The 50,539-nt window shown below is 39.5% G+C and overlaps 1 protein-coding gene, 2 long non-coding RNA genes and 2 pseudogenes across 3 annotated transcripts; 1 reads left to right on the top strand and 4 right to left on the bottom strand.

The window, feature by feature from the left end:
* Nucleotides 1-1,882: 1,882 nt before the first annotated feature.
* Nucleotides 1,883-2,748, bottom strand: LOC112196666. The gene is made up of 3 exons (XR_002935310.2): nucleotides 2,608-2,748; nucleotides 2,262-2,352; nucleotides 1,883-2,108 (listed from the first exon to the last, which is right to left on the bottom strand). It is a non-coding gene; the product is annotated as an uncharacterized LOC112196666 (long non-coding RNA).
* Nucleotides 2,749-7,320: 4,572 nt separating this feature from the next.
* LOC121052618 lies at nucleotides 7,321-8,425 on the bottom strand. The gene is made up of 3 exons (XR_005809636.1): nucleotides 8,393-8,425; nucleotides 8,130-8,239; nucleotides 7,321-7,425 (listed from the first exon to the last, which is right to left on the bottom strand). It is a non-coding gene; the product is annotated as an uncharacterized LOC121052618 (long non-coding RNA).
* A 1,409-nt stretch (nucleotides 8,426-9,834) lies between these two features.
* On the bottom strand, nucleotides 9,835-15,751 carry LOC112196449 (putative multidrug resistance protein). Its single transcript, XM_024336795.2, has 8 exons — nucleotides 15,569-15,751; nucleotides 15,394-15,448; nucleotides 15,006-15,190; nucleotides 14,458-14,915; nucleotides 13,805-14,345; nucleotides 11,699-13,692; nucleotides 11,234-11,594; nucleotides 9,835-9,990 (listed from the first exon to the last, which is right to left on the bottom strand). The coding sequence occupies exons 1-8, from the start codon at nucleotides 15,749-15,751 to the stop codon at nucleotides 9,835-9,837; spliced, it is 3,933 nt and encodes a 1,310-aa protein (XP_024192563.2).
* Nucleotides 15,752-19,969: 4,218 nt separating this feature from the next.
* Nucleotides 19,970-22,926, bottom strand: LOC112199621 (annotated as a pseudogene).
* Nucleotides 22,927-33,381: 10,455 nt separating this feature from the next.
* On the top strand, nucleotides 33,382-34,831 carry LOC112199620 (annotated as a pseudogene).
* Nucleotides 34,832-50,539: the final 15,708 nt, after the last annotated feature.

Genomic DNA, 50,539 nt, shown 5'->3' with positions numbered 1-50,539 from the left:
GGCTCAGATGTAAACAATCGAGGATGAAATTGAAGTCTTCTATACCGGATCACATTTTGGTTTCTAGCACTACAAGAGAAAATGTCATCTGCGACAACCCAAAATTGTCGTAAAAAGTCTAAATTTCTCGCTTAATTGAAAATGTGACAACTTTGGGTTGTCGCAACCAGTTGTCGCCTAATGTATTTTATTGATTGTCAAAAACGACGAAATTACACGGTCGTCGCTTTTTCAATATGCGACGCAATTGGTTCCTCACATATCACAAATTGTGAGACACACAAGTATGTTACCATAAACTATATGCGAGAATTTATATTTGTTACTATTTTAATATACGAGGCTTCGTTTACGTTGCATATTCCATATGCGGGGCTTGTATGTTTCTCGTATTTTCAATAAGCGACACAATTTGTTCCTCGCATATGACATCTTGCGAGACATGCAAGTGTGTTACAGAATGCTATACGCGAGACTTTATGTTTGTTACAATTTTTAATATACGAGACTTCGTTTACGTTGCATATTCCTTTTGCAAGGTTTATATGTTTGATCAAAAATTTATGGGCTAAATACTGGTTACTACCCTGTGGTTCAGGTCCAAAATCAATTCAGTCTCTGGACTTCTAATTTCATCAAAAACACCCCTGTATTTTTCAATTTTGATCTAATAGGTCTAATTCGTTAATATTTTGTTATGGGTTCAAGTTATTGTTGGATTATTTGTTGAAAAACTATTTATTTTTAATAGTATGACTCACTCCTAAATTGACTATGTAGGCCACCTCGACACCACATCATAAAACATAGGCCATATATGAGCCACGTTAACAAGTTAAATAACTCAATTGTAGGAAAACTAACAAATTGGACCTATTATATCAAAACTAAAAGTGCAGGGGTGTTTTTGATGAAATTAGAAGTTCAGGGACTGAATTGATTTTGGACCCAAACTACATGGAAGTAATCTGTATTTAGCCCAAAATTTATATGCGAGACTTTTTTTTGTTGCAACAAATAATTGTGAGGTTTCATTTTTGTTGCATCAGTTAATATATGACACATATATATTGGTTGTAGAAAATTATATGCGAGACTTCTTGTTTGTCCCCTATAATTTCATTAAGTAACTAATTGTGTTGCATATTGAAAAAGAGACAACCATGTAATTTCGTCGCTTTTGACAATCAGTAAAACACATTAGGCGACAACTGGTTGTGACAACCCATAGTCATCGCATTTTCAACTAAACGAGAAATTTAGACTTTTTACGATGACTTTATAAAGATATAGTAGTCGAAATTTAGACTTTTTACGATGACTTTATAAGATTAAATATTTGTTGTAGAAAATTATACGCGAGACTTCTTGTTGTCGCGTATAAAGATATGCAACATTGGTATAGTTGTCAAAAACAACAACATTTCCTCGCTATAGCATTTTCACTATGTGTTCTTTTAGCGAGAAAACCAGCTATCCCTAAAGGTACCAAGTGAAGAGGAAGTTACTTTGTCATTCTTGATTCTCTAAACTATAGCAAAGCATTGATAGCAAGTAAAGATGAGTAGACAAAATAAGAATATATCAACCAAAAGTATTCTTTACGAGTTACAATCAATACCAATTCAAAATAGTTAGATCAATAATAATTCAAAACAGTCTAGAGATACTTGTGTACTAAATCCAACACACTAGTAACCAAATTATTGGTTGTTGGTTTGCTGGAAAGTGTTGCAATGAACTCCTCATCTTTTTGGCATGCTCCTGATCAGTTCCCCAAATCTTTAAATATTGTCTACTCGCTCTTGCACTTTGAACTCATCACTATATAGTGGAGACACATCTGCAGCGCTAAAAGTTCTTATTTAGAGGTTTTGTAGAGGCTTGCGGCACCTGCAGGGCAAAACAATGACTCAGTTCTAAGAAATGAGAAGTGCTTGACAATGAATGACTAACTTGGCTTAAAAAGAAGATCATAGTGCAAACTTACCTCCACATTGATACCAAGTTCTCCTGATCGAGAAGTAATTTGAATGATAACTTCACTGCATCTACCAACCTAGGAGTCACCAAACTCCGTTGCAGCCCAGATAGCTTCTGCATAATGCCTGCATAGTATCAGAATAGCAAGTATGCAAGTTGCTCAATCTAATCCCAAATTCCAACTAACTCAGTATTCTACCCAAAATTGAAAAAAAAAATTGATTAAGTAAATAGAAAACAGACCAAATAACATGATGAATTGGCCAAGAAACAATCACCTCAGTTCCAATGCCAGCCAAAGCACTAGAAGTGGACTATTGTGCATCAAAAAGCTTCATTTTATTCCATACTCCCGGATCAATTGTATCACTAAAGTCACAAGTTCCAGAATAAACAATTTCATATTCAATCTAACTGAAATGTAGAAATATTGTTACCTAGCCCAAAGAAACCTTCATAATTACAGTTCAAATAAATTATAAGGGAGGAGAGTATAACCAAACACAGCCCCTCGCAGATACATCTTGAAACATAGAAACTCATGCATTGTCATAATCATCAACAACCAACCTTGGACCAAAACCAATTATCATAAGAAAGCACAAAAACGTTCAGAACCCTAACCTCTATTTCCAACACAGATCATTGCTCAACAAGATCTCTTTGAGCCCACCACATGCCTCATGACCCAACCTAAAATTACCATCCATTACCTGGCCTATGCAATTTCAAAAGTCTATCCGGGGCGGCCTTAGATTGCTTCAATAAAAACCCTACAAAATAGAATCAATCAATGAAGAGTATAATTAAACAATAGAAAGCTGCAATTAAACCGGAAGCAGGAGACTCACCTTTGTTTGTCTTCAAGATGTGATGCACGGAAGGCGGTGGCTAGAAAAATTACCCGGTCCTGTAGAACAAGAACTGAAATCAAATAGAACATGACGTTCCTCACCAAGTTGAGCGAAACCGGCCCCCGTAGACCGTGACGGACGTCCCGGTAGAGAGGATCGCGCCGAACCACGTCCTGTAGTTGCCGCGGAAGACGGTGGTGATGGAGGTGAAGATGCCCGGGTCGCCATTTCCGATGGCGAGGAGCATGATGGTGGTCATGGACGGCATGAGGTTGGGAACGGAGGAGAGCTTGGTGGTGACGAGAGAAAAGTGGGCCTGGGCGGCTATGATGAGGAATTGAGGATGCAAGGGGATGGGAAGAGGCAGAAGTGATTAGGTTTTTATTTTGATTTTTCACTTTGATTTTGGGATAGAAGCCCGCTCATTTTTTTACTTAGGTTAGCTCAAGGTTCAATTTCCCTCCAATGCATATAAAAAATAATTTAAAATTTTAGACTCTGGAAACACACTGCCACGGCAAGGCATCATGTAGCAAATTTCATTAAAGAGCAACACACCACTTTAGTACCGCCGTATGCGGCTGCGTTCTCTAAATTAATTCAGAAGTATAGTCAAAGCATTTAGAAATCTGAGAGATTGAAATAAAAGTGTACTTATAGGGAACTATAACTATTAGAAGATGTGATGTGATCGACCTATTTTCTATCTCACTACAAGAAAAATGACCTTTTGCAAGGAATTTTTTCCTTGTAAACAGCTGGAAATTCCTTGCATTAACCCAAATGCAAGGAATGTTCCTTGCATTTGAGTCCTTGCAAAGAGGCCCTTGCAAAAGAGCAAATACAACAACTTGAAAACTCCTTGCATTTGAGTTTCAAAATGCAAGGAATTGTTCATCTCAAATGCAAGGAATTCTGAACCCGAGGTTAACTTTGGTTAACTAATATACAAGGACAATTCCTTGCATATTATTCCTTGCATTTAGTAGATGGAAGGCCCTTTTTAGCCATTTACATGCTATTTAAAGTTTAATTACATTTAATTTATTATTAATTTCTACCCAATCTAATAAAATCTGTTCCAACTTCTGACACTTTGAATAAATGAATTACTTTTATTTATAAATAAAGTAATAATTACATATGGAAAATTCCACAAGGATTAATAACTCAAATGTTCACAAAGACCTATGTCAAAGACTTTGAGATAATCTCAAAGCTTCCTATTTAGAAGTTTACAACCACAATACACTTCTAGCTGGAGCAGCCCCGCTCTTGCTGGTTACCTGTAAGGATGAGAATTTTGGTCACTTAGAATGAATTACTAGATTACTGGTATTGCCTTACAATTAATCCAACAAGCACATAATATATAGCACCACCTGAGGTCAGGTAACTTGTCCATCATGCAAAGGGTTGAGCACTGAAAATCACAATCAGGAAGATATTCAAAGCTGATAATGAAGGTAACAAGCTCAAAGCCAATTTGGACCAAGATCAGTTTAGTGAATGTACTAATAGATGATGCAAACTTTTTTATCTGTATGTTTATCTAATGTGTCCTTGACCAAACTTCAAGTGTGATCATTTAAGTGTTCAGTACAACTCATTTATAAAAGCACTCTTAGTGTGTCATTGATAGTAAAGAAAATTACCAGCAAAAGAAGAAACAAATATACCTCTAAGCCCAAAGCCAACTGAGGAAAAGAAAAAAAACCTTCAACAGCAGTACTGTAACTTCTAGGTAATATGCCTTGGAACAATTCCTAGTTTCCATATTCCGTTCATTTTCCAAATGACCCCTGCACGGAAATCAAATTTCAGTCAAACATGTTAGACTGTGAACTAAGATCAACAAAATAAGATAATAGAGATGCGATGGTTTGGCAAAGAACATAACTCATCAGTCCAGGTGTATGTAAATATGAATAAATCTATATATCGGCTTTGGGTTTTCTATAATTCTTGAAAGGTTCGGTCATCAAATCTTGCATGAAACCACGAATAGTTGCGCCAAATTATTGTAGTCTTTATGCAAAAAGAAAAATCATATACCAGTGAATCAAATGTACTTGTTAGGTTCCATATCCTCTACCTCAATTTCTTAGTCACTGTCCTACAGCAGGAAATTGTTCAAAGATTATAGTGAAAGATTAAAGTGAATCAAGTAATTCAATCAAGAAAGATATCCAAGATCCATATATGCGGTCATAAATACACAAGCTGAGCCTAACACTAGAAGTAAGTGAACTTCAATACTCGAAACAAATGCTAAAGTGCTGTAAAAAACTTACAGTGCACTTGAACATCAAAATTCTTATATGCTTCACCCTGAACTTAAAATTCTTATATGCATTTTATAAGCTTGAGTTTCTTGGATATGCTCTAACCTCATGCTAAAGAAAGCAAGAAATAAAAATCAAACCAATACATATATATTAACTATCAGAGAAGTTTTCAATTTAATAGTTACCAATAGTTTAAAAATATTCACCTTACTTTGTCTATGTTCTAAATGATCTTAATGTTCGTCGTTTCAGTTATGCATTCCTTAACTTTTTTCATATGGATCTCTGCCTGGAACAGAAACAAACATATAAAGCAAAAACATTAATAGATATGATACAACCAATTATAGCTTTAAGTGAAAGAAGTGCATTCTTAATACCATTGAAAATGTAGTACTAGATGAATCAACACTTTAAATAACTACTGGACAGAGGTTTCTTATGTGGCAGATTTCAAAGATTGCCTAAACAATTTTCAAACCAAGTATGTGCACACTTAGGCTAAAGCGTATATCCTCTGTCTTGCCACAAGAACTAAGCGAAACATGCACTTTAAGTTACACTAGCTTATAAGATTATCAGGGGTTTCTTAAATGAAGAGATCTCACACATTACTAAACTATTCTTAACTTTGTCACCACTGAATTCAAAATTTTATATAACCAAACTTTATAATCGAATTGACAATTTCTAGCAAACAGAAATTAGAAGAAACAAATATACCTTTTAAGACCCAAACATACTAGTATGCTACAGATCAAAACATACAACTGTTTGTGAAAGAAAATCACATTATCCCACATATATACTGCTAAACTAGTATTAAGTAAACTGGTAGAAGTAATCTAGAAGTTAGGTACAAAGAACAACAATGTCGTTAACATTATAATGTCCAACTGTTCCATATGATAAATTTCAAAAGAAGCTCTTATCTGATACTCACATGTGGCTTCAAGTATGTTCCTTGAAGCGCATATGGTTTTTGCTAAGGCAACTGTGAAATAAGTTGCTGATTGTCCATATAGGAATTTCATGCTGGACATCTGGTTCTCTAAAGCTTCTGCATAGGCAATGACTGCAGAAGTTTTAGGGGCCAGGAGCCTGTTGTCTTAAATATAGTCCCATAGACCGAACGGGACTAAATATGATCCTCTTCCCTGTTTGTTCCTTTTTCATAGTCTGTACCACTCATAAGAACCGTATAGATAAGATGCAGTTCGATGTGAAAGTAGACAATGCGAAACTCACGATTTCCTCGCTTTAATTTTGAAAAGAGTTGCCTGCAATTGTAGTGCCATCCAATAATATGCCCTGCATTGAACAGGTTATTCAATTTTCGATCATTATGAAATTAAGGCCTATAAATTAAGATAGTAAATGAAACCTATAGTACCTTATCGACACAACCAAAACTGCTCACCAATTTTGTTTACAGGATCAAAGTTATTAGGGGCAGCTTTAATTTGCCTCAACATGAAAAAAGCCAGTCTGCAGATCCAGTCCGCTCAGAGCTGCCCAAATAACCAGGTTAGGATATTAGTAGTGTCCTGAAAAGTATAGGAAACGGAAGGGGTTGAAAAATATCACTACATGATTGTTGTAGAAATGCAAAAACATAAATCTGACCCTGGAGAGCAAAGAGCATATGGAGGATCCCATTGCCTGCCCCTTTAGTGTATGTCTTCCTGAACATGGATGACTAAACAACACATATCAAAATATTTGAAAAGTTTTTTATTATCTTCCAAAGAAACCAGCAAGGATATTACCGGAGTACTTATCTAGCAATAACCCAAACATTAGACCCATGCAGAAAAACTCCGATTGCAAGATAATACTTGAACTATCATATTCTACTGAGGCACAGATTAAAATTTAAAGTGGAATAGATTGTAATAATGACGGAGATGGGAACCCAATATATTACCTCAATTTTTAACGTCACACATGGATTGAGTGTATCAAGCTTAACAACATACCTAGAGAATATGTTCTTAGCTTTTAAATTTGCAGCAAACTATAAAAGAGAACAAAGAACAATTAGTAAAGAATATATTTAATAAGTGTACAACTACACATTTTAAGCTAGAATATTTTGAGTAAGAACTCAGAACTAACATGGTAACTGATTAGAACAATAGATAACTTCAATCACCCGACAAAACTAGAGGCTCTAATTCTTTTAATTAAATTTGGTTTTGAGTAACATTAACTTTTAAGAAATCTAAATTCAAGAGTGTTACTATACCTCTAGAAAATACTCATGGTACTTCCAATCGGCACCGCTTGAACAACTCTACCTGCAATGGAGCCAAAAAGAACAATTTCAAACAGATGTTATACGAATGAAACATAAGCTTGGCACCCAAAAGATTGAAGCTTTCATAAAGAAGCTTGAGAGGCTGAGAAAGAGTAGATAGTGTGGTACTGCAATAAAGAAAAATAAAAAATCTTGAAATTCACTTGAAATTCAAATGCATCAGACAAACTCTAAGCAAATTGCATTCACAACAAAACAAAATTAAACCAAATGATACCCAAAATTCATTTGAGTCAAACCTAAACCATTAATTAAAAGCCATCGAAATCAAACCAATGAGAGATACAAGGAAAGAGAGGTACAATTTCACCAGTGCGAGACAGAGAGCGGTGGAGATAATGACGCCTGTTGGGGTCTCTCGCCAAAGTTTGAGGGAATGGTGGCTGGGCATCGATTTGATGCTAGAGCTACTGCCAATCATAAATACAAATCTGTACTGAGAACTTGAGAAGATAGAAGGCATAGCTAGCTAGATTTGGGTGTTTGGGATTTTAGGGTTTGGTTTTTCATCTTGTGGGGAACTGAGAGTTTCTTTTTCTTTTTTTCTCATGCGCACCGAGTTTAAATTTGTATAATCCACTTTCCTTATCAGCTAATTACTCTCATTATACTAATTTCATGAGCAATAACTGAAATCTGCAGAGGAATAGTAGCTCAAATTTGCAAAAAATGATCGAAGAAAACCTTTGAGGATGTAAGCTTGAAGCAGCGCGGGGTCGAGCTGAAGCGCCCTATCACAATCCTTGACCACATGCTTGTGCAGCTCCAATTGGCTGTAACAGAAGGCTCTGTTGCTGCAAACACCAACACTCTCAAAGTCAGAAAATCGATCAAAGAATCGAAACTCGATTACGAAGAATTGAAGATCGGCGACGCTCGGAATTCGAGAGAATTGATGGCGAATTGAATTGAATTCAGTGAGAGAGATAGAGAGTGAACGAACGAACCAGATGCCCTGGATTGAAGAGGATTGGTTTAGGAGCGAGTCGAGGACTCGGATTTCCTTGGACCAGTCGCGCGAGCTGCAGATCTTGGCGAGCTCGATTCGCTCAGAGATTGCTGCCATTTGCGGTGGTCGGAGCGAGTAGACTCGGACGGATTGAGCAGTGACACTCGGTTTTCTTCTCTCTCTGTCTCTCTCACAGCTTCTGGTTTAAAAGTGATATATTCGGTGGAAAGAGGCCCGAGGTTAAAGGGGTCAGGCAAGGAAATTAACTAGAGTCTTTGCATTTTTAATTGAGGTCCCTACAGAGCTGACAATCCATTGCAAGGATTCTATGGGGATATGCAAGGAGTTTGCCCATTTTTAGATCTCAGAGCACTATATACAAGGATATTTCATATTCCTTGCAACGTCCAAGGGTCAAATGTAAGGATATACAAGCATTCTTTGCACAACCTCATCAAATGCAAGGATTTTTAAGTCCTTGTATATAAACCCGTTGCAAAAAGAGAAATTTCTTGTAGTGTCTCTTGGTCAGTTTATGTTACGAAGTGCCCTTGTTACTTACGCTATTCATTTGATTCCCTACTCAATTGTAGTTAATCTCCATTAGATCTAAATTAAATAGTGAAGAATAAAAATCTAACTATGTTCACTTGCTTGTTCACCCCTCCTCATGGTTAAAATTTTGATTTGGCACTTTTTCATTACCATGAAAATTTATAGAAGCAACACTTTACCTCTCTCTGTTTGATCAATCACGGACTAGTCTCTTTGTTTGACTTGGTATTACATATTCTTTTTTTTTAGTTACAAGGAGGTCTTAAAAAGAACCAAACAACAAAAAGCAAAAACTAAGTTACAGCTTACAAACCTAACAAAAGATTTGGATATAGAAACTTCACAAAGATCATCATGAAAAGCAGTAGCAGCTTGGGGAAATGAACTATTTTTTTTTTCTTTGAAATCTTCATATAATTGAGGGATTTCTCCTCGATCGGATTTCATACAAAGAATTAAAGTATCAGTTTATACAAGGAAAAATTGAAAATATTTTAGAAAAGAATTTTGTTTTGAAATATTTAATTTATTAGCCTCACTTGGATTTGCCTTGAAGAGATTTTTCTTTATTGAGATTGCCTCAAGGGGAATTTTTTTCACCCAAATTTTCCCCTTGAGGGGATTATTCTTCACCCATGTTTATCTTGCAAGGATTTCTACTTACACAAATTCTCCTTAAGGGAATTTTGCCTTACCCGAATCAGCCTTGAGAGGTTTTACCTCACTCAGATTTGCCTTGAGGAGATTTCACCTCACCTAAATCCGCTTTGAGAGGTTTCACCTCACCCAGATTCACCTTAAGGAGATTTTGCCTCACCCAAGTGCTCTTTGAGAGGCGCTTTGAAAGGTTTCACCTCACCCAAATCCGCTTTGAGAGGTTTCACCTCACCCAGATTCACCTTGAAGAGATTTTGCCTCACCCAAGTGCTCTTTGAGAGGTTTCACTTCACCCCATTGAGGAGATTTCACCTCACCTAAATCCGCTTTGAGAGGATTCACCTCACTCAGATTCACCTCAAGAGAATTCCGCCTCACCCAAATCTGCCACATAATCATTAAGTAACAATCTATAGAAGTCGTTGCCTAATTATTTTTTTGTGAGAGATTATCACATAAGTATTAACCGACAACACATACAAGTCGTTCTCTAATTGATTTTCAGTGAGGAAGTTCAAGTTGTCACACAAATATTAAGCGACAACCTGTACAAGTTGTCACTTAATTGGTCGTTTGCAAGAAAATTAAAGTTATCACATAAACATTAATCGACCATTGATAGAAATTGTCGCCTAATTGGTTTTCAACGATGAATTTCAATTGTCACATAAACATTAAGCGACAACCCGTTGAGCTCGTCACCTAATTGGCCTTTTTGTGAGAAAATTAAAGTTGTCATATTCACATTAACCGACAACTCGTAGAAATTGTGGCCTAATTGGTTTTCAATGAGGAAGTTCAGGTTGTCACATAGTCATCAAGCGACAACCTGTAAAAGTCGTCGCTTAATTAGTTTTCAGTGAGGAAATTGAAATTGTCACATAAACATTAACAGACAACTAGTAGAAGTCGTCGCTTAATTAGTTTTCAGTGAGGAAATTCAAATTGTCACATAAACATTAAGCAACAGCTCAGTAAAGTTGTCACCAAATTGATTTTCAGCGAGGAAGGTAAGGTTGTCACATAATTATTAACCGACAAGTCACATAAGTGGTCACTAAATTAGTGTTTAGTGACAAAAATCTAGTTGTCACATAAATATTAAGCAACAATTCACAGAAGTCGTCGCCTAATTAATCTTTTGCGAGGAAGTTAAAATTGTCATAGAAACATTAACCAACAATTGGTAGAAATTGTCGCCTAATTAACATTTTGCGAGGAATTGAGTGTCGCATAATGTCATATGGGCGACAATTGTCAATTTCTTGCAAATTCCTACTTTATGCGACAAATTGGTTGTCGCCGATGGGATCATGTGCGACAACTGAAATTTCCTCATATTTGCCAAGCTTTTGTGACTAATTTTGGGTTGTCACAATGAAATTCCTCGCTTTTGCTATTTTCTCTTGTGGTGTGGTATGTGTTAGATGTGAGTGGCTTTGTGACAAAATGAAACGACTTCCTTTGTTTCCCCAAAATTTGCTTGATGAACCTGCTCTTTTTGTTAAACATAATCATAGAGTCTTGGAAATAATTTGACAGTGATATCAATTGTCAAGGATCCATCTTGTTGAACTTGACCATTATCAACAAACTACCTATTCTAAATTGTTCATGCTGAGATTGCTTGATTGCTTTGTAGTTTTATCAAAGAGTAGTAGGCACCACTACTTCCAATTGAAACCAGTTCAGAGTGTGATCCTTGTTCTGCTACTTTCCCATTCATTATCACCGCTATGGAGTCTGCTTTTTGTATTGTGGACAACCTGTGAGCTACCACTACACATGTTCTGCCAACCATCATCTTCTCCAGTGCTTCTTGGACTAGATTCTCTGACACGCTATCAAGGGCACTGGTTGCTTCATCCAAAAGAAGGATACTTGGGTTCTTTAGTATGGCTCGGGCAAGTGCTATTCTCTGCTTCTGGCCACCTGATAGCTGAACTCCTCTTTCTCCACAATAAGTGTCATATCCATTTTCCATGGAGCTGCAAGATTACAAATGATGTGTTTCCATAAGACCAAAAGCTATATGTTGAGTGTATAAGTTGCAATATGGAGAAGAGGAAAGAAGTTAAAATCGTATCCACACCTTATGAACTCATGAGCATTGGCTTGTTTTGCAGCCTTCCTTACTTCAGCCACTGTTGCATTTTCTTTACCATATACAATGTTTTCTTGGATTGTGCCTCCAAATAGAGTAGGCTCTTGGCTTACCAAAGCAATCTGTGACCTCAAGTTCTTCAAGTCATACTGCTTGATGTCACATCCATCTATGAATACGGATCCATTTAGTGGATCGTAAAATCTTTCAATCAAGCCAATGATAGTGGATTTCCCTGAACCACTCTGTCCCACTAGTGCCATTGTGTTTCCAGCTTTAATCTTGAGATTCAAGCCTTTAAATATCATCTGGTCAGGCCTAACTGGGTATGAGAATACCACATTTTTCAGCTCTATGTGACCCTTGAAAGTCTTTTTAGCCCCTTTAAGCTCCTCAGAAGAAATCTCACTTTCTCTGTCTAGAATAGCAAATATTGAGGTGATGGCTTTCCCACTTCTTGCAAGATCAGAAGTCATGCTTCCTGCATCTGCGATGTTCTTACCAGTGCTCATTAGGATGAAGAAAACTTGAAATAGGTGCGTTGATGATAGTAAGTTCTGATTCATAAGCCTCCCTCCATACCAATATGTCAAAGCTATAGCAGCTGTGGTCAAAAATTGAGAGCTGAACAGACCAAAACCCGCAACCCATGACTGTTTGATGTTCTCGTTCCTCGGGCCTTGCATAGCATCTCGAAAGAGGTTTAATATCCTTGTCTGTGAGGAAAATGCAGTGATTGTCCTGTGGTTGAAAGTAGCTTCACTTGCAAGTTGACTACCTACAGCCTGTGCTTTCTGTGCTTTTCTAGACATACTCTTCATTAAAACACTCCTAGAATAGAAGCTTCCAATGAGCAAAGGTTGTATTGCAATCATGACAATGGCTATCCTCCATGTGACCATTAATCCGAGTATATAAGCTATGGTGGCACTGAAGAAAACCTGAACCAACAATGAGATACGGTCTGCAGTAAGGGATCTAACAATGTTGGCTTCAGTGGTTAGCCGGGCACAGATGGCAGCACTTGTGTTCTCATCTTGATCAAACCACCCTATCTCAAAGGTAAGAATCTTTTCTAGCAATTTTGTTCGAACTCTTTCAGATAATTTCTCTCCCATGACTGCAAAGTTGTAATGCTGGAGGAGATTAGCAAAGAAGCTGAAAACTGCTAAGCCTAAGAAGATGTAGCAGTAGAATCTGGTCTGTGATCTGATGGTGGAATCGTCTGATCCATAGTAAATTGACACAACTGTTCCTAAGCAGTAGGCATGAATTGGCTGAAGAGTTCCAAAGCTAGCAGCACCTAGACACCCCAGTATTGCTTGCTTCCACTCTGGTGCATTCATTTGAAACAAACGCCACTGAGATGAGGAGGTTTTAGAGATTTCTTTTGACCATTCATCGTCAAAGTCATCATACTGGGGAGTTTGGATGGAGTTCGCTATACTAATGGAAAATATTGGGGTGACTGCATATGCTGGGGTCAGTGGGCTGTTTTGCCAGCTTGAGTGAACACTCTTTGTTGTGTGCCAGCTTGATCTCCCACTTAGTGGTCCTGGGCTATTTTGCCAGCTTGACCCCAAACCCCTTGGTGTCTGTGGAGTTTGAGGTTGCTCCATTCTGTTGGGGTTACTATTTTCCATGGCTTCTTTCTGTAATTGCAGCATTTTTTTGTAAGCTCCAGCTTCTCCATTTCTCATGTTGACCAACTCGTCATGGGATCCCTTCTCAACCACTCTCCCTGATTGAAGAACCACTATTGTATTAGCCTTACGTATTGTGCTGAGGTGGTGAGCTATGACAATGGTTGTTCTTCCTTGCGATGCTTGGTCTAAGGCTTCCTGTACAATAGTTTCAGACTGAGCATCCAAAGCACTTGTTGCTTCATCAAGCAAAAGAATTTTCGGGTCTCTGATTATTGCTCTTGCTATGGAAATCCTTTGCTTTTGCCCTCCAGACAATTGAACTCCAAATTGCCCAACCTGAAGAAAAAGGTAAAACAGTTTCCCGGTTTAGTTAGGAATGGTACTAGTTCACTGCTAATTTAGCAAGGAATTAGCTTGAAATATGGAACTAGTTAGAATGTGGGCATACTTGAGTGTGATATCCTGCAGGTAGTTTAACAATGAAGTCATGTGCATTTGCAGCCTTAGCTGCACTTGTCACGTCTTCCATAGAAGCTCCTTCCTTCCCAAATAAAATATTCTCTATTATGGATGTTGCAAAGAGAATCGGTTCTTGATTAACCAGCCCCATCTGGGATCTTAACCAGTGCAGCTGAAACTTCTTTAATTTGTGTCCATCAAGGAGAATTTCCCCTTTTACTGGATCATAAAATCTTTCAAGCAAAGAAATGATTGTTGACTTTCCAGAGCCACTGCTTCCAACAAGACCCAGCATCTTACCAGCTTGAACCTTAAGGTTGAGTCCTTGAAGAATTGGGGTATCAGGTCTTGACGGGTAGAAGAAGTCAACCTTTCTGAATTCAATATCTCCTTTCACATATGGTAAAACTTTTCCCCTTTCATCTTCAGAGTCAATAACCGGAACGCGATCAATCATCTCAGATATTCGGGTAGCAGCAGTACTTGCCTGAGTGATGAAGGAGAGATTTGGAAGTGCATTCATAATGGCCCTGTAAAATATAAACTAAAGCTGTGAGTAGAGATGAACAAAGGAAAAAACGAAATGCCTAGAAAAATATCTGTGATTGCATTTGGAAATGAGAATAAAGGAAAGTGACTTACAATCCTCCCAGAATTACACAGATTCCAGAAACAAAAACGAGGCCACCCTTTTCACCTCTATCAATAACAAGTTTGCTTCCAACCCAAGCCTGAAAAGCCCAAGCAGCATAGATCATTCCCATGCTCCCTATTAGTAATCCCTTTGTGAATCCTTGCTTTATGCCAAGCTGTGTAACTTTCTCAAGAGCAATGCTGAACTTCTTCAGTGTTTGACGCTCCCCAACATAAGAATAGACCGTGCGGATTGAAGAGATTGCTTGTTCTGCTACCCCTCCAGCAACTTCATAGGCACCATTTATCTTAACTCCCAAGTCTTGCATTACTTTCCCAAATCCCAATCCGGGGATGATAAACATGACCGAGAATGGAAGAGCAGCCAGTGCCAATCTCCAAGACAGCACAAAGGCAACAGGAAAGCAGAACAGAAATGATGAGAGGTGAGCCAGGCAATTTGGTAGCTACAAGAAAGAAAGTTTGAGGTAAGAACATAAGATTATAGCAGCTAAGAAAAAGAACAAGAAGCATGCATGTGATGGACAGTTCTAAACCTTCTCAGCTATTGTGTCTTGGATAAAATGAGCATCAGAAGAGATTGTGGAAATGACTTGGAAGGTCATGGAAGAATTTGCTTGACTGTCGAAGAACGCAACGTCTTGCCTGAGGACTGATTTTAAGTATTCCATTCTCATTCTGGATGTCTGTCTCTCAGCAGTTCTAGTCCAACAAAACCCTTCTGCAAATTTTGAATATTGTCAGCAAAATATTCAAGCACGTACTTCTCCAGTATGTAATTGTTTCATTCGACTTATCAAGTTATTCGTGTTCAAGAATTAACTAATGTTTTCATAGGCAAACCCTTGCCCACACATACCAACATGACTTGGGACTAAACTTTAAAACCCTTAGCCTAACGTGTATAGAGCAGAAGTACAATACCAATGAAAGCAGATATTCCAACTCCAATTGCTACACTGAGCAGCTTGAGTGAGTACTGTAATAAAGAAAATGCAAGCGTTAAAACTTCGTAGCCATATATCTGCTGAAAATACTAATGACCAGAACTATACTAACAGAAACTTGAAAGATATAATTGAAGAAGTCCATCAATTACCTCGTCGACAATGTCGTTAGAGAAAGTAAGAGTTGCAGCTCCATACTCATTGATGACGCGGCTGAGCACAAACATTGTAAGCGGTGTCATCAACCCATCTCCAATGCTACCCAAAGTTCCAAACACCATCAGTAACTTGTCAACTTTATCTGCATACCTGAACAACCCGCCTTTCTTCCCCATCTCTAACCTACATATGCATGCAACAAAGTCTCTAAAAATGTCAAAAGCCTACTCCTTAATTTCTTTTGGCATTGATTCAGTGCAATTAACAATGGTTGGAGATGAGATTACTTGTTAAAGACAGTTTGCTTTTCGTCGATTTTCTCACATATTCAAGATGCCAAATGGTTATATAGTCAATGCAGGTTTTAGAATAACTCAGTAAGCCGGCGTCTTGTTTGATTGCTTGAGACTTGTCGAAGTGTTGGTTTCAATAATACCAGCAAGCTTCTCTAATCTATTTTTGTCTTTCCTTTTGCCACTTTGCAACACCAGGAAGTGTATAAAAACAAAATTTTCTTGTCTGATCTATTTAATTCTTTGTAGTACTCCATAAAACTGATATAAGCACTGACATGATCAAGGTTTATTTAACCGGCCGAGCAGAATATTCTACTTTAATCAGGATGACATGGCTTAGGCAACTGAGGAAAATACACGTTAGTAGATACTATTTCTTTTTAAATATAGGTCAAATTTGAAACTATCTCTCCTAGAGTATGTTTTTAGTTGCATATGCTAGTGTCTAAATCTTTGAGGTGACTGAAATCGCATCCAGATTAAGCAAGCAAGCATCTGTATGGAAATTTTTGGTGTTATCTAAAAGTTAATTAATTTAATGCTAAATAGCAAAGACAGTTTTAACTCTGACATTGTTCTCGAACAAGAATTTGCACTTGGGAATTTCCTATGCAAGCAAGAATTCCTGCTTGAAAATCCCTGGCAACACATGTTTGTCACCTTTTGAGCAACAAAGATGCCGGCCAATACCCCCATATCAATATTTGGACTTGTGTTTTACTTGGGATAAATAATCTTTCTCTGAAAGATTTGCGCATAGACTAATTCAACATTTATTCAATAAAACCTAGTCGAAAAAACATTTCTTCAATAAAAAGTCTGACCTAAAAAAATACAATAGGAATGATTTTCTAGGTGAACCAATTTCTGAAACAGGGTTCTCAACTATTTGACTATAATTGTTTAGAATGAAAATGTTCCATGGAATTTTGTTCACTGGTGATTGATATAAAAGACTAAAAGAAAGAAAACCCATATACCCTAAACCTGAAAAACCCATATACCCTGAACCAATGCCTAGAATGATTTTGTGAAACAGGGTTCTCAACTATTTGACTATAATTGTTTGGAATGAACATTTTCCATGGAAATTTTGTTCACAGGTGATTGATATAAAAGACTAAAAGAAAGAAAACCCATATACCCTGAACCTGAAAATGAACTAATGCTAGTTATTCAGCCTTTTCAGGTTGATATGCCCCTTAGCTTACTTCTTTATTAACAAAACATTCCACAAGGTTAAGGGTTACATGCTAGGGAGAGTGGGAGACCATGCCATTTCTCTCAGTGTTAAGTAGGATGAATGCTGCTTTGAAGCTTCATAAGAGAGAAATATGATCCACCATGGCCAATACCAATTACCAAGTAGCTCACTGTGTGAAAATTGTTCCACTACCTTACCATTCTCTATAACAGAGATGGTGTCTCCCACTCTCCCTTTGCATCGTGGACAAGCGATGAGCTACCACGACACATGTTCTGCCTACCATCATCTTGCCAAGCGCTTCTTGGACTAGAGTCTCCGACACACTATCTAGGACAGTGGTTGCTTCATCCAACAGAAGAACTTTCAGGTTCTTCAGTATTGCTCGAGCAATTGCTATCCTCTGTTTTTAGCCCCCTGATAGCTGCAGTCCCCTTTGTCCACAGTGAGTATCGTATCCATCTTTCTAATGCAGTCGGAAAGATCATCTAAGGTTTACAAGCAATAAACCTAGAACAAAGGTTCTGGAGTCCACCAGAGATAAAAGAGATAAAGTTGCATATATATGAGAAAAGAAACCCTAGGGCGACTAACAATGAACCCCTAAAGCCCATGGGTAAAAATAAAACAAATCCAAAACAAACTAGGAAACCGAAAATTCTGAAAAACAGTAAATTGCAGTTTTGAGGCCCTAAATGACCCCGAAAGCCCGAAAAAGCCCACACGTCATAGCATAGCTATGAGTTTTGTTCCTGGTGCGATTCTCTTTCCGAAAAGCTATAGCAATCGTAAATCAGACACCGAATGCCAAAGTTGCAATAGTAACTTAGGTTTTCCTCCTTTTGCACGATCGAACTATTCTTCAGTTTGGATTGCCATTCGTTCTACATCACTTTCATTGAACTGTATCATAGAAATTAGAAATGTCAATTCCTTATTATCCAAGCAAACAAATCAAACACCAGATAGTTAAATTAAATCCAAGTCATCCGACCGATTTTGTTTCAGGTCCTTTGACTAATATACATAGTAGGAAACGGGACTTTTTACATACGTGTGTGATTCACACAACATAATTCAAAAGGATGTTTTTATTTTTTATTTTTTTTTATCAAGAAGAAACTTCATTAATAATGAACTGGATACAATGAGTTTTGGCATCATCTCATACACAGAAATGGCCACTGGACTTCACACTGGAACTCCAAAATGACTGACTAACGGAGCCAACAAGGCCTCGACTCAACTACAGTTTTAACTTGCACTACAACAAAAGGCAAAGACAAAACTGTATGATAGACAAAAGCGCAGAAGCAGTGAATCCTTGACATCTCACTTCTCGTCCAGCCAGTAAGAACTCTAAACTAGACAACTTACTTGTGTCGACACTAAACTCACCCACCAGAGTCCTCCTGACTAGCATTTGATCGACCAAGTCACACTCATTGTGACCTAAACCCGACCAAAAAGGTTGCCAGACAATCAGACCTGGGACTAAAAACTCAACACCATCACCACCCTCTTGTCAACACCATCCATCCACCACTGCTCCAAATCGCCATCGCCTTCAACCCGATCTCAGACAGGAAGGACCCACTAGAAGGCCAAGGATGATTGTCTATAGCCAGAAATTTTCGCCACCGCTGCTGACCCAACTCCAGAACATGAACGACCTCTCGACCGGCGAAGAGAAGATTGTCTACACCAAAAATTGCAGTGCGACCCAACAGCTAAAACTAAAAAAACCTACAAAAGACTTATTGATGAAAACCAAATAAAGAAACCAAACACCAAAAACTCTCAGCAGGCCGCCACACCCACCACCACCGCCTGCATCGGAGCCTCCCCTATATCAAGCCACCGTCTACCGCAGACCACCGCCTGCAATAGACCTCCGCCAGCATCTGAACTCCCCAACCTGGATTAGATCGCCCTCGCCTGCTTCGATCTCCTACCTGCTGACGATCACCTCTGTCAGCGCCCCACCAACCCGATTGTCCCAAAGCCCAGCTATTTCGACCACCCTATCCCAACCAGATCCGGGGGCAATACCCACAACCCCAATCCAAGACAACCTGATCCCCAAACCCCAACCCCGACCCCACAGGTTTCGAGCGACTACCACCGGGTCGGCGCTACACCATGAAGAGGACGGAACCCCAGAACCGCAGATCGACACCGTAGCAGCAACCACGCTAAACTTCCATCTCATCCCTCCAGACCACCTGTCCCCATCCATCCCTTGCCAAGCACTGCTGCCTAACCGGCCATCCCACATACTCGACCTAAATTCCGATCTGAACCGCTCGGGAGCGAGTGGTTCGATCTCAATAGCGGCCCAATCTAGGCCACCACCATCCTCGTCCTCAGAGAGAAGCATCACCACGAAGGCCAGATCCCGTCAGGCTGCACGCGCCACGCGCCGACGAGGGTGCGCCGCCGGACGAGTAAAAATTTTTTAACGGGGAAACCCTAGGTCTAGAGAGATGAACCTAAGCAACTATGTTTATTTTAATTCAAAAGGATGTTGAAAATTCAGCAAAATATTATTATATTCTTTTATTTTATTTATTATTTTTAGTATTTATTTATTCTAAATGTAATTGTAAAATATGGAAAACTACGTAATAAGTCATGTATAATAACTTTTTTTTTTTTTGAGATGAACATGTATAATTACTTTTGGTTCAAGAAGACAAAAGTTTTAATAAATGAACAGTGCAGAACACGAGTTTTTTTTGAAAATATGGATATAATACGAACATTATTTGGGAAATTAGTAACATTGCCAGTATATTAGAAATAGAGCTAATAGGTATATATGGGAAATTTTCGAGAGATTTTTTTCCATTTGATTTGACAAATTTGCATCCACATATATGCCTGTGTCACTACTAAAAAGAAGAAGACAATATGTACCTTATAAATTCATGAGCATTCAAAAGAATTGCTGGCCTTCTTACTTCAGATTCCCTAAAATTCTCTTTACCATAAAGGATATTTTCACAGATTGTTGTAGGCTCCTGACTCACCACTGCGATACCTCAGTTGCCTCAAGTTGTAGTTCTTAATATTGTGTTGGTCTATATGTACTGATCCCTTTACAGGGTCGTAAAATCTTTCGACTAGTCCAATGACAATGGTATTACCTGAAACACTATGTCCCACTAATTCCATTGTTCTTCCAGCTTCAATCGTGAGATTCAAGCCCTTGAAGATCATTTGTTCTGGCCTTGCTGGGTAAGAGAAAAACACATTCTTCAGTTCTATGTGGCCTTTAATAGTCTTTTGCAGCTTATTGCCTTCATCAGGCTGAATCTCACTTGACCTGTCTAGGATAGAAAACACTGATGCTATGGCATTGTAGCCTTTGGCCAAATCAGAGGTTATACTTCCGGCACCTGCAATGCTTTTACCAGTGCTCATCAATAAGAAGAAAGTTTGAAACACGTGCTCTGCAGTTATGGTGCCTTTGTTCATTAGCCTCCCTCCATACCAATATGCTAGAGTTATAAAGAGTCTCATTATTCTTTTCTGAGACGAAGATTCAATGAAATTTCTATGGTTGATGGTGGCTTCACTTGCTTGTTGACTGCTCTTAATTTACCTTTTGCACTTTCTTGGACAAACCTTTCATGAGGGCACTCCTTGAGTAGAAGCTCCCAATGAGCTAAGGCTGTGTGGCAATGTTCACAATGGCTAACCTCCCTGCAATGATCAATCCAAGTGCAAATGCTAGGGTGGCACTTATGAAACCTCGAATCAGCAACGACATACACTCTGCAATGAAGGATTGAAACATACTGCCTTCACTAGGTAGCCGTGCACAGATAGCTGCACTAGTATTCTCATCAGTCATCACGATCAAACCACCCTATCTCAAATGAGAAAAGTTTGCCAAGCACTCTCTCTCTAATCCTTTTTGTTAAGCGCTCTCCTGTAATTACAAAACAGTATTGTTGGAGAAGCTTGGTGATGAAGCTATCACTGTTAGGGCCAAGATGTGGCAATAATGACTGATTTATTTTTAGAGTTTGTGGCTGTCTTCTTGGATGTACACTAAGACAACTGATCTCAAGCAATAGGCTTGAATTGCCTGCATATAGCTCCGTAGCCATCAGAAACCGAACAACCAAGTAAGGCTTGCTTCCACTCAGGTGCATTCATTCGATATAAGCGCCATTGAGATAGGGGAGGATAATTTTGTCTTTGTTTTGATAGTTGTAGTAACCAAGAGGGTGCATTTGGGAAGAATAGTCTGCCATGCTGATGGAAAAAATTGTGGAATGTACCGAGCTGAATTGGCCGGCTGGGCTGTTTTGCCAGGTTGATCTTATGCTGATTGTTGACCGGAGAGGATAATGATTCATTGATTTTTGGTTGTGTCTATCTTCAGATGGGATATCTTGAAGCAATTGCAGCTTCATTTTGCATGGCTAGTTACAACTGAACCATTTTGCTGTATGCACCACCTTGTCTGTTGTTCATATTGATCAACTCATCATGAGAACCTGACTCAACTACTTTTCCTGCTTGAAGAACCACTATCAACTCAGCTTTGCATATTGTGGAAAGCCGATGGGCAACAATGGAGGTGTACGTCCTATTGAAGCCACGTCTTGGGATTCTCGTACTACTCTTTTGGATTGTGCATTGAAAGCGCTTGTGGCTTCGTCAACCAGAAGGATTATGGGATTTCTAGCGAGAGGCCTTGCTATAGCAACCCTTTGCTTTTGCCTTCCAGACAATTGAACTCCAAATTGACCAACGTAAACCATTGGAAACACTAGTCAAAAGTCAAAACTAGTTTTTATGTTTATAGTTAGCTATTTTGTGGATTTAGGGCGAGAAAAATGTGATTGGCTTACTTGAGTTTCATATCCTTCGGATAGTTTAACAATGAAGTCATGAGCATTTGCTGCCTTGGCTGCATCTGTGACATTTTCCATCGAAGCTCCTTCCTTTCCGAATATAATGTTTTCTTTTATAGATGTTGCAAAGAGAACTAGTTCTTGACTAACAAGTCCCATCTGGGATCTGAACCACTTAAGCTGAAGTCTCTTTTTATCATATCCATCAAGGAGTATTTTTCCTTTGACAGTGTCACAAACCCTTTTTAAGTAATGAAATGGTGGTAGAGTTTCTAGAACCATTGCTCCAACAAAACCGACAGTCTTTCCAGCTCTTATGGTAAGATTGAGTCCTTCAAGAACTGGGGTATCAGGTCTTGATGGGTAACTAAAGTGCACCTCTTTAAACTCCACTTTTCCTTTCAAATGTCCCAATACTTTTCCTCTTTTCATAGTGTCTATGGCAGGATCTCTTTCAATCATTTCAAACACCCAAATAGCAACAGATGTCACATCCATGATGAAAGACAGATTTGGGAGTGCACTCATTATGGTCTTATGGACCTAAAGATACAAAGACTTTAGTTGTGAGTTGGAGTTGTGACAAATTAAAATATCATCATAAACGAAAACAAGTAGGCTAGCTTTTCAATAACTTTGTTTTGTTAGCTTCTGCTAATGCACACATTTCCCAGGTTAGCACCTGAAATGTTAAATTATGCCATTCATATACAAAGTAAAGAGAATGGGAAGAAGAAAAATGAGCACAAGGAAAGGTACTTACAGTCCTTCCAGACGATGCAGAAACTAGCAACAACGACAGTGCCTCCTTTCTCTTCTTTCTCAATGACAAGTATGCTACCAATCCAACCCGGGAAAGCCCAAGTAGCATTAAATATTCCCATGCTCCCTATCATCACTCCCTTTATGAAACCTTGCTTAATAACAAACTCCATACTTTTGTAATGAGCAGCACTGAATTTTAAGTATTCAGTTCGCATCCGAGATGTTTATCTCTCTGCAGTTCTTGTCCAACAAACTCCTCCTGCAAAATATGGATATGGATATGTTTCCAGTTTAAACATTTATACAATCTTATGCATTTCAGTGATTTCACCATGTATGAGTTATATGAATTTCAAGGCACTTCATTACATTCAATATGGTTCCTCATTTCTGTATACAGATTTATAGTACACCCAAAGACTAATCTTCTCCTAAACTATAGTCATTTACGACCAATAGAATGAAGGAGAGTTGACTATGAAATCAATGTCTAAGGTGGTTCAACATATATATTATGATCAGACCAAATTTATAACTATTCTTGCAATATACAGGCTTCCAGCTTTGCATCCTGCCCTAAATGAGACATACCCAGAAAGGCGCAGGTTCCAACTCCAATGGCAAGATACAACAGCTTCAGTGCATGCTATAGAACATGGAAGTATGCAGGTTGGTTGGCTAAATCATTAGAAGAAGAGTTACTAAACAGTGGCACATACTATCGTGGATTTATCACACAGGACATGAGTGATGAGATAATCTCAATATATTTCACATGGTATAAGTTTTCTTCATCTTGAAACATCAACTACAGTATAGAAATCCATTTTCAAAGTTGATATACCATGCTGCTAGTTAATTTCCTGACTGTTTTCTCAAAGAATTGGATTAGTTTATGTACCTTGTCTACAGTCTCATTAGAAGGAGAAGATGATCCATAATCATTCATCCACCTGCCGAGGATTACCATAGTTAATGGGGACCATGGGGTGATTGGGGTCATTGCACCATCCCCAACACTACCCAAAGTGCCTAACAACAGCAGCAGCTTGTCGATCTCATCTGCATACCAAAGGAAGCCTCCTGTGCTCCCCATAACAGTTGCAGCAAACAATAACACAAAGCCTTCCCCAAGAAAATTCACCTCTTAACTCAGATTGGTTTAACTCATTTTTTTTATCCACCATTAATATTGCATATACACATATATGGGGTATGTTACTTCAACAACTGTACAACCCCTTGAACATCAGTTGAAGCATATACTTTTTCAGATAATCCTTATGCTATTGGTCCCTTACACAAACTTCATAAAATTTTATTATACAAATCAATAGAAGTTTAACCACATTGATGCAAAAATGAACGGAATCTCGAATCTACGTTTATCCAAGTACTTAGACACAAAATGCCAACAATCCCAAGATTGGTATGATGCACCTAAACATTTAGCTGCCCTAAAATTACTGGGTTTAGTAGTAGCAGCATATCACTCTACTGTTACTGGCTTTACTTGGTCCAACTTATGAAGGGTGCAATCAAATCAGAGTAAATGAAGGCAGAAGACACAAATTAGAAGCCAAAACTATTCTTGGAATGTTTCCTACTCTGGTATTGGGTCTAAGAGTTGATATAATTCTATAATAGTATTACCCTAAGACATCAAAAAGTATAAACAGAAAGTGAAAAAAAAATGGTGCCTCTCCAGACAGGCAAGGGTAAGAGAATAAGGTGAATATAGTACAAGGTCAAAAGTGCTGCTGCAACCAAAATTAACTTACTGATAAGGTGGTGGGGAGTACGTTGCAACCTTTGGCCCTTTTTAATTCGGTATAATTCTGTAAAAAGGGCCAAAATGATTGACCAAAAAATTGCATCTTTTGGATTGGGGGAGCATTTTTTGTGGAACTGTTGCCTCATATCCAAAAGCCAGCTTTCACGGAGAGTTTCAACAAAATGTATGGACATGTTCTTCAACAGCAGGTCGTTCACCAAGTTTCAAGTTAGTTTGCAACTTTGCATAATCAGGGGAAATTTTTCGGGTTTGGTTCTGTTGTCGTTTGAGACCGAGTGTCTATCGTTTAGTCTTGCCTGCTGTTTTGGACTTTGAAGGCCCTCCTTATTGGCTATACTTTTGGGTTGGCCTGGCTTGTTAGTCTTGAGAACCGAAACCCAAGTTCTAATATCTAAAATAAACGATCATCATGTTAATAGTCTTAGCAAAAGAAAACTCGTACGAAAGTTTAGCAATAAGCCCGACAAAAATAAAAATTGCTACTTTTAGACCTTGAAGCTTTTAACAAACCACCATGATCTACGATGAAAATTGAAAGTTTAACTACATATCATTGGTATCATTCTCAAGCACTGTTTATGCCAACTACATATCGAGTAGAAACACCGCAACCACGCAGCTATCAGACCCAGCGAGAGCTAACCAGAGCTCACTGGGAGACACTTGAGACTCGGCCCTATAAGAGTACAAGGCGGGTCCGAGAATCGGCAACCACATTAACCGGAACCACTTTCGAAGGTCAGCTCAATGTGGGTGCAGATTGTTTGGCTCCAAAACCAATCTGACTAGCAAACAGTCTCTTTTGAATGTGCGAGCGTGCCAACACAATGCGGTGTAGTCGTCGGGGTGTCTCTTGACCTGACTTCTTTTGCAAGCATTGTGGACGAGGAGAGTACCAACCTCCTCACAAGGCTTTTTTCTATGCCTTACAGATAAGGACTTGTGGTGTGATCTCTTGTATCACCGAGTCGATACTCAACGTTATAGGTTTAGCAGAGCAATCACTAGGAAGTAGGAGAAAGCACGGGTTTTGCTAAAGCGTGACTTTAGCTTTGTTAGGTTGCGAGAGCGTTACCCTTACTTCTATGGTTTCAACTAGGTTGAAGGTTTGCTCCGGAAAGACTTTGGATAATATGTGCGATTAGTTGATTGAAGGGTAGTTTTTTTTTTTTATTGACCCTTGAAACCTGGTATTTATACCTAGGGTTTCGGTTGTTTCTTGCCATAGAAAGATTATTGATTGAAGATTCCTAATTGGTCTCTGCTACTCGAATCCTACAAGGACTCGTTTTTCTTATGGACTCCGTAATGGGTGAAGCTATAACCCAAAACTAGGTAGACTTATTTTTGGGTCGCAGATATCAGCCTGCTATGCTCAAACTCTTAAAAGATATTGCCAAAATTACTTTTGGGCTCAAACACAGATGTTACCATTCCTACATACGGAAGGAGCTCACCTTTCCACATCGGAAATAAATGGGGAGCAACTCCCAACACTTGGCATATAAACATGCATAATGCATTTACTCATATTTATTGTAAGTCACTATTTCCTTTCCTACAGTACTTATGTTTATCTGACTTAGACATTGTATTATAGGCCGACAACCCCGGTCTTCCCCTGACTTTTGTTTATTTTAATAGGTATCGGAATTGGAAGTACAGACGACTCTCCGTGATTCTTAAGTTCTCATCCCGGGAACCATACAGAAACAAGCACTAATTTTTAACCAGTTATTTAGGCTCTGATCACTAATTTACAGTATTACATACAAAACAGTTTCTTTATTTTTCAAAGTCAAAGACAAAACCATGAACCCATAACTTTCTAAAAAAGAAATCTGTCACGCCCCGAATTTTGAATAACAAATTCAAATCCGAAACATGAATAATAACCAAAACAAATAACGTCCTGAATTTTTTTCTTAACCAGCGTCTCGCAAACCATAATACAAACCTCGTAACAAACTATCTCTCGAGTCAAATATTACAATACCACCATAAATAAAAGTTATGCTCAAAAGAGTCTACAACACACCAAAATAGGTTAAGTGCTGACGTCAACCCCGCTGCTCTACTCAGCTCGCTCTCCACCCTGATTATCCTGACCTGCAGGATTATGTGCTACACCGTTTGAATAGTGTACCGGGATTGCAACAACACAAAACCCGGTAAGCTTTTTGCAAAGCTCGTGAGTAAATAAGAAATGAACTGTTGATTTAATAAATCACAATTCTTTTAATTCAAGTAAAACAATCCAACAATCCGAACACACACAACAACCCCAACAATTTAATCACCAACACAACTCACGTGGCACAAAGTACTCACAATGCAATAACCTAGTTACCACCATGACCGTACTCCCACAACAGACTAGAGCTCTATCTGAATCGTTACTTGTCACCTTGGCCCAGGTGCAAGCATCCGATATACTTTGGTTAATACTATAACCGTCGAACTTTGGGCATTTCTACCCGCAGAACAAAATACTTCGTTTATCACAATGATAACCGTCGAACTTTGGACATTGCTGCCCTCAGAACAAAACACTTTGGTTATTATAACCATCAAACTTTGGACATTTCAGTCCGCAGAACGAAATATAAACAGAATCCCACCCGTTTCACAATATCACGTCTCCACCCAAATCATACTCACAACAATACCAATTATCATAATAATCATGGCAAATAAATCCTTCATTCAAGTATAAAAACTAAATTATCAAAAAACCACATATTTCAATGTCACACCATTCCGTATAAAATCACGTAAATATATATATATATATATATATATATATATATACACGTAATCATCCTCTCAGGAATGACCACTAATACCAACTATAGTTCACACGTAGTAAAACCAAGAAATTCATTTTCCTATATACTTTAAATTTCATTTTCTTAAAACCATTTTCTCACACATAACAAATAATTGTGCAATAAGGAAATTCGGTTCGTAAATGAACCATGTGAGATTTACTCACCTCCAATCCCGCTGCGTCTTCTCAACAGCTTAAAATACGGTTTCCAATCGTCCACCAACTCAAACCGTCAATCACCTAACCAAATACGATAATTAACTTAGCGTACAATTCAAGAACGCACTTATATGAAGATCCAGCGGTCGGATCTTCACCCGTGACCACACAAAGTCTTCGGGACAGTCCTACGATCATTATATCAAAACTATAAGTCTATCGGACGGTCCGAATCTTCACAGATCACAAATCAAACGATAGAAATCGAACGAAATCGTAAAATTCATAACTAAATCATATGATATCCAAAAGTCACATGCTATATATCGAAATGATTGTATGAACACGTAGAACATAAAAATGGGCAGAAACTGCCCTTGGGACCCCCGGAGGTGGCCTGAAAAGGGCGCCAGAGTTAGGGACAGATCCGCCGCCGACCACCACCTATGGTGTCGGGGCCGAGCTTTTCCTTTTCGTTTAATCATTTTGAGCAACTTTCATAACTAGCTCGAAGTCAGAAAATGAACGCAAGTGATCGAAAATACCTCAAACAGTCTGGTTTGGCAGAAAAATTTGCAGAAAACGGCGAAGCCTCCGACGAGCGTGAAATCGATCTCCCTAGGTCCGGGCCTTCTTGGTGCTTGTTCAAAAAGTTTAGGTGAGTCTAATGAACCAAGAATATAGAGTTTTGGTGGCCGGTAGCTCGAGATATTCACTTCGCACTCAAAACGGCCAGAAATGGAAACAAGCTTCCTTCCGCCGCTACAAGCCGTGCCACGGCGCAAGGCTGCCATTGGAAGATGCGCTAGGTCAAGACGAAGCAGTGGGAGGTGGTTTGGTGTGGTTTGGTGGCTGGAGGAGGGAGAACGGAGCCGGAGACTTCTTGCTCTGTTTTCGGCTCGGGCTCGGGAGGGAGAGAGAGAAGAAAACGGTGCGGCTGCCAAAAATGGAAACCCTAGCTATTTTTGGAAATTTCCAAAAATAGCTAGGTATATATACTCGAAATGGAAATTTTTCCAAACGCGATAACTTCTTCGTACGAACTCCGATTCTTGCGTTCCGCATATGCACGAACTCGTATCAACGAGCTCTGCAACTTTCGTGAAGGAAGTTTTCCCAAATTCCGTACGTAAAAAAAGTCGATTTTAGTGACCCCCCTAAATAACGTTTGTTTTGAAAATAAACTCATTCGAAACCAAATTTCTCATGCAACAACATACGAATCATGCCCAAAATTCATATATCATATAATTGAACAAATATCGAATTGCGAAATATTTAACTGAGAATTTCGGGTCTTCACATTATAAGACAATAGTTTCCAATTAAAACTGTGGACTATAGCATGCGAACTTTTTATAAAATTGCATATTCTTATTTTCACATCAAAAAATTTTCACCATCAAACAATAATTTTGAAACACTACAACACAGTTTTTTTTTTTTTACTATTTTTTAAAGTAAAAAAAAAATAAAGTTCATAAAAAAATGATTAATTTTAATTTATCCCCTGAAGTTTTGGGGTGTCATCATGTCACCCCATGTACTCTCAATTAAATTTTTACCCCCTAAGCTTTCCAATTTTAGTCTTCCGTGTCCAATCTTTAATGCTCCGTCCAATTTGGACGTTAAATCCGATAATGGGGCCAACTTTAAGGGCTATAAAGGTCATTTCATTACCCAAAAGAAATAAATCTTTTCTCCTTCCTCTCTTTTTCACTTGAGTTTTTCTATTGGAACCTCCAAATTTACTCACTTGACCTCTATGCTTTTTGCACCTCTTATCAAATTTTCAAATACTAAATTTACTCACTAAACCTCACTAAACTTCCTCAAATAACCTCACTCATATAACTTGCAAACAAATTATTATTTTTAAAATAAAAATTTAGTCATTTCAATGATTTAATCACTCTATAAATCTTAACTAAATATACATTTCTTAATCAAACTTGAGTTTCAAAAATTAATGTCTAATCAATAAGAAAATGCCATGAACTATTATGTTTTTTTTTATTTTTATTTTTTAAAAATTCTATTTTAGCTATGCAAAAAAAAATGAAGAAATCATTTGTTTTTATTCTAAAACAAAAAATCATTCGTTTTTTAATGTTTATTTTTTTTCTGTATTTTTTGTACCACATGATTAATTATTTAAATATTTTTAGTTTTTTTTTTTGGCAAATATAATGGATTGACTTAGATTGTGGTCATAAATCATAAGAGGATTTATTTTGTTTTCCCTCACCAATATGCGTTCAACATATATATCATACATTTTTATGTCACATGATCTTAATCATATTTTTAATTTTTATTAAATATATATGAGTGCTTTAAAAATATATATGAATGCTTTAATGAGTATGTAGTGAAATTGGAAAATGAAAATAGATAAGGAAAATAATAAGGAATACAATCTAATATTATTGAATTGGAAAGTCTCCATAAAATAAATATAATATTTTTTTGGTATAAATATTGTCCTTAATAGTCATTTTATAGTAGGTTATATATGTCATTTAATAATTCATAATAGAATAAGGTCAAGTAAGCAGATTTGGAGGTCTCAATAAAAACTCTCTTTTCACTTTCGAGGGTTTCTCACTTTTCTCTCTATGCTCCAAATCCATCTCTCTCTCTCTCTCTCTCTCTCTCTCTCTCTCTCTCTCTCTCTCTCTCTCTCTCCTACTCTGCGCGGCTAGTCCGAAGCCGCCTCGAAACTAATATTAACTCCAGACCATTTCTTCTTCTGCGAGTCTTCTTCATCATCTGAACCGGACCATCAGCAGTACCCGGGTTGGACTTGACCCATAAACTCCCATTGCGGCCACGGTGTGACGGTGAACTCGAGCTAGTGGCGACAGTGGCGGTATGGTTGTAGGGTTGGCGGTGGTGGCGCCGTTCATGGCAACCTTGGAAGACGGGTAGACTCTGTATGTCATTTTGGAGGATGAAATTGGGATTGGGATTTGGATTTGGATTAATCAAGAAAATGCTGGGAATGTTCCGGTCATGAATGGGAGCAATCAACAGCTTTTGTTGAGGGTAAAAGAAGAGGAAAGAAGAAAATCCAGTTCCATCGAAAACCTAGCAATCCAATTTTTCAATTGACGAAGAATTTTGTACGGATTTCAAAAATTGAGATGAATATAGGGAAAGTTCAAGGATTAAATTGGTGGTTCTCATTTTGGTATTTGGATTAGGACTGTGGAGGTCGCAAATGAATCATGATGGAGAGGCTTTTAATTAGCTCACTGGACTGAGCTAATTGTATCGAATTGAAGGGCGGAGAGGGAGAAGATTCGATTGGGGTAGTGAAATTAGGGCTTCAATTTCAGATAGGAAGATTGAATTGCAGAGAAAGGACGGAGAGAGAGGGGATGGATGCATACACATCTGGGCATCCGGTGGTGGTGGACGTTTGACTAGCTACGCAGGGCAGAAGAGAGAGAGAGGGATTTGGAAAGAAGAGAGAGAAACCCCTGAAAGTGAAAAAGAGAGGAAGGAGAAAGGTTTTTTTTTTTCCTTTTTTTTTTGTCATGAAATGACCATTTTAGCCCTCAAAGTGGGCCCCATTATCAGATTTAAACGTCCAAATTAGACGGAGCATCAGAGATTGGACACGGAAGATTAAAATTGGAAAGCTTGGGGGTAAAAATTTAAAATTGAGAGTACATGGGGTGACAGGATGACACCCTCAGACTTTAAGGGAGCAAACTAAAATTAATCCTAAAAAAAATTCATTTGAGGTTTCAGTGTTCTGTCAATTGAAATACATTCTAAAAATGATACTCTATGATCGGTAAGCTTATAGTATAGGAGAAATTCAAGAAAAAATAGTGTTGTAAAAGTTTCTTTTTTGGGATTTTGACCCCATTGTACCAAAAAAATATTTATTTATTTTGTTTAACATTTACTTGTTTGTCCTTTATCATTTGATAAACTTAAATTAGAGGTATAATGGGACCTTGTGTCCGGTAAAGGGTGGTTCGGTTGGAGTAGAGGTTGCGGAGCGCTGGCGTTGCACACCAGAGAGCCTGTATGGTTTGACGGAGAAGGGCAGAGGTGGGAAGATGGCAAGATGGCGGAGCCGCTGTCGTCTTGGCCTTGGGAGGAGCACGGAGGATCTGCTCGGTGGTTCGAGGTGTTGACACGAGCTCAGAGGTCGCCGAATGGTGACAATCGTGTGAGAGCAGCGCCGAGATCCCACTGGGTTGAGATCGGATCGGTTGATCCTGATCTGGTTTGGGTGCTTTGGTTCCGACGTGAGGAAGGGCGGTGTGGCGAGTCGGCGGGCGGTAGGGGACGACGATGTGGCTGGTGGTGGTACGGAGCTGGTAGGATGGGTGCGATGTGTTGGGCTCTGCAACCGTTTACTCAAGCTTGGGCCTGATGATCTTTGGGTCTGGGCTTTGACCCTTGACCTAGTTTTTTTTATTGCTTTGTTTTTATATTATTTACTTTTAGTACAACGTGGCTTTATGCCGGCAATAAGTCCCTACCACTTTTGGGTAGGGCGACGTGAGATTTGTCTCGGTATGCACACTCAGTGTGCCTTGTCTGGCCTAGCGAGGCGGCGAACTATTTACTTGATCAAATGGACGCAACCTCCTAGTGGCAAGATGAAATTGAGTGTCGCCGGATTTATTTCCGTGCGGCAACATAATGGGAAAGCTGTGATATGTGTAATGATGATTCTTCGTAATAGAATTATCTTTCTGGTATGTCACTACTATGTTAAAGCAAATAGAGTAGCCATTTGTGCACTATTTGCTAATTGGTGCTTGTTAGAATACATAGATTTTTGTAGAGAGTGTTGGTATTATTTCAGGATTATCTATTTATGCTTATTGTAATATGAGGTTTAGGCTCTACGTCACCCCCTTGTATTCTGTAATTTCATTAATTAAGGCTTGAGGGCAGCCGCACCAGCCCCATTTCAAAAAAATTAAAGGTATAATTTTGAGAAAAAGAAGATCCCATTAATAATCTACAAAGCCAAAACCATACATGCATAACATTCTTAAGCTTGAGCTCTAATATCAAGGACAAAATAAATACCCCAATTAGAGGTATAATGTGCGATACACTAAAATTTGATGCATGGATGCAGTTGGAGTACTAAAACTGTTCTATATGTACTTTACAAAGGTCCAATAAAAAAAAAATCTTGGTGCTAAGAGAATCAATTATACAGGTTCTCAATACGATATTGTAATGTTTTTAATTCTTAACATCTACAGTTGATCTAAGAGAGATTTATATAAAAAGTAGGTGTACTGACAAATATTTGTTATGCAAATTGGTTTCACGCCGAATAAAATCACCAAAAGTTAATTTGAAAAAAAAAAAAAAACACACACACACACATATATATATATATATATATATATTCATGAATCATAAGAATTAATCATAACTAAAAATCCGTTCACATACTCAATGAATATTTATTACTCAGTTAGTTAGTTGTGCTCAACTGTCCTTAAAGCTAAAGATGGAGAATAATAAAGAAAATAAATAAGATCTAATTACTGTATCATTCTCAACCTTATGATTTAGATTCAATGATAGTTGCGCAACTGAACATAAAATTAACCGAGTATGTGACCATGTCTCTAATCTATGTACATTCATGGATGAATATGACTGAAAGTCGTATATATACGCAACCCATTTGTCACCATCTATAGACAAGTTAAACTATGCAACGTGTTTGGCATGTAGGCTGTAGATATGAAAGTTATAAACCGAAATAATACAAAACCCACCTCCACAAATGGATAGCGACCTTTTCCCATATATTCTGCTTAGGGTTTGCTACATTCTTTGATGCTCAGAAGACCATTTAAAGTAATTTCTTCATTTCTTGTTTTAGAGAATATGGGCAAGTTTATTCTGGTAGCTGTTTCAGTACTACTAGCTATAATTATTGGGTTGGGTGAGAGCTTTCAATTCCAGGAGACGGACTTGGAATCTGAAGAGAGTCTCTACGTGGGACTTGTACGAGAGGTACCGGTGGAGGAGCCACCACACAACTTCACATAACCTTCAAGAGAAGCGGATGCGTTTCAACGTCTTCAAGGAGAACGTCACGTGCACAAGGTGAACCAGATGAGTAGGCCTTACAAGCTCAAGCTGCACAAGTTTGCGGACATGACCAACCACGAGTTTGTGAACTCCGGATATGCTAACTCAAAGGTTAGCCACTACCGGTCGTTGCATGGCAGCCGGAGGATAACCGGCTTCACGCATGATCAGACCGACAATCTTCCTCAAAGTGTTGACTGGAGGAAGAATGGAGCCGTCACCGGAGTTAAAGACCAAGGACAATGCGGTAAGTCTTCTAATCTTCTATGAAAGCATAACTACACGTACTAACCAAATTTTATTACCAAATAATGTGACAGACTGATTATTGTAATTCTTTTATTTAGGAGTTTCAGGATTAGGGTCTCTAACGTAAATTCTTTCTAACAATTATATGATTGTTGGTGTTATAGTTAGCTGCTGGGCATTTTCGACTGTAGTGGCAGTGGAGGGCCTCAACAAAATTAAAACGAACCAGCTCGTCTCTTTGTCAGAGCAGGAGCTTGTTGACTGCAATAGAGATAACGAAGGGTGTAGTGGCGGATTGACGGACAACGCATTTGATTTCATAAAGAAAACTGGTGGAATCACAACAGAGCAGAACTACCCTTACAAAGCCGTTGATGAGTCTTGTGACTCATCCAGGGTATGAACTATTAATTAGTTACCAAATTCTTTTTTTTATCAATCATCATATTATTATTCTATCATCACCTCAGTTGATTACTTTATCTTCATGTTTGCAGATGATGAATGCTCCTCTGATGGTAATTGATGGGTACGAAAACGTACCAGAAAATAACGAGAATGCCTTGATGAAAGCCGTGGCGAACCAACCTGTATCGGTTGCAATTGATGCTGATGGTAGAGATTTTCAGTTCTACAGAGGTATAATCAAATATACAAAAATCATTCTAAACAATAAGCTTTCTATAAATATTTAATTATGTATGATTTCACTTGGTTATTGCAGGGTGTGTTCATCGGGCCTTGTGGAACTGAGCTGAACCATGGTGCGGCAGTCGTTGGGTATGGAGCAACTCTAGATGGAACCAAGTACTGGATTGTGAAGAACTCATGGGGAACTGAATGGGGAGAGAAGGGTTTCATAAGGATGCAACGTGGAGTTGAAGCAGAAGACGGGGCCGTGTGGAGTCTTTCAAAGATGAACTCCAGGCCTCTATCTTATGTTCCTTGTTGCCAGTTAATTAGTTACAGGGGAGCTAGCTCTCTCATAAAGTAACAAGCAATAGATCTTAGTTGCTAGCTCATGAGTGGTAGTGTACAAGTAGTGATCGAGTTTGTAAGAAATTTATGTTTCTAGCTTGCTAGGTGAAGTCAAATAAATGTTTGTCGACCCTAATTATAAGATGCAATAAAGGGTTGCGAGTTTAATGAAGGTATATATGTACTGATAATAGAATTATTGAATTAACAAAATGGTGTTTCTTTGCCTCCTTCGTTCTTTGTTGATAGCTATGCAAGAGTTGAGGATAGGGATGTCATATTGGCGTCGAGCCATTGAAGGCGGGGTAGGATGGGGTTTGCTCTCCCATCTCCATCTCACTGAAATTCTCTATCCTCATTTTTATACGTACCATTTTATATTTGGGGAAATAATCATTTACCCAATTTTTGAGTTAATTAACTCTACTTACCCAAACACTCTAAGAGATTGCCCACTTACCCAACAGTTTTCATGTTTAAACCTCACTTACCCAAAACTCTAAGAGCCGCCTGTTTTCTTCAAAATTTCTGACCGTTTTGCCCTTTTGTAACTATCAAGCTCTCAAATCGTAACAGATTGAGATTTAGAGAGAGAAGCTCCCCGATTTGAGAGAGAGAGAGAGAGGATTGGCCTGCAAGGGTCTGGGGTTGTGCGGTCGAAGGTTGCTCGGGGGTGTCATGGTCGTGGGGGCACGGTAGGGCCCTGCTTGGACGAAGCCGATCTGGGTTGGTTTCTTGGATTCGATCTGGAGAAAGCGTTGTTTGGCTGGGGTGGTGATCCATAGCGCGGCAGTGGCGAAAAGATGATGAAGGCGGTCTGGCGAAACCGGCGGGGTGATGCAGTTGGCCGGAGGTGGAGAGAGAGAGAGAGAGAGAGAGAGAGAGAGAGAGCTGGGGTGGTGATCCATGGCTCGACTGTGGCGGAAGGATGATGAAGGCGGTCTGGCGAAACCGGCGGGGCGATGCAGTCCGCCGAAGGTGGAGAGAGAGAGAGAGAGAGAGAGAGAGAGAGACTGGAGGAGTGTTTTTTGTAGTTCTGCCTATATTAGTGAGGGGCAATAATATGTCTATTGGGGGGCAATAATGTGTCTTAATTGTTATAAAGTTTCCATAATTGTTGTTTATTGATCTTTTACTTTTGTTCAGAGCATTTTGTTACATTTTCTGAAATGTTTTGGTAGTTCTGTCTACATTTTCTTAATTGTTATGAAGTCTCTATAATTGTGTTCAGTGATCTTTTCCTTTGTGTTTAGAGACAACTTCTAATGTGTTTTGGTAGTTCTGACTATATTATTAGGGGGCAATAATCTGTTTATTAGGGGGGCAATAATATCTTTATCCTCATGTTGTCCCCAGCTTCCAACCTTGGTTCCTCCACTGTTATTATGCTCTCCATGAAATGTTGCATAAAAGGTCTGCAATCAGCATTGTGAAGCAGTAAATGAATTCATGTTAACTTAATTGGGGACAATAAACCAACATTATTGGGGGCAATAATCTGTCTATTGCCCCCCCCCCCCTCAGACCACTCTAAAAATCACCAGTTTCTATCATTGACAGATTATTGTACTTTAATAAACTCAAACTAACATAAGACTTATCAAAGCTCTAATTTCAGCAATAAATGAACCACAGTTAAGAAATTATTAGAGGGCAATAATCTGTCTATTGCCCCCCAATAGACCACCAAAAAGACACTCCATTTTCAATCAACAACAGATTAGTGTGTTTTAATAAACAACGCAGTGATTATCGCCCCCCAGTAGACATATTATTGGGAGGCAATAATCTTTTTTCTTTATTGGGGGGACAGACGACGGCGGTGCGAACTCCGACCCGGAACAAAACCCTGACTTGAACTCCATGGCTTGCAGAGGTTGCAATTGCAACGATCCTTTTCTTCTTGGGTCTTCTTCTCTTTGCGGTGGTGCTCGGGATAGGAGATGCAATTGAGGTCGACTGCGACAACAACCGATCTAGCACACCGTCGATCGGAGATTGAGGGCAGAGGGATGACAGAGAAAGATAAAGAAGAGGAAGTAATCAGACTTGGAGGTCGCAGAGGACATAATCGGACTTGGTGGCAGATGATGTAATCGGAGGGTCTTAGCGAGGTTCCTGCAATGAACTGAGAGAGAGAGAGAGAGAGAGTGTGTGTAATGCCCCGTACCTTAAAGTTTTTACTAGTTACATTTTACCAGTTTTGACCGAGGAGTTGACTTTCTATTTTGTCTGTTAAGTTGGGAATTGCCTTAAGAATGCCGTAGTATACGAAATAGAGGTGGCAAACGGGCCGGCCCGGCCAATTTTAAGCGGGCCTAGTCGTGCTTCGTGCCGTGCTTGGGCCGGCCTATTTATTATTGTGCCGGGCTTGTGCCGGCCCATTTACTTAAACATTAAGCCCGGCCCGAGCCCATATCGTGCCGGGTCAATAACGGGCCGTGCTCATGCCTACCCACTATAAAGCACGATTTTAAAATCTTAATTTGAACAAATAAAAATTAATTTTATTTAACTATTTAGAAAATTAAAATAAATTAAGTTCTACAACGTTTTTCTTAATCTTAGCTTTTTAAGATTAGATTTCTAATAATTTTTTATATTCCACTATAAGAAAGAAAGAAGAAAAAAAAACTCAAAATATATTGTTTTTAGTATATTATTGTGAGGTTAATCTTTATTAATATAATGAAGATTTGATATCTATTATTCTTTCCTTCATTCTATAGTCGTATTATTATGAGATTAGTCTTTATTAATAAACATATATTTAATATTTAGAAAAAATACTTATGTCAAAACAAGGATATAATGTTTTGTTTCATTATTTTGACAATATAAAAGAAAACATTAGTGGAATTGCCACGAGATTTTAAATAAAAATGTCTCATATTCAAATCTCATCATTGTATTTTTTTAATATTTTTAAAAATAAAATGAAATTTTGTGTTTGTAACGGGCCGGCCCACAATATGTCGTGCTCGGGCTGTGCCGGGCCGGGCCGGGCCAATGGGCCAATATTCTTAGGCCCAGCCCGACCCGTTATTCTAACGTGCTCGGGTCGTGCCGGGCCACTAACAGGCTTGGGCCGTGCTGGGCCGCTTTTAAGCGTGCCAGGCCCGTGCCGTGCTCGTGCTTAGTGGCCCGTTTGCCACCTCTAATACGAAAAATCGAGTTCGTGGATACGTAGTTTGTGTTAATTGGAGTTTTTACGGGAAAGTTTTGACCAAAAAGGAAAGTTACTATTCCTAGTTGTTGTTTTAAATAAGTTTCTATTATTGGAAGGAGGAGAGAGAAAGTCAAGCAGCCCCAAATCGGGACAGACCCGACCCCCCTCCCCTTTTCTTCTTCTTTTCGCCGCTGAGCTTCTTCCAGCGAATTCGACGCCGTCCGGCCACCCCAGCGTGCACCGCTCACCATGGCGTGATCCTCTCTTCCTCCTTTTCCTAGATATGTAAGTTTTTCACCTTGGGTATCCTGGGTTTTTGAGTTTCTAAGAGAATTGCATAAATGGGGAGAACCGGAGTTTGGCTCCGATCCGCTGTTTTCCGGCGGTTTCCGGGAGGATTCCTTTGGGGTTTTGGTTGCTGGGGCGACGCTAATCCTCATCCCTAACTTCTTGCAGCTTATGTTAGCCTGTGGAGGGAGAATCGAAGGTGAAGGAGATCGTGAACAGTAGCAGACGAGTTCTTGACTTGGGGTTTGATTTTTCCGGCTATTTCTGCTTGAATTTGGTTGTTGTTGTAGGTTTAGAAATTGTTGGGTGTGTTGTGGAGATGATTTTGAGCTAAATGGGTTGACCGGAATTGGGTTTAATCTTTGAGTTTTGTGTTAGAATTGAAGTTGTTTGGACAGTGAGATTCCTTGGAAATTTTGATGTTGGAAGTGGTTGTTTTGAGTATTGTGGATTATAATTTTTATAGGTTAAATCTCTTGGTGAAATAATTTAGTGTTGGTTTTGATTTCTGAATTTTTATGGTCCAAAACTCTTGGTTAAATGTTCTTGGTTATAGTTTCGTATTGAATTAATGTGTTGGAAAGTTGGAGAAGTGATTGTGGATTGAAAAGGAATATTAAGAGAGAACTTGGAAATTTTGGGAAGGAATTATTTTATAATTTGGTGGTTAAACTATGGTTGAGGAATCGAAATAAAAATCGGTTGAGTTGTTAAAGAGTTTTGAGGGCATTGAAATTGTAAGGAATTCCGAAATTCGAGAATTGAATCCTAAATTGAAGAATTGGTTGTTAGAGGGAATTTCTTTTGAGTAATGAGTATCAATTTTCGAAGGATTAAGCTTTGTCCTTTAGATTAATTTCTTATTGAGGTTAATTATATCCTGCCAATTATTACAGGACGTACTGAGTCCTCGAGTGAGGAGGACACTGGCAGGCAGCAAGATTAGCTGCGAGACTCACCTGTGAGTGGACTTTTGTTTTATTTAAATAATGCATGCAGCACAGTATTAAATTTATAATGGATTATTATTTGCGTAAATGTGGTTTTTGTGAAAAGAAAAGAATTTAAAGAAAGGAGGCTAGTTTCGGCGCATGCGTACATTACCTAGTCAGCAGTCCCCTCTAGGTAATAGTCTGGTCGGCAGTCCCCTCCAGACTATACCCCAGTCGGCAGTCCCCTTCGGAGAGTCATCTGGTCGACAGTCCCCTCCAGATGAGGTAGTTAGTCGGCAGTCCCCTCTAACTACCTATGGTTAGTCGGCAGTCCCTTCTAACCACCGCTTCCTACATTCCAGTCGGCAATCCCCTCCGATGCGTCATCTGGGCGGCAGTCCCCTCCATATGGCATGAGATGACTAGACAGCAGTCCTCTCTAGTCATCTAACGATGTTTCTTGAAAGGATGATTTTCAAAGGAATGAGTTGGAACTGTTTTATAAATTCCATTGCATGTCGGATTTTATTAACGAGAAAATGGGAAAGCATTCAAGCATTGATTACATAATTTATTTTAGTTTCGTCCACTCACTCTAATGGATTTTAAATATTTTCCCCTAGGCCCTTCGGTTTCAAATGCCCAGATTTCAGATTTGCCGAGATTGCGTCTGAGGATTTGAGGCATAGAAATCAGCGCTTCCGTTTTGTCTATAGGTTATTACTTAACCTACCTTATATGATTTCGGTTTAGTTATGTAGCATTGCTCTGATAACCTTCTAATTTGGAGAATGTTAATGCTTAAGAATCTGTAACCGTAATTGAAGTTAGGGTGGATTTCATACTTCCTGAATGTAACTTTTTACACGTGGAATGTAAATATTGGAGTGTGTATTTGAGTAGGAACTTATTACTATTCATGTCCAGGTTTTGTGAAATTTTGGGTAGCCTATTTTAGGGGAGGTTCTGCCGATTTTTCGGTAGGATTTTCACTTAAAGTGGGCCCCACAGGCTCGTATCCGGGTTTCGGGGTGAAACTTGGGTCGGGTTCTGTCAGAGAGTATAAGGGCAATATTGTCAAACACTCTTAGATTGGGTAAATGGGGTTAAAAAACTTTTAGTGGAGTAAGTGGGCAATTTTCAGGCTAAAATTGGGTAAGTGGTCTCGGCCCCTTTATATTTTTAGATAACGAAGACTCACTATCTCTATTCTCTTCAAGAAATTTAGGATAATTATTTATGTGAAATTATCATCATATAAGAGGTTTAAAAAAGAAATTTACATATTGTGTAATCACAAATGTATGGTGTGTTAATAACAACGTACACAAAATGTTCAATATTTTTGTATTAAATGAGAATGGAGAAAGGGTGATGACTTGAACCACCCTCCATCACCGACCCAATGAAAATCTCTCTCATCCGTGGCTCACCCTTGATTTTTTTTCCTTCCCAAATCGTGCACATTCGAAACATCATTCAATCTTTCATTCTCTTTTTTGAAAAAGAACGACTTGAAGGACGCTCGTGCACGCGCCTTTGAGAAAAAAACCCGATCGCCAGTTCTAGGGTTTTCCTAGCGTGCAGCGGCTCACCGCCATGGGTGAACCCCAACCATTCTGCCCTTGGAGTTTTCTTGGTCCTTTTGCAGATTCACATCCCGTCTAGGCCCCTGAACCAAAGCTTTCCAAGCCAATTACTTTTGCATCAGTTCTTGTGAATGAAGATGAGTCTCACGTGCCCATAAGTCAACTTGATCCTCCAACAATACGTGGTGATACAGTCTATGTTAAGATCAATGAGGAGATCTATCAGGAACAATTGAAAGTTTGTCGCAATAACCTCATTGGGCGTTTACTTTTTCGGAAGGGAACCACGCCATTAAAAGCAGAAACCCTCAACTCATCCTTTAATGCTTTATGGCAACCTTCAGGACCGTGGCGCTTAGTTCCCATTGGCAAGGGATATTTTGACCGTCACTTTTACTCTGAAGCTGATCTGCTCAAGGTATGGGGGGGTGGAACCTGCACCCTTGAATCAGGTTTATTCAGACTTTCACAATGGCAACCTGATTTTCGACCAGGAGATGTTCTCCCTCAAACAAATGCTCAGGTTTGGATCTGAATCTCGGGTCTTAGCCAAGAATACTGGCACTAACATCATATTCTAGAAATTACCCACAGTGTTGGAACACCTTTACAGTTTGATGCCGCAGCAAAGGAAAAACGATTTGGTTATTATGCACGGGTATTAGTAGATGTTGATCCCCTTGGTGCTCTTCCAACTTCAATTATGGTAGAAAGGGAGAATCACTGCTTCCCGGTTCAAATTGACTATGAGAATCTTCCTCTGCAATGTGGCCATTGTGGTTTGATAGGTCATGAACAGAAGAATTGCAGGCATTTGAAAGTGAAACAATTTTCGGCTAATAAAGCCCTTGAGAAGCATAAGGTGGTTCGTCAGGAGTATCGGGTTAAGCCCACAACTATATTCCTACAGTTTCTTCACCACCCCAGGTTAATAATAAAGGCACTCACTCTTCAGTGTCTAAAAGTGATGGGGGTTCTGTGTGACGTCCCGAACCCGAATTTACCAGTTTACAAGTCTTTCGATGGGTAAACGACATTTACATTTACTTTTTGGCTCCGTTTCGACATTTTAGGGGGCCCTAAAAGTTGACTTTTTGTTCGGGTCAAAATTTGAGAAAATGTTCTTCATGAAAGTTGTAGAGGACGTTAAACCGAGCGCGTGCATATGTGGTACGTAAAAATCGGAGTTCATATGCGAAAGTTATACGCGAAAAAGGAAAGTTACTGTTCATAGTAAGAAGTATATATTTGAATTTTTTACTGTTGAGCCGGGTAAGTTTTCTTTTTCCTTCTCTCTTCTCCCTCCCGTGGTTTTCTATCTTTCTCTCCTCTGCAACTCTCTTCCCTCTGCAACTCTCTTTCCCTCCAGCATATCCCCTCCTCCAGACCACCAAATGGCGAGCTGCTGGCCTAGATAGACTCGTCTCCTCCTCCTTAACCTGCATGTGGGAGTTGTTTACCGCGATTTGGCCGGAAATGTGGAGATCGAAGCCAACATTTTTACTGTAGCAAATTGGTCAACGCCGATTTCCGGCCACCTCCGGTCATAAAGTCAGGTCCATTAGAAGCGCCTTGAGCCACTCTTCATGCTCACCAAGTTTCAGAACCCAGATCGGAGCATGGAGGAAGAAAGCATAATTAGAAAATTTCACTGTACTTCGGAGTGCTTAATTGTTCGGCCACTTCAAGGTATTTTCTGACTTTGTCACAGTTGAGAAAGTTATTGGAAATGTTGAGATGATGCTGTGAATGAAATTTGGTGGCCGGAGGAGGAGTTGGCCGCCGCATGAACAGTGTCACCGCATGAATAGTGCGGTGTATGAACAGTGATTTATATTATGTTTTTATTCTGTTTTTTTTTTAGCTAGTTAAATCCTATATTTGTTGTAGAGGTTGTTTATGAAATTTAGTGAATTTTGGAGAACCTTGGAATTAATTATGAATTTTTGAAGTTTATGGTTTCGATTATCGAATTACGAGAATCCGGCCGTCGGATATCTCTCGGTACTGCCTTGGAACCTTTAAATTAACGAAATGGTATTAGTGATATAATTTGGGTTGCATCCGAGGAGAAATGGAGATGTAATTATGAGGAATTGATTTTAGGAATCGTATAAATTTGTCGAATAACTATTCACGGAATATAATTGTGTACAGGGCGATGTACCGAGCTATTGCTCGACGAAGGAACTCGTATGCATGGTCGCCTAAATAGTACTGTGAGTGGACATTTATTTTTAAATTAATTCCGCATGCAGTATTATTATTTTCTTCCAATTGAGATTTAATTATTTCATCGAATATTTGAGCATGATTGATTTATCGAAATTTATTGAGCTTTGAGCTCCGCACTTATCAGCCTTGAAGTTAGATTGAGTTTTCTTTCCGAAAGCATTTATTGATTTACAGAGTATTTGATTTTATGCTTTCGAGGATTTATTGAGATATTGAGGTTTGATTTAGCGAGATAATCCTGAGATATGCTTTCGGTAAATTTTTAATGTTTTATTGAAGTAACAGCGAGTTTCTTTCCGAAAGCAAGTAATTGAAAGAGGTTGTTTCCAGTTTCCAGTTTATTGAGGAGGCTATTCAGTTTATTAAGGAGGCCAGTTTTGGCGCATGCGTATCTTACCTAGTTGGCAGTCCCTTCTAGGTAATAGTCTGGTTGGCAGTCCCTTCCAGACTACAGCCCGGTTGGCAGTCCCATCCGATGCGTCACCTGGTTGGCAGTCCCTTCCAGATGACATGAGGTAGTTAGTCGGCAGTCCCGTCTACTACCTGTGGTTAGTCGGCAGTCCCGTCTACTACTTGTGGCTAGTTGGCAGTCCCTTCTATCCACCGCCTCCTATTCCGGTTGGCAGTCCCTTCCGATGCGTCATCTGGGTGGCAGTCCCTCCTAGATGGCATGAGATGACTAGACAGCAGTCCTTTCTAGTCATCAAACGAGCCTCATGAAAAGGATGTTTTTATAAGGATTGAGGATGAGATTTCAAGAGATTTCAAGATGTTCTTGTTACGTGATTGAGATTTCAGTAAAGAGGGTGATTAAGAGTGTTTTCAAGATTGTTACTGCATGCGAGATTTTAGAGAATAACTTGGGAAAGCATTAAGTTTTACTTATACATTTGAAAGTACTTAATTTTCGTCCACTCACTCTAACGGATTTTAAATGTTTTCCCCTGGGCCCTTCGGTTTTAAATGCCCAGTTTGCAGGCCAGTTTAGCTTGAGGTCGAGCGTACTTGGGGTTGAGGCATAGCTGTCATAGCTTCCGCATTATAAGAGCATCGGTCATTTATCTTGCTTTCTATTCTCTTGTTCGCCTGTATATTAGATTGCTCTGATAACCTATGAGATTAATATTCTAAAATTCAGAATTGTTTATGAAATGAGAGATGTGAAATGTTGTGATATAGGGAGCAGGGTGGCTCCAGGAGAATAAGGATGGATGATTTAGAAGTGTGGATGTTTTTCTACAGGTTTTGGGTTGTCCATTTTTAGGGGAAGTTCTGTCAAATTTTTGGTAGAATTTCTTCTAAAGTGGGCCCCGCAGGGCCTCTTCGGATTTCAGGGTGAAATCCGGAGCGGGTCCTGTCATTCTGCATCTCCATCTTCATCTCCTGTGATAAATGCGGATAAGACTCAAGAGATGAATGTCTTGGAGCACTCTGCCCCAACTCATAATGATGCCCATATTGCAGTAGAGACTTTTGTTGAAAATATTTTGGAGGAAGCTGCTGGAAATATCATGGAAATGATTGCGCAAAGAGTTATGGAGGAGGATGAACCTGTCTTAGACTCTAATGAGCATGACGTCTCTGAGGCTTCTGATAATGATTCTCATGTTAGTGATACGCCATCCCGGACTTGGGGTGAGATTTTTGATGAAGAACGGGATGGAGGTCTAGGTGCTGCAAGTGCTCCACCAAGTCTTGGCCCCCCAGGCTTTGGCCCGTCATCTTGTAAGGCTGCTTTTGAAATGGATGCAGTTGCAAGGTTTGTTAATGGTGAAGAAATTGACAGATTCACTCCAGTTCTTACAAAGTCTCAAAAAAAAGTTGGAGAAAAAGAAAAGTAAGTAATCTGATGTTATTGCGCATGCAAAAACCCTGATAGGGTTCGTAATAAACCAAAGCGTCTCCAATGAAGCTTCTCTATTGGAATATTAGAGGTATTGGTAATTCAGATTCCCGTTTTGAGTTATCTTCCTTTTGTCGTCAACATCATCCAGATTTGGTTTGCATTTCTGAACCAATGGTATCTTTTGACTCAGTTCTATTTCCTTTTGGGATTCTCTAAATCTTCAGTTAATCACTTTGAATGACCCGGGTACTATTATTCCAAACATTTGGTTATTTGGTTCAGTTCATATTTCTACTCCTTCTATTGTTTCTGTTTCAGATCAGCAAATTACTTTTCAAGTTTCACTGGAGGGATCTCTCACTTAATTCACTTGTGTTTATGCTGCTACTTCGGCAGCCAAGCGTAAAGCATTGTGGTTAGAGCTTTTGCTTCTCCGACAAAGTACTACAGTCCCCTGGATGGAAATTGGGGACTTTAATGCAGTTCTCGGCGCTCATGAAACTAAGGGTGGGGCTATTCCATCTCGATCTTTGTGTGAGGATTTTCGCAGCACTACTGAGCTTTGTAATTTTACTCATCTTGATACTTCCGGTTCTTTTTTCACTTGGTCTAGAGGCCATAGACAACGGCGATTGGAAAGACGTCTTGATAGGTCATTGTGTGATGATTATTGGCTTGAGGTTTGGCCTTACACTTCTTGTATGACACTTCCTCGTGTGGTATCTGATCATAATTGCCTTTTGTTCTCTGCTAATAAGAATCTGTTGACTGGTCCAAAGCCATTTCGCTTCCAATCCATGTGGCTTCTTCACCCATTTTTCATGAGTTGGTGGCAAATTGTTGGTCTACAAATACGGCTGTTGGCTGCCCCATGTATGTTATCTTACAAAAATTGAAAGCCTTATGTAGATACCTCTCACTATACATGGATAGTTTGCTACCTCACCAAGCATAAACAACACCCTCATGAGATCCAACCGCTACTTACATCTTGTAGCCCTATGTTCAAGCTATGCTACGGTATCCGGAAGCGGCAAATACGTCGTCGGGAAGCCACCTTCCCGGCCTTGCCAACATGCCCTCACAACTAGGCTTTCTAGACTAGAAATGGTGGTTGCTTGTCCCACATCGAAAACCATGTAAAGGAGATGGCTTCCTTCACCTATAAAAGGAATGCCTCTTCCCACTTAAACATCATCCCATGGCCGCAAGGCCCAAACACACATAGTACAATATTCAAGTTGACGTAGTCTCCCGCTAAGGTGGAGACGAACCACTATACTTCTCGTGTGTGTGTGTGTGTGTCTCTCTCTCTAAAGCTAACTAGAGACCCCGCGGACTCTAACGTTAACATTGGCGCTAGAAGCACTCAGCCTTCCTTGCCTTGTATTCTCAATCAAGCCTTACATCCGCCGCAACCCATCCTAGCAGTAAAACAAAAACCAAACAATTCTTGCATCAAGTTCAACTTGGGCTCAGTGCTCGCAAAAATCCAAGTCAAGATGAGGTCAATGCCAACTCAAGAAAAGTCAACGCTGACCTACAAACAAAAAATCCCATCCTAGCGGTATCAAAAAAAAAAAAAAAATTGGTGATTCACTCTGGATACCCCAAAAACCTCTATGGGCACCCATCCTATCTTCAATCATCATCCTCCGCTAGCGGGGACTGGCGCCAGTTTCAAATCACAGCTCGATTGCCACCGCCGAGCTTCTATCAAGCTGCACCAAGCTTTTGTCAAGCTGCAGCACCTAGTTTCACCGCTAGCCACCTCCGCCGGCAGGCCACCGCTAGGCTACACCGCCAACGCCATCAGCAGATCCCATCTGCCAAGCACAACACAGCTAGCTCCAAGCACTAACAAAGCCTTGACGGAGCATCAATCTCTGGCTCTCCGCTGATATCCAAAGGCTCCGCCGTCCATGACCCACTAACCATGCTCCACTCCGCTCCGCCGGACAACCCGCTAGCCAGCTCTACCGAGCACCAAGCTCCACTCCGCCGAACTTAACCGTTGAACTTCACCCCTAGTTTCACCGCTGGTCAAAATCTCCGCCGAGCTTCATCGCCGGCCAAGGCTCCAACTACCATAGGGAAAATTCTCGCCAACCACTACGTACAGCTCCGCCAGTACCAGTGGTAACCAGCCCCGGTAGCCTTAGCTACGCCGACTATTGGCTACTGACCAGTGGTAGAAAGCTCAGGCGGTACCTGGTACTGGCAACCTCCAGCACTCCAGCAGCAAGCATTAGGCGCTGAACAACTCCTTCACTCGATCCGAGTTGGACCGATCACTTCAATGGATCTCAATTGCAGCAGCCACCAATCATTCAAGCAGGTGGCCAGTGCTATCTGGGCTGTGTTCTTCGCACCCAGCCATCAAGCAGTTTACTATGTACACTGACAAGCTAAGTTCCCTTTGATTTATGGTTTCCTCCTTACTATTCAAGCACCACGTGCTTTGGCTTTTGCATAATCTGGGAGACACCTAGCTGCCTGTGTACACTCCACACACACACACACACACACACACACACACACATATATATATATATATATCTTTATGTATGGGCCACTTGTGCCGTTACCATCACATGTGGACACGTACACTTCCTATTTGGTTAATTATCAAAATGAACAATTATATGTTTTAACTTCTTTGTCAGTCATCTCCTACACAAATATAAGCTATTCATATAGGCTTCCCTTTGACAAACTAGAGTGTCATAGGTCCAAGTCTCATGACTGTGCTTGTCTTGTATAGCACCACAATTACACGTGATAGTATGAGCTATGCACACACACACACACACTTGCGATCCAAATTGGCTAGCAGAACATGCCCACATATGAATTAACCGTGGAAGTCAATTATATGAACTACCATGCATGTGTAACATGCTCACCCTTAATCTTCTCAACATTATAATTGCACATTCACAATAGCAACGACTTTTGGTCCAAACCCAATGTCATCATTGTGGTTCATTGTTTATATTTGGCATGCATATGACTATAAAGGCTCCGGCGCTTACTACTTTGCCAAATTGTAATTCATATTAGCGGCACACCGTCAAATATGCCATTCGTTATCATTACCACTACTTTGCTTATACACTTTGCTTACAATTTTATCAAAGTACATATGCAAATTGTTAATGTCGATTTTACAAATCCACATATTAATCACCTATTTTGTTCTAAGGAAATTCAATTATTTCTATGGAGCATTCAACTGCAACTACGAGTTGACGTACATCATCAGAATACTTTATCCGGAATACTTTATCCGCCACAAGCAATGGACTGTCATACTAACTCCGCTAGCCTCTAAATTGGCATAAGATAAGTCACTATATCTTATCTCTTACGCTCTTGCAATTAGAGCCTTTGTCATGGCTATACATGTCTCCATGACTCTTACGCATGCCTACAAAATGTTATTAGCGACTTTACTACAAGTACATGCTATACACATATGGCATGCTTCTATTTTAATGGCAACTCAATTAAATAAACATGTGACATGCATCTAAGAAGCTTGTGACACTTACAACTTAATTAAATATGCTCAGACAAACTACTTGTTCTGGTTGCAACTCACTTAGGTATTGAGTATGGCCACGACTTGTGCTTGGGCCATGCCCCGCATGCTTGCACAACGCCTACACACTCAACTACACCCAACTTGCTCGATCATGTCCAACATGATTTACTTAAGCCCCAAGGTCACAAACGCTTCATACTATGTCACCGGGACTACTCCCACAATTTTATATGGACACCCATTACACTTGCCACTATCTATGGTGCGTGTTATATGGCCATAAGATCCACATATACAAATACCAATATTTTACATGTTCATACACATTAATGGAATATTGAATTCTTCTACCATTTGTCGCTTGCAACAAATCGAATTCTTTTCGCATTCCATTAATACGAGCGGTAACCAATACAACAAAGCATTCTACATATGCGCGTTTTTTGTCTCATTGTGCAGGTTAAACGAGTCCCTTCTTGCTTAAGGAGTTCGGGGTCTTGTAGGGGCTAGGCACCTCTCGAACATTGTTTATGCTTGATGACTTCATGATTATAACTCCCCAACCAAGAAGCTCCTCTTACTCGGGGACTTCGGGGACTTGTAGATACCTCTCACTATACATGGATAGTTTGCTACCTCACCAAGCATAAACAACACTCTCATGGGATCCAACCGCTACTTACATCTTGTAGTCCTATGTTTAAGCTACACTACGGTATCCGGAAGCGGCAAATACGTCGCCGGGAAGCCACCTTCCCGGCCTTGCCAACATGCCCTCACAACTAGGCTTTCTAGACTAGAAATGATGGTTGCTTGTCCCACATCGAAAACCATGTAAAGGAGATGGCTTCCTTCACCTATAAAAGGAATGCTTCCTCCTACTTAAACATCATCCCATTGCATCTCTTGTAATCCCCTTGGGCCGCAAGGCCCAAACACACATAGTACAATATTCAAGTGGACGTAGTCTCCCGCTAAGGCGGAGATGAACCACTATACTTCTCGTGTGTCTCTCTCTCTCTCTAAAGCTAACTAGAGACCCCCGTGGACTCTAACATTAACACCTTGAAAGCTTGCTTGAAAAATTGGAATAACACTATTTTTGGGAATGTGCATAGAAACCTGGAGTTGGCACACACTAAATTACAAAATATTCAGCTTGACATTGCTACAAATGGGCCTTCTAATATCATCTTGGAAGCTGAAGTTATTGCCAAAGCTGAGGTGCTTGAGGCAACTCGTCGACAAGAGGCTTTTTGGCTTGACCGGGCCCGGGTTAAGTGGCTTAAAGAGGGTGACAAGTGTTCTTCTTTTTTCCATGCTTATGCCCGTTCTAAATCATCACGTGCTCATATTCATTGTATGCAAGATGGGGTTAACTTACTTACTGACCAGCATGATATTGTTGATCATATTGTTGATTTCTATAGGACTTTGTATGGTCCAGGCTCTGCTCCAATTGGTGTGGTTGACTGCTGCAAGGTAATTCCAAGTTTAGTCTCTAGCGATGAGAACGCTAGTCTTGTTTCGATGCCTACTTCAAATCAGATACGTCGTGTGATTTTTTCTATGGATCCGACTAGCTCTCCAGGCCTTGACGGCTTTCCTGGGTCATTCTATCAGAATTGTTAGGATATTGTGGGTGATGATGTCATTGCTTTTGTGCAATTTTTTTTCCAACAAAATTGGCTCTACCCTTATGTGAATTCTAATTTTATTGTGCTTATTCCGAAAGTAGAGGGGGCCTCAGTGATCTCTAACTTTCGTCCTATTGCTCTAGCTAATTTTCTTTTCAAGATCATTCCAAAGATCATGGCTAATAGATTGAGTCCTATTGCTTCACGGATTATATCTCCAGAACAGACAGCTTTTCTGAAGAGTCGTAGAATTGCATATTGCATTGGGTTGGTGTCAGAGGGTTTTAATTTATTAGATCGCAAAAATTATGGTGGTAATGTGGGCATCAAGGTTGATATTGCTAAGGCTTTTGACACTTTGAATTGGCAATTCCTTAACCAAGTTCTGGAGCAGTTTGGTTTCTCTTCACGGTTCAGGGATATGGTTCATACAATTCTGCAATCAGCAAGATTATCAATTTTAGTAAACGGGTCTCCCCAT

This window comes from Rosa chinensis, chromosome 4 (assembly GCF_002994745.2).
Source record: "Rosa chinensis cultivar Old Blush chromosome 4, RchiOBHm-V2, whole genome shotgun sequence".
Classification (NCBI taxonomy): Eukaryota; Viridiplantae; Streptophyta; class Magnoliopsida; order Rosales; family Rosaceae; genus Rosa; species Rosa chinensis.
This window is presented reverse-complemented; position numbering and strand designations above follow the sequence as displayed.

Bases quoted from the DNA above. Each gene is read 5' to 3' on its own strand.
- LOC112196449 (XM_024336795.2), bottom strand. From the start codon at position 15,751: ATGGGGAAGAAAGGCGGGTTGTTCAGGTATGCAGATAAAGTTGACAAG. The intron at 14,916-15,005 runs GTTTAGAACTGT...TCTTTCTTGTAG, and splicing joins AAGACACAATAGCTGAGAAG to CTACCAAATTGCCTGGCTCA. The intron at 9,991-11,233 runs GCAATCTCAGCA...ATTATGTGGCAG, and splicing joins TAAAACTACAAAGCAATCAA to ATTTGGGTGAGGCGGAATTC.